Raw genomic sequence first — 72089 nt, forward strand, 5'->3', positions numbered from 1 at the left:
AGTTGTTAGTCTCTAGAAAAAATCTCGGTAAGGATGGCAGAAATGTAATAACATGTCATACTCAAGCCTTATAGCCGTTGATCACCCAAAAATATAATAAAGCAAATAACAAGCGTTAGGATCCTAGACACTGTGAGTCTTTAAGCGGCTTAATTATTCATAAGCATGAATATTTCACTCACTTTTAGAGCAAACCAATGTCATTAAACTTGATCACTGTTGTACTCCGTACAATCTAAATTACTGACTTGATCAAAATCTTCTGTTAGTCATACATGTGTTCCTCCCTTGCGCGCGTCTCAATACCAATCAGAAACGGACCCCAGGGGATACAATGTATGTAAGCCGACAGATGGACTCATGCATACTCACTCACAGTAAGGGAAACTTGATGCATTGCTCAAAAGTTCTAAAATCTTCAAAATTTTGATCAACACTAATGGTTTAAGTCAAGTTGGGTTAGAGGTTGATAGTTTCTGATATTCTGTGCACTAATTGAACCATTAATCATATCACATAAATGCTCGAAAGTTTGTTATAAGATTTAGGTGGACAACAATATCAATGACCGAATTAACGCCAGTCATAATATCGCTAAAATATAAAACTGAGATGGACGGGCAATTCGGTCAATATGATTGTCTTCTCAAACTCAAAAGAAATCCAAAAAATATGTACTGCTTTTGAAAAACCATACAAAAACACAAAAATATTTTTTTATTCTATATTTTTCATTTTCAGACATTTCTTTTGTAAATATTTTACGTAACACTCAAAATACTAAAAGATTTTCCTTTCCTTCTACATATTAATAAATTTCATTCAAGTTATCTGATTCCAAACGTGAAACTCCTTAAGGTATATAATCATCGAGATATGGGTTCTTGGTGATTTATTTAAGTTAAATTGATTTACATTTTTATTTTTATTCAAGTTAAATGATTGATTTAATTAATTAATTTAATTTAAAATTACATAAAAGTAATTTGTTAATTATGAATAACAAATTAAGTCATCTTTAACGAATTACTTTCTAATTCGTTATCCTAATTCGCTTCCGCCACTCTGTAAATAATTCTATTCGTTATGCATAGTTAACGAATTAAACACGAATTAAAGCTAATTCGTTAATCTTATGTCTTTGAGTTAACGAATTAGTTCTAATTCGTTGTGACACGTGTTAAATTTAACCTAACGAATCACCTGATTTGTTAATTCAAAATTCAAACTAATCGGCTGATTCGTTACATCGAAAAATGTGTCGTGTCAGTAATATATATATAGGGGTTTGTGAAACGATTCGTTTCACACTATTCATCTTCTTCCCCTATTGCACAGTTACTCTGGCCAAATTTTACAGAAAATTCGACTTTCATTAAACCTCTTTCTGATCATATATTCGTGATCCTAAGGTATTGATGATTAAACCGTAATGCACTACGTCAAATTTGATACATGTTTGATATGTTATTAATGTGATTATGTTACTGGGTTTTAAAGGTTTTTGTAAACCTTAATTTAACCTCTCTTTATCATGTTTTTGAACACCAAATTAGTGTCATTGCATTCGCAATACAATTCAGAGATCCTTTGTGGTCATTGGTTTGGCTTCGTATTGATGATTATATGTGTATTGATTTTCGATTGTAATGTTGACTTTTGAAGTTCTTGGTAATTTTGACCTTGATTAATTAAGTCAAATATTAAGTCTAATTGGCCATTCGTTATGCTGAACGAGTTGGAACTAAATCGTGTCCAATTCGTTATGCAATTCAACCGAATCATGATATTGAATCAGTATTGATAACGAATCAGATTTGCAATCATTATTTATAATGAACTAGAAATTAGTTTGTTATATTTTCATAGTGATTTGTTAGTGATTCGTTAGTCCTCTATCGTTATCTATTTACTTGACAATGAAACAGATGATTCGTTATAACAATTTAACGAATCAGCTTGTTTAACGAATGACATTCTTTTTAAATTATGTTACTTTTCAAATTTATTTAAGATTTACAAACTTATATATACATATATATATATATATATTGATTATCACTGATTCTCAACGTTGTTTATTTAGAACTATGCCCGATAATGGAACAAGATCCCTCGGTTGCTGATCAACAACAACAACAACAGCAACAACAACAAATTAAGTCATCTTTAACGAATTACTTTCTAATTCGTTATCCTAATTCGCTTCCGCCACTCTGTAATTAATTCTATTCGTTATGCATAGTTAACGAATTAAACACGAATTAAAGCTAATTCGTTAATCTTATGTCTTTGAGTTAACGAATTAGTTCTAATTCGTTGTGACACGTGTTAAATTTAACCTAACGAATCACCTGATTTGTTAATTCAAAATTCAAACTAATCGGCTGATTCGTTACATCGAAAAATGTGTCGTGTCAGTATTATATATATAGGGGTTTGTGAAACGATTTGTTTCACACTATTCATCTTCTTCCCCTATTGCACTGTTACTCTGGCCAAATTTTCCAGAAAATTCGACTTTCATTAAACCTCTTTCTGATCATATATTCGTGATCCTAAGGTATTGATGATTAAACCGTAATGCACTACGTCAAATTTGATACATGTTTGATATGTTATTAATGTGATTATGTTACTGGGTTTTAAAGGTTTTTGTAAACCTTAATTTAACCTCTCTTTATCATGTTTTGGAACACCAAATTAGTGTCATTGCAATCGCAATACGATTCCGAGATCCTTTGTGGTCATTGGTTTCGCTTTGTATTGATGATTATATGTGTATTGATTTTTGATTGTAATGTTGACTTTTGAAGTTCTTGGTAATTTTGACCTTGATTAATTAAGTCAAATATTAAGTCTAATTGGCCATTCGTTATGCTGAACGAGTTGGAACTAAATCGTGTCCAATTCGTTATGCAATTCAACCGAATCATGACATTGAATCAGTATTGATAACGAATCAGATTTGCAATCGTTATTTATAATGAACTAGAAATTAGTTTGTTATATTTTCATAGTGATTTGTTAGTGATTCGTTAGTCCTCTATCGTTATCTATTTACTTGACAATGAAACAGATGATTCGTTATAACAATTTAACGAATCAGCTTGTTTAACGAATGACATTCTTTTTAAATTATGTTACTTTTCAAATTTATTTAAGATTTACAAACTTATATATACATATATATATATATATATTGATTATCACTGATTCTCAACGTTGTTTATTTAGAACTATGCCCGATAATGGAACAAGATCCCTCGGTTGCTGATCAACAACAACAACAACAGCAACAACAACAAATTAAGTCATCTTTAACGAATTACTTTCTAATTCGTTATCCTAATTCGCTTCCGCCACTCTGTAATTAATTCTATTCGTTATGCATAGTTAACGAATTAAACACGAATTAAAGCTAATTCGTTAATCTTATGTCTTTGAGTTAACGAATTAGTTCTAATTCGTTGTGACACGTGTTAAATTTAACCTAACGAATCACCTGATTTGTTAATTCAAAATTCAAACTAATCGGCTGATTCGTTACATCGAAAAATGTGTCGTGTCAGCATTATATATATAGGGGTTTGTGAAACGATTTGTTTCACACTATTCATCTTCTTCCCCTATTGCACTGTTACTCTGGCCAAATTTTCCAGAAAATTCGACTTTCATTAAACCTCTTTCTGATCATATATTCGTGATCCTAAGGTATTGATGATTAAACCGTAATGCACTACGTCAAATTTGATACATGTTTGATATGTTATTAATGTGATTATGTTACTGGGTTTTAAAGGTTTTTGTAAACCTTAATTTAACCTCTCTTTATCATGTTTTGGAACACCAAATTAGTGTCATTGCAATCGCAATACGATTCCGAGATCCTTTGTGGTCATTGGTTTCGCTTTGTATTGATGATTATATGTGTATTGATTTTTGATTGTAATGTTGACTTTTGAAGTTCTTGGTAATTTTGACCTTGATTAATTAAGTCAAATATTAAGTCTAATTGGCCATTCGTTATGCTGAACGAGTTGGAACTAAATCGTGTCCAATTCGTTATGCAATTCAACCGAATCATGACATTGAATCAGTATTGATAACGAATCAGATTTGCAATCGTTATTTATAATGAACTAGAAATTAGTTTGTTATATTTTCATAGTGATTTGTTAGTGATTCGTTAGTCCTCTATCGTTATCTATTTACTTGACAATGAAACAGATGATTCGTTATAACAATTTAACGAATCAGCTTGTTTAACGAATGACATTCTTTTTAAATTATGTTACTTTTCAAATTTATTTAAGATTTACAAACTTATATATACATATATATATATATATATATTGATTATCACTGATTCTCAACGTTGTTTATTTAGAACTATGCCCGATAATGGAACAAGATCCCTCGGTTGCTGATCAACAACAACAACAACAGCAACAACAACAAATTAAGTCATCTTTAACGAATTACTTTCTAATTCGTTATCCTAATTCGCTTCCGCCACTCTGTAATTAATTCTATTCGTTATGCATAGTTAACGAATTAAACACGAATTAAAGCTAATTCGTTAATCTTATGTCTTTGAGTTAACGAATTAGTTCTAATTCGTTGTGACACGTGTTAAATTTAACCTAACGAATCACCTGATTTGTTAATTCAAAATTCAAACTAATCGGCTGATTCGTTACATCGAAAAATGTGTCGTGTCAGCATTATATATATAGGGGTTTGTGAAACGATTTGTTTCACACTATTCATCTTCTTCCCCTATTGCACTGTTACTCTGGCCAAATTTTCCAGAAAATTCGACTTTCATTAAACCTCTTTCTGATCATATATTCGTGATCCTAAGGTATTGATGATTAAACCGTAATGCACTACGTCAAATTTGATACATGTTTGATATGTTATTAATGTGATTATGTTACTGGGTTTTAAAGGTTTTTGTAAACCTTAATTTAACCTCTCTTTATCATGTTTTGGAACACCAAATTAGTGTCATTGCAATCGCAATACGATTCCGAGATCCTTTGTGGTCATTGGTTTCGCTTTGTATTGATGATTATATGTGTATTGATTTTTGATTGTAATGTTGACTTTTGAAGTTCTTGGTAATTTTGACCTTGATTAATTAAGTCAAATATTAAGTCTAATTGGCCATTCGTTATGCTGAACGAGTTGGAACTAAATCGTGTCCAATTCGTTATGCAATTCAACCGAATCATGACATTGAATCAGTATTGATAACGAATTAGATTTGCAATCGTTATTTATAATGAACTAGAAATTAGTTTGTTATATTTTCATAGTGATTTGTTAGTGATTCGTTAGTCCTCTATCGTTATCTATTTACTTGACAATGAAACAGATGATTCGTTATAACAATTTAACGAATCAGCTTGTTTAACGAATGACATTCTTTTTAAATTATGTTACTTTTCAAATTTATTTAAGATTTACAAACTTATATATACATATATATATATATATATTGATTATCACTGATTCTCAACGTTGTTTATTTAGAACTATGCCCGATAATGGAACAAGATCCCTCGGTTGCTGATCAACAACAACAACAACAGCAACAACAACAAATTAAGTCATCTTTAACGAATTACTTTCAAATTCGTTATCCTAATTCGCTTCCGCCACTCTGTAATTAATTCTATTCGTTATGCATAGTTAACGAATTAAACACGAATTAAAGCTAATTCGTTAATCTTATGTCTTTGAGTTAACGAATTAGTTCTAATTCGTTGTGACACGTGTTAAATTTAACCTAACGAATCACCTGATTTGTTAATTCAAAATTCAAACTAATCGGCTGATTCGTTACATCGAAAAATGTGTCGTGTCAGCATTATATATATAGGGGTTTGTGAAACGATTTGTTTCACACTATTCATCTTCTTCCCCTATTGCACTGTTACTCTGGCCAAATTTTCCAGAAAATTCGACTTTCATTAAACCTCTTTCTGATCATATATTCGTGATCCTAAGGTATTGATGATTAAACCGTAATGCACTACGTCAAATTTGATACATGTTTGATATGTTATTAATGTGATTATGTTACTGGGTTTTAAAGGTTTTTGTAAACCTTAATTTAACCTCTCTTTATCATGTTTTGGAACACCAAATTAGTGTCATTGCAATCGCAATACGATTCCGAGATCCTTTGTGGTCATTGGTTTCGCTTTGTATTGATGATTATATGTGTATTGATTTTTGATTGTAATGTTGACTTTTGAAGTTCTTGGTAATTTTGACCTTGATTAATTAAGTCAAATATTAAGTCTAATTGGCCATTCGTTATGCTGAACGAGTTGGAACTAAATCGTGTCCAATTCGTTATGCAATTCAACCGAATCATGACATTGAATCAGTATTGATAACGAATTAGATTTGCAATCGTTATTTATAATGAACTAGAAATTAGTTTGTTATATTTTCATAGTGATTTGTTAGTGATTCGTTAGTCCTCTATCGTTATCTATTTACTTGACAATGAAACAGATGATTCGTTATAACAATTTAACGAATCAGCTTGTTTAACGAATGACATTCTTTTTAAATTATGTTACTTTTCAAATTTATTTAAGATTTACAAACTTATATATACATATATATATATATATATATTGATTATCACTGATTCTCAACGTTGTTTATTTAGAACTATGCCCGATAATGGAACAAGATCCCTCGGTTGCTGATCAACAACAACAACAACAGCAACAACAACAAATTAAGTCATCTTTAACGAATTACTTTCTAATTCGTTATCCTAATTCGCTTCCGCCACTCTGTAATTAATTCTATTCGTTATGCATAGTTAACGAATTAAACACGAATTAAAGCTAATTCGTTAATCTTATGTCTTTGAGTTAACGAATTAGTTCTAATTCGTTGTGACACGTGTTAAATTTAACCTAACGAATCACCTGATTTGTTAATTCAAAATTCAAACTAATCGGCTGATTCGTTACATCGAAAAATGTGTCGTGTCAGCATTATATATATAGGGGTTTGTGAAACGATTTGTTTCACACTATTCATCTTCTTCCCCTATTGCACTGTTACTCTGGCCAAATTTTCCAGAAAATTCGACTTTCATTAAACCTCTTTCTGATCATATATTCGTGATCCTAAGGTATTGATGATTAAACCGTAATGCACTACGTCAAATTTGATACATGTTTGATATGTTATTAATGTGATTATGTTACTGGGTTTTAAAGGTTTTTGTAAACCTTAATTTAACCTCTCTTTATCATGTTTTGGAACACCAAATTAGTGTCATTGCAATCGCAATACGATTCCGAGATCCTTTGTGGTCATTGGTTTCGCTTTGTATTGATGATTATATGTGTATTGATTTTTGATTGTAATGTTGACTTTTGAAGTTCTTGGTAATTTTGACCTTGATTAATTAAGTCAAATATTAAGTCTAATTGGCCATTCGTTATGCTGAACGAGTTGGAACTAAATCGTGTCCAATTCGTTATGCAATTCAACCGAATCATGACATTGAATCAGTATTGATAACGAATCAGATTTGCAATCGTTATTTATAATGAACTAGAAATTAGTTTGTTATATTTTCATAGTGATTTGTTAGTGATTCGTTAGTCCTCTATCGTTATCTATTTACTTGACAATGAAACAGATGATTCGTTATAACAATTTAACGAATCAGCTTGTTTAACGAATGACATTCTTTTTAAATTATGTTACTTTTCAAATTTATTTAAGATTTACAAACTTATATATACATATATATATATATATATATTGATTATCACTGATTCTCAACGTTGTTTATTTAGAACTATGCCCGATAATGGAACAAGATCCCTCGGTTGCTGATCAACAACAACAACAACAGCAACAACAACAAATTAAGTCATCTTTAACGAATTACTTTCTAATTCGTTATCCTAATTCGCTTCCGCCACTCTGTAATTAATTCTATTCGTTATGCATAGTTAACGAATTAAACACGAATTAAAGCTAATTCGTTAATCTTATGTCTTTGAGTTAACGAATTAGTTCTAATTCGTTGTGACACGTGTTAAATTTAACCTAACGAATCACCTGATTTGTTAATTCAAAATTCAAACTAATCGGCTGATTCGTTACATCGAAAAATGTGTCGTGTCAGTATTATATATATAGGGGTTTGTGAAACGATTTGTTTCACACTATTCATCTTCTTCCCCTATTGCACTGTTACTCTGGCCAAATTTTCCAGAAAATTCGACTTTCATTAAACCTCTTTCTGATCATATATTCGTGATCCTAAGGTATTGATGATTAAACCGTAATGCACTACGTCAAATTTGATACATGTTTGATATGTTATTAATGTGATTATGTTACTGGGTTTTAAAGGTTTTTGTAAACCTTAATTTAACCTCTCTTTATCATGTTTTGGAACACCAAATTAGTGTCATTGCAATCGCAATACGATTCCGAGATCCTTTGTGGTCATTGGTTTCGCTTTGTATTGATGATTATATGTGTATTGATTTTTGATTGTAATGTTGACTTTTGAAGTTCTTGGTAATTTTGACCTTGATTAATTAAGTCAAATATTAAGTCTAATTGGCCATTCGTTATGCTGAACGAGTTGGAACTAAATCGTGTCCAATTCGTTATGCAATTCAACCGAATCATGACATTGAATCAGTATTGATAACGAATCAGATTTGCAATCGTTATTTATAATGAACTAGAAATTAGTTTGTTATATTTTCATAGTGATTTGTTAGTGATTCGTTAGTCCTCTATCGTTATCTATTTACTTGACAATGAAACAGATGATTCGTTATAACAATTTAACGAATCAGCTTGTTTAACGAATGACATTCTTTTTAAATTATGTTACTTTTCAAATTTATTTAAGATTTACAAACTTATATATACATATATATATATATATATATTGAATATCACTGATTCTCAACGTTGTTTATTTAGAACTATGCCCGATAATGGAACAAGATCCCTCGGTTGCTGATCAACAACAACAACAACAGCAACAACAACAAGATATGCCATTACTGCCATATTATAAGAAGCATAATATATGTGCCTTCGTTGCTACAAATTTTGCTGACGAGAACATATTTGGAGGGTTATTAGAATTCTTACGACGCTCGCGTATTCACTATTCCATCACTACAAATCCTAACGTTCGATTCAGTATCGTTCGTCAATTTTGGAATACGACAAGGTATGTTGAAGTTGAGAACCATATTGAAGCCACAATCAACCAAATACCTATCACTGTTGATATTGATGTAATCCGACGAGTGCTTCGGTTTGGAGATACCATTGATCATCCATGTGAGTTTGATAAAAAGGTGATCAAGGGTTTGTTTCGTTGAGTATTCTACTGTGGTGACATTGAAGCTTCCATGTACAACAAGAATGGATTATGCCCAACGCACAAATATTTATTACATGTACTAATCCATTCCTTGGGAGGTCGAAAGGGTGGTTTCGATGAATGTCGAATTATGCTACAATCGGCGTTTGTCTCTTTGATCTTGAACAAGAACTTCAACTTCTCGGAAATGATATTTTATCATCTGAAGGAACAATGTCTTCAGACGGTTCAAAGAAAGAAATTTCTTATATATCCTCGGTTCCTCCAGTTAATTATTGAAAATTTTATTCCTAATATGGTTATAGATTAAGCCATTGTGAACGATGTGATGCCGCTTGAGCATATGACGGCTGATACTGTTCGATGAATGAAGGTTTACAGGAAAGATCCTCCTCCGACCAAACGTCTAATTGGTCATCTGGTGAATCCAAATTATGTATGTCCTGACAATGATCGCTGGATCAATTATGATTCAGATTCTGAGCGTGTGGAAGGACCAGGTGGGAATGATGGTGATGATGATTGTGGTGATGGTGGTAATGGTGATGATGGGGATCCTGTTATTATTGAACAACAATGAGGTGAATTTAGCTGCTACAATTGCTGCTCAACGCAAGAGAAAAGGGAAAGAGTTAGCGGTTGAAGGATCGTCTAAGCGACGAGTATCAGCTGGTGCTGGTATTTCTTTTGGAGTTAAGCCTCCAAGGTCGTCCGCTTCTCAAAGACCGGTGGTGCCGCTTACTACTAGCACCCCGGAATTAACTTTGATGACCACGCATACCTCAGATCCTACGCTTGGTATGATTCCTCAATCTATTTTATCAACAATACCAAGGCCTACAACTGCTACATCGGTGGTTTCTCCTACACCGACTATACTGCCTCCAAAACCAATAGACTTCTCATTTTTGAGGCTTAACCGACAGCAAGGTCCTGTTCAACCTATCCCAGCTTTGTTTCTTGACATGACACATGATCAACAGATGAATATGGTCTTGAGTCTACTTCATTTATATGAAAACCAAATGTCTGCTGACCGTATGACTCAAGAACGTATGATGGACAATCAACGAAGACTGAGGGATATATCTCTTATTGTTAGAAGGAAATAAAAGATCTTCGTGAGATTGTTAAGTCTCAGGGGGTAAAGATCAAAGAGCAATAGGTTCTCATCTTGCAGTTAACATGCAAGGATGATACACTTAAGAAGCTCAAGAACGATGACAAAGATCCAGATGCTTCTGGTGCCGGAGGTGGTGAGCCTAAACAAACTCACGGTTCGTCCTCTGGTGCTGGTACAAGTGCTGCTAATGATTCTGGAAAGCAGATTATTGTGTATCATGACTATACAACCACCAAGCCAATTGAAATGATTGAAGATAACACAATCATCTTTGTTGATGGATCGGGGGTGGTTAGAAGTGTTGTGAATAGGGACGAGATTGAGGAGGGACAGTTTGTGGAAAGGTCTCTAACACGAGAGCAGATTTCGTTACTGCTTGGATTAAATGATGATGACTTGACTATGTTAGAAGCTGAGCCTGATGTGGAAGTCGAGAACGATGAAGAGATCTTGAATGATCTGACTATTCAGATGAATACAACTTTTATTTATGAAGATGAGGAGGTTGAGGTTGAAGATGTGACAGCTGAGGAATACACTGATCTGTTTCAACACACCAATGTTGATCAGGGTGCTCCAGTATTTACTGAGGAAACATTCAAAGCAGCTGAGGATCATTTGGATAATGTATAAGGGGGTAAACATGTGGTTGATACGGGATTTGATTCGATTGAAAACCCGACTGATGCTGATATTCAGAGATGGTTTGGTTATCGAAGTAAGAAAGCTCGAAAGATCATTGAAGCGTATCGCTACGTGGATGAATAGCAGAAGATTGAAACTGTCGCTCGTGCCCAAGCTAATTAGATGACGTCTTTCAAGAACATATCTAAAGTACGAGGTGACATTATTTCATGGCTTTATGATTCTGAGTTGAAAGTATGTATTGTCAAATGGGAGAACGACATCCAATATTATGAAAGAATCACAGATGTTCTCTCATTACCGCGTTGGGATGTTCGGACCCTCGCGTGTCGGCCGTTTATAAACCGTGGATGTGATCGAAATGCAGATTGGTTTCATCAACATCTGCTATTCGAGGTCAACCATGGATTTAAATTTCTTAAGCCACAGGTTCCTACTCGTAAGCGCATCAATGAGATTGATCCAAGGACGGGTTGGAGAAAGTTGGTTCTTAAAGTAAAACCGCTAAATATCATGAAGCGTGTGCCGGTGAATACATTGAATCAACATATGTATTTAACATTCAACCGTTGGTACTACGACAATCGAACTGCCGAGGCTGTCATTGTTTTGGGTAAAGGATTTAAGACCGAGCTAATAAAGATCATCGATCTGATGTGGCTCGTGAACTTGACAGAGATTGACAACGACGTGCTTTTCATGAATAAGATTTTATTTGAGCGCCGTGAAGACAATGACCGAGCAATGCAGTTTCAGCGTGTTGTTCGTGTGTGTCATCAGCATGGTATTCAAAGTTGCAGACACTGGCAGACTAAGCGCTTCAAATAAGTTAAAGACAAAGTGCTCAAGACGAGGGGGTGTCTGTTAGTACACGGTTTTGCGTCTCGAGTCTTTGTTTTTATCATTAATGTATTTATCGTTTTATTTATGTAATAATTATTAAAGACAATTAATGTAGTTCGTGAAGGTATCATCTAGTTCGTTAAGGATGTTTAACGAACTAGACTTAAGTTATGTTCCATCCTGATTCGTTAAGGATGTTTAACGAATTAGGGGGTGATTCGTTAAGCTTATTATGATTATTGTATGTAACGAAGTGGGTGGCTAGTTCGTTACGGAATGTGTAACGAACTAGCCCACCTTCTATATATACTGGTTTCATTCCACTGATAATTTAAGTTTTGAGTTAAGATTAACGAACCTCTGCCAATTTGTTCTCTCAAGCTTCATCTTAATATTATACATACACATATACAATCTATACTAATATAAATAACATTAATACATAATCGTATAAGAGCATCATGAACTAGATCCGTAATCGTTATTATAATCTGAGATCTGAAGTTATAGGTAATCACAAGTCCGAGTGTACAATTCAAACACAAAAAGATATGCTTCGCTCTTGTGTCCTTGATTTTGGGGGAAATTGGGTAATCATCTACCACTCATTGAGTTTTCATATATCAACAGTTTTCACTCTAGTATTCGTATGGTGCCTTTTCAAGCACTCTATGGTCGTAAGTGTTGTTCCCTGATCTGATGGAACGAAGTTTGGCAATCTCAAATCACCGATCAGAAATTAGTTCAAGAAACCACTGATCGTATTGCTCAAATTCGTCAAAACCTTCTTGTTGCTCGTAGCCGTCAAAAGAGTTATACTGATAAGGAACGAGAACACCTTGATTTCAATGTTGGTGATCTCGTTCTACTCAAAGCATCCCCATGGAAGGGAGTCATTCATTTTGGAAAGAAAGGAAAACTAGCCCCTCGTTTCGTTGGTCCTTTTAAAATCCTCGATAGAATTGGTCCTGTTGCTTATTGACTCAAGCTTCCTGTTGCACTCTCTAATGTTCACACGGTGTTTCATGTTTCTAATTTCAAGAAGTGTCTTGCCGAGGGTAATCTCCATATCCCCCTCAAAGAAGTTCTTATTGACGAGACTATGCACTTTGTTGAGCAACCCGTTGAAATCATGGAATATAAAGACAAAGTAACCAAACGAAGCCGCACCCCCTTGGTTAAAGTCCGTTGGAATTTTAAACAAGGCGCAAAGTTTACGTGGGAGCGCGGAGACCCGATAAAACTCAAATACTTAAATCTCTTCGTTACTGCTAATTCTCTAATTTCAGGACGAAATTCCCAAAAGTAGGGAATACTTTAACAATTTGGGTTTTTTTTCCATATTTTATTTTGTAACCGCTACCCGACCCACTTATATGTTCGGGCTATCCTATCAATAAAAATACCGCGTTTATCGAGTTATCTAATTATAATAATATTATTTTTAAGTATTTATTTAATATATATATATATATATATATATATATATATATATATATAACTCTCAAGCTGTGGCAAATTTAACCCTAAACTAAGATTATACCCAAATATTCTCCCATCCTCATACTTCAGGGACAAAAGTGCAAATTTTGTATATCATAACCCTTAAACCCGGTTACCCCGACCCAAACCCAAGACCCGATAATAGAACCCGTATACACAAGTTCAATGGCTTGGACCTCAATTCTCATAACTAATATAATAATTGAATCAATTCGTGTGTTATACATTTCAATTGCGACCTCACCGACGTTCTAATTTGGTTAAATCGAGCAAAATTGATCCGTTCTTCCTAATATACTAGCCGACCCTAATTCAATCATGTTAGACAAATAACGAATGTAATAATACAATTAAACTCACAGTTGTAATCACCAAACGCTCAACATCATAACCCTCAACTTAACTGAATTATCATCATCATCTACCTGTTTGTTCGTGAACTCGATTAGCCGGCTTGTGTTCGTTGTAATTAACCCATCGTAAAACATATATTGAGGTAATTGTTTGGTTTAGTGTGTTCGTCTTTGCCTAATTAACAATAACCCTAACATTAATTTGATTAACATTAACGAATTAAACCAATTCACAATTCTAGGGTTTATGTGAATTGGGGGATTTATTTCTGTTTGTTTATATTTAATTGGTACTGAGTATAACCAGGTTAGCCACTAGCCCAATTGGCTGGTGCACCCCTGGTTAGAACTTGATGGACGGCAGTTCGCGGGTTCGAACCCCAGCCCGTCCTTTTTGGTGTTATATTTAGAATTTTTTCTATTTTAATGAATAATAACAATAATAAATGATAAATAAATTATATTTTATAAAACCGACAAGATTAAGTGTTGTTTTCCACATCTTTGTTAAAAACCCCATATATGTATGTACATATACGTATATATATGTATATATCTATAAAAATAATATAACTTGTTTAAATCTAAATATTAAAGTTTTATATAAATAAAAATATGTTATAAACATATTAATGTTATATAAATAATTAAACTAATCTTTTTATACATATATATTATAATTATGTATTTTACATAATAATTTTATTTTTAATATTAAATATATTAATTACATGTTAAAAATCTATAAAATAATAAATAAATCTAAGTAATATATATTTATCATAATAATGATAATTGATCATCAAAACTCCCAATTCTCTTTCGAAAAGTCAATTACCTTTTTGTTTTTCCGCACTTATTCTTTATTAGGCTTTATCGTCAGAGTTTGATATATCGATATCGTTTTTATCATATTATTATCTCTTTGCTCATCTGATAAACTGAGTATCTCACTCCCTTGGTTTAAAAAAGCGCGCCTGAGGCGAGCCGAGGCGAGAGGCGACCTAAGGCGAGAGCTTCATCGATTTTGCCTACTCAATGCGAGGAATGTTCAAAAGGCTAGAGTGAGGCGCTATTTTTAGGCAAAAAGCGGCCTGAGGCGGAGCCCAGGCGAACCCGAAGCGAGCGCCTTTCGTACAGATGTCGTTTTTATGCAACAAAATGTTGTACAACATGTTTTTTAGGTTGTACATGTAGATAATTTATATATTGAATCATATATAACACCTATTTATTGCTACATTTAGAGTGGGATGCAAAACATAAGATATATATTTAAAAAAATTATATAAAAACCCTACGCCTCATATGCGAAAAGCTTTCGCTTTTTGCGCTTCGCGCTTCGGTTTTAGACCTCATCGCTTTTGTTCGCCTCTCGCTTTTTAAAACCAAGCTCACTCCCCTCTTTTACTCATTTTCTATTGTTTTGAGGACATATGCATCATTAGATATTTTTATATTATATAATATTCAATTGCAACTGTTAAATAATGTGTGTATATCAATTTATGCCTAACGTGTTATTTGTTTGATTTCTCTATTTGATTCACATTCGGAGAGGTCCATCATAATCTCATAAATAATATGATCATACGGATGTCGTAGTGGCCAAAGCCCAATTCGCAAAGCAACGGTTTTACAGACAACTTATTTAATTGCTCATTTGGTTAAATTGGTTATCTAACAGGAAACAGTTTGCATTTTTCTTTATTTACTATATATTTCACTTAATTGCTATTTTACTTAGTAAACATCATGTTGACCAAATTATTTGTATTTTTAACGCATATCCATGTCACCGTATGATTTGATTGATCTGGATCTATTGAAGAAACTTAGGGTTTGTTGGGACAAATTTATGGTTTATACTTTGTATTGGGTTCTCGGGTTAATGTCATGTAATACCGAATTCAACATGTTAAATTAGGTGGGCTTGGGCTTGGCTTGTTAGTAGATCAACCTTATATAATGTGATATGTATTGTTCTAGGTTAAGCTTTTTTTTGGGTTGGGGTTGCGGTGGATACACACCGATATCTCTCTGTAAGATTAAAGGGCTTAAGTACCCGACGTTTAATATAACGTGTGCTTTGAAGCCTTTTGGTTATTCTTGTTTGTTTCATCTTGTTCTTGAATCATCTTGTGGTTAGTTTCCGCCTCACTCACAGGATTGGTTGATATCATATTGAAAGATCCGTCTTTGGGACTTACAATGATAACAGGGCCTATAGAAACTTTCTAGGCTCGGTTTCATGATATCAATGATTTATGATACTGGTTTTCGGGTGTGTTTATAGCTGATCTGTTTGTGGAAGATTGAATCAGTGTTCTTCATGTTCTTTAGGAAAGCTTGACAGATTAGGTATAAGAATCTTTTCAAAAGTTGAAATATTTTTAAATCCTGGGTTTTTCGGGATTGAAATTGGTTACCAAGTTTATCAAGTTAACAATTCAAGGTTCTCGGGCCAAGATTAATTGTTCTCGGCAACGATTCAAGGTATTCGGGCAAAGATCAACTATTCTCGGCAAAGATTAAGGGTTCTCAAGATCAGTTTGGTGATCTCAACTCAGATAAAGGGTTCTCAGGATGAGTTTGGTGTTCTCAGCCACAAGTGTGTTCTCTTATCATTTTTGTAGCTCTCGATTGAGTTCTCGATCAACCTGTTCTCGGGATTTTTTTCTGCGTTTTTAGCTATGTTTTCGGGAATTTTATTGGTTGTGGACTTCTACTATAGTGGGCCAAATTTCTTTGGGCTTTTATTGCTATTGGGCTGCTATTTTTGAATCTTAGTTAAAAATGTATCAAGTTACCAGTGTGTCATCCACTACTGCATTGCATCAAGAGCTGGACTCAATCATGGGAACTACCACTCGCATACCCATTCTACTGTCTCATGAAGGGTTTGCTGAGTGGAAGTTCATATTCGAGAAATATGTTAAGATGAAGGAGTTGGAGAAGTATTGTCAAGGGTCCTTAACCCATTACTTATGAGAAAGAAGACGGTGATCTGGCCATAAAGCTCGTCTCCATGTACAATGACAGTGATTTTGAAAAGGTTAAGGAAGATGAAAAGGCATTTGCCACTCTTACCATGGCTCTCTCACCTGAGATTGCGCAAGAATTCAGAGAGCTACAATAAGCCAAATGCTTGTGGGAAGCCCTCATTGAGGTGTATAAGGGAAATGATGATTTGAGAAAGAGTCAACAAGATCTGTTACGACAAAGATTTAACATGTTCAATCATGTTCGAGGAGAGTCATTGGAGACACAGCTCCAATGATTTTTTACTTTGGTCACTAAGATGCGAACCACAAATACTAATCTGACTCTTATTGAGACAAATAACAAGCTGGTCAAGTCTCTGCTTCAAAGATGGGACATGAATGTTGCTCTGATAAAAAATACAAAGGACCTGGCTAGATTCACTTCGTCAGAGGTGATGGTGATCATAAAGTCTTGTGACATGCCAGTACGGTCAACCACGGAAGCGATACACATACTAAGAAGATTAATGGAGAAGTATAGGGAGAAAAAGAGGGACCTACATATGGTATTCATCGACCTTGAAAAAGCATATGACAGTGTGCCACGTAGACTAATTTGGGATAATTTAGAAGGTAGAGGGATACCTGGAAAATATATAGACTTAATTAAAGATATGTATGACAGGACTAAAGCTAATGTTCGTGCACCGGTAGGAGATACAAATTTTTTCCCGGTGGAGATGGGACTCCACTAAGGATCGGCGTTAAGCCCGTTTCTTTTCACGGTAGTCATGGATGAGTTGTCCAAGTTGATTCAGAAGCCTGTCCCATGGTGCATGTTCTTTGCAGATGATATTGTGTTAGTGGCTGAGACAAAACAAAGCTTGAACGAAAGGCTAGAGGAGTGACGTGTAGCTTTAGAGGATAAAGGTTTAAGAATTAGTTGCTCTAAGACAGAGTACCTTTGTTGTGACTTCATTGGTGTTGGCGATAGCGTAGACACCCAGATCACTATTGAGGACCAGGTGGTTCCACAGATAACGATGTTTCAATATTTTGGATCGTTTGTCCAAAGCAATGGAGAGATAGACTGTGACATAACCCACCGCATACAAGCTGGCTGGTGTAGGTGGAAAGCAGCCATTGGGGTTTTGTGCGACAAGCAGTTCCCATCTAAATTAAAGGGGAAATTTTATAGAGTTGCAGTTAGACCGGTAATGTTGTATGGAACAGACTGTTGGGCCATCAAGAAGACACAGGCGCGCAAGATGGAGGTAGCAGAGATGAGTATACTGAGGTGGATGTGCGGACACACTAGATTAGATAGGATTATAAATGAGATCTTTAGGGAAAGGTTAGGAATAGTTAGCATATCATAGAAAATAAAGGAAGGGAGATTGAGATGGTTTGGGCATGTGAAGAGGAGAACGACAACAGCGCCAGTTAGAGTAGTGGAAACCTTCATTGTGGAAGGAAAGAGGAGTAGAGGCAGGCATAAATTGACTTGGGATGAGAGAATTAGACATGACTTGACAGAGTTGCACCTCTCTGAGGACATGGTCCAGGATAGAGATTCGTGGATACGTAGGATTAAGGTTAGCGACTTCTAGGGAAAGGTACGTAGTTAGCTTAGCTTTATATTTAGAGTCTAGTTGGCTAGCCTGACTCCTTGTTGTTTATGTATATATTTTGTTTGATGCTGCTTTTTGCTTCTTATGCCCTATTCTTAATAGGTTACAGATTCTTGACTATGTGGTAGTTTGCTATCTATATATTGTTAAGTGTCTTTGCTTTGTAGGGTGTATGTTTACTCTGTTTACCTGTATGTAGCTTTATGATTTGGGGGTCTCTTTGGAAGCAGCCACTCTATTCTCACGGATAGAGGAACGACTTGCCTACATCCCACCCTTCCCTGACCCTACCGAAATAGCGTGTTATGTGGTGGGATATACAGGCCTTGATTGATTGATTGAATGTCTTGTGACATGAATGAAAAGCAGCTTGCCATTAATCATGCTAACACCTACAATGTTGTTGGTTATAATACTGCTTCAAATAACGCTTTCATCTCCCAAGATAGTTTTTCAATGTTTAAGTTACCTTAAGGTCAGTATGTTCAACCACCGCAAACTCATGACAACTTCTAAATGTTTAGATATTCTTAAGGTCAATTTGCTTAGCCTCCTCCCGTGTTCTTTCCAAAACCTGCTCCACCAACTAAACCTCAATCAGCTGCTGCGACTCCTAGACAATCTCCCGCTCGAGTTCTTGCTGCTTCAAAAGATATTCAAGAAAACATTGCCTTAATGGCAGGTTTCATGAACTGCTGTAAGTCCCAAGGCAGGATCTTTCAATGTTATTTCAATCAAACCCGTTGTTCGGTGGAAACTAAAAATGAATGATTCAAGACAAAGTTGAACAAAAATAAATCAACACAAAAATGACTTTAAAACACACTTTATATTCAACGTCGGGTGCTTAAGCCCTTTAACAATGATTACAATATGATGAGAATCAAATACTATGTAATCACTCGTCTCCCTCCGTTTTGATAATGATCGGCCTCCATAATAATGACCTGATACAAAGACTATATATAGTACCAAACAACCAAGGCCCATACAAACGGCCCCGGTGTTACATGTTACCCAAAACCCAAGCCCAAATAGATTAAGTATAAACCATAAAGTGTAGCTCAACAATCTCCCCCTTGGTTTATAGCTTGATCTATATTCGTGCTCCATCATGTCAGCATCAGCTTCTTTGTAAGCACCTGCTCATAACCCTATACGAATAATTGATCCGACCATGCCGATGTACTCCTTAGCAGTAGGCTCATAAAGTGGTTCAGCCTTTATTTGAAAGCCACTAAGGTTCTTGATATCTTTATCACCAAACTTCAAAAGGTCTCTCGGATCAACAATGCGGTATTGTCCCTTCTTCAGCCGTATAATAACTGTAGCTGTCTCACCATCATAAGTCCAAAACTTCTTCTAATCAAGAGCACCTTCAGGAAATCTCTTAGTGATCAGAATGGACATCACTTTAGCAGTTGCACGTCACATTACGTTCATCATAGGCTTTTAGTATAGGGATCACGAACCCCCTTAGCTTTTTTGACAAAAGATTCAGCAGTAGGCATGTCCAGGAACCCTCTTTTAACTTGATTGCTCAAAAACTTCCAGAAATTGGTGGCCTTTGGATCATGATTTGGGTGTGGAAAGGAGCATGTATCAAATCACTTAAATCAACTTTTGTCCAAGAACCGAAATCTTTCATCTTATTATGGTATTCCGTATTTCCAAACTTGCGCTTGGCCCACCACATTTCTTTATCAATATCGTATCCCCATGAAATGATTCCTGAACGATCAACATACTTGTCAAAGAAACCCTTTTGGAGTTTCACAACAGATTTGTCCGGATGATCAGAAGACACGACATTCTAATTGGAGTTCTTCCTGATCAACATCTTCCTTTTGATTCTTTCCATTTGATCAGCAGTCTTGGGTGGAGTGGGTAAGTATTTCTCCAGTTGCACAGAAGTATCAATATTTGAAGCAGGACGCAAACTAGAACCGCTATCAACAGGAGCATCTTGCTCACCATCAACAGTCTTATCACCACTATCATCACCTCCCTTAAACTCATCTCCAAACCGTTTAATAAGCTTTTGTTGTAGATCCAAGTAAAGATTAGTAAGACCACCCATGCTTGCTTGAAGTTCTTGAATCTTGGAGTCTTTATCGGTGTTGCTGGCTTCAAGCTCTTGGATACGTGCATCTTTCACTACAGAGTCTTGTTCAAGATCAAAGACCCTACAATGCAAAGCATGTACATCAATAGGTTCGGCTTTTAATGCAATCCCTTTGTCCTTGTATAGTAAAAACCTGTCTTTCATGGTGAAAATGTGAGCAATCTTCTTAGATGCACTTGAGATTTCTTGTCCAACCGGATCCGATGATTCGGAAGGTTCAGAAGTTGACTGATATCGGCTTCAAAGTCAAACTTTTTCATAATTTAATCAAAGACTTGATCTCGAGTAAGTTGGGCTTAAACAGATGGGTCTTGTTCAGACTGGATCTCAATGATAGGCATAGTAGGTGTCGGCTAAATGGTTGGTACAATGTCACTTGTCAGCACACCCGTCTAGGATCTTTCTTTCGTCGCTTTCGTGGAATAAGATCGGTGGGTGGCTCATCTTCAACAGCTTCATCTTCTATCACAATAACTGATTTAGGATGTTTCAATGCAGTTGACTGGAGCTTTTCTTTAAACGTCTTGAAAGCTTCAAGTTGCTCATAAGTGGGTACAGATTGTTGCACTTGGTGTTCAGTCTCCAAGGGTTGAGATGGAGAGCTGTCAGATTCGTCATTAGACATAGTTGAAGCAATTTGAACAGGAACAACGTGTTCCTTAGCAATGGTAGCAGCAATAGCAACCTCTGTCTCTGCAAATTTACCAAACTTTACCAGCCGATTAAGTTCCTGATAAACCACTTTAGCCCCTTTACTCGACTTCTTCATTAATTAAAAGGTTTTCGGACCCATGGCCTTTAGATCGAGCATCTCTACAGATCGATTCAGTTCAGGATAATGAGAATCAAAGATCATCTGTAGAAACCTCGGATACGTCATGAACGTCCCCTTCTTCTTCCCCTACAGGTTGCTTGTCATCTTATCGAACACAAACGTTGAGTAGTTGTAGTTCTAGTCCATGATCAAAGCAACCACAACCGACATCTGAGTGTGGCTTATCTCGTCATAACCCCCCTTTCGTCCCGAGACACACGTAAAAATGTTTGAATCAAGAACCTTCAATACGGATGAAACAACTTCTTGATGGCAAGAGGATAGGTTCTCTCATATCCCATTCGTTGCACTATCTCTGCTACAGCCTTAGTAAAATATTCTGTAGGGTAATCAGCTTGATCACCAAACAACAACATATCACGAATAATGGCCTCAGAGACAATTACTGGCTTCTTCTAGATCTTTGATTCTATAGTAACTACTCCCCCGACACCTCGTTGATTGATAGAGGCATGGTTCTAAAAGTCTATCACCATCTTCTTGTAGATCACAAGATTTTCTCGTAATGCGTGAAAAATCTTGCTGGTATTCAGCTCCACAATCATAGACTTGAACTCCTTGTGAGCTGGAGGAGGATCAAATAGACATCCAGCAATATTATTTGTATCAACATACTTTATACGAGCTTGATCAGCCATGTCTGCAACAAACGAGTCAAGTCAGAAATACAATAATTTAAGTCCATAATCAATTATCTTTTGGATTTGATGCCTTTTAAGATTGATAACTTAACGATATTATAAGGACCAAACATGAAATAATAAAACTATAAACCCCTTTTAATAAATTTGTCCAAATAATATTAATCTTAATCTGATTAAAAATTTTAAGTCCATATATATGAGTTCTCTATCAAAATAAGGAGTTTTCGGCCAATAATAAGCGATTTCAGTCAAAATAAGAGATTTCAATTGAAGAATAATCCTTGACAGCCGAGAACCATGGGTTCTCGATCAATCTCATGAGTTCTCGGTCAAGATTTGACGGAGAACCCTTGAGATCTCTATTAGACTTAGGGGTTCTCTAGTTTACCAAAGGTTCTCGGTCAACCATCCCCGAGAACCCAGGACCCCGAGATCTCCGATGATCTTGGGTCTTTTAAACCCTTTGGATTCCATCTTGAATATTGCATCATATTCCCAAACACACCAAAATAGTCATTAACGGCAAACCTGCAATGCTTAATAAGCTCATAACAAGACCAAACACATCACAATCCATAAGACCAATTTTAAACCAAAACACTCGTTAGGTCAGGAGATGTTCTAAGAGTCCCGAGAACATGTCATGAAAGCAAGTTTGTATACCTTTAAAGATTAGTGAGAACAGGTCAAACAATCGATATTTGAACGAGGATGATCTTATGAAAGCAAATATGATTTTTGAGATTAAGAGGAGAGAATAATAATTGATGTTTTAGTTTTTTTGGTAATAATGAACATAAGGTAATTATAATTACCTTTTAAACTTCAAAAATTTGGGTCTTGGGCCAAAAACTGATGGGCCGAGAACCAATGAACTCATTATCATTTGGGCCAATAGGACCAGGCCTGATGGGCCACAAAACCCATCCAATCACACCATTTCTCCATAGGACGAGAACACAAAACAAATCCAAGCTCGAGTCACAGTTTCATAAAAACGATTCCTTAACGCATTTGTTTTGACAAGAGTAAATATGAGGTAAAATCAAAGACGTAAAATAAAATATAAATGAAAAAAAAAATAAATTAAAAATTAGCATAAAAACAAAAATAGAACAAGTTTTACCCTACAACGTTCAGTAGATCTAACATATTGTGGGATCAAATATCAGTTTTGTTTAACGAGCAAACTTTTATGAAAGGATCCGAACATGGAATCATATTGATTAAGATGTTTTCACAATGATTCATTTTCAGCATTATTATGACATAGAGAACAGGTTAATAGCGGGTATTAAATACTTAGCATGATTTTTATTGCATCAGCGATATGCATTAGGTTCAATAAGGCATAAAGCTTAGATTGGCATCACTTATGCACCTATGATGCCTTTTATCTCTTTTCAAAGCGTTTTTGGCTTTCTCTGGATCACCCAAATTTGACTCCAACCCTCCAGTGCTTGATCAAAATATTTTTGACATTTATTGTACAAACAAAAATTTTAAGCTTTAAGGTTGAACATTGGAATTAAATGCCGCCCGGACTTACAAGACTTACATTCAAGGTGTTTAGGACTTATTTGAATGCCCCACCCTTATAGTTCTAGTTTGACCCTCTAACGGGCTCGTGTATGACTGGTTAATTGTTTTCTATGCCTATCATTCGGAGAGATGTATCTAGAAACAAGTATAAATCTCCAAAATGACTATCCGCATTAAGTTTATCATATTTAGTTTATATCACTTCAAACTTTTACACATCATGGAAAGCTACCATGCATATCAGTGACTTCTTAAAAGCCTTTTTAGCCTAGTAACTTCACACGTTAGGCACGCAAAATCAATTTATCTATCATCTTCCAAAGATAGGATCAAATTTTTAATTAAAAACATTTTGAGCTTCTATAATTCTTGTAACTGAATAATCATATTGCTTACAAATTTGAAAAAGAACCAAAAGCCAAAATTTTTAATTTTTTTAATGTTATATAACACACACACACTTTTTTTTTTTAATTTTATAGCACACGCACACTCTTTTTGTAATTTTGAATCCCCCCCCTAAATTTATTCATAAAATTTTACAGGAAGACAAAATTTCTATGTACAAATTTAACATTAAAAAGATTCAATCATAGAAACGTAGCATTTTAAGAAACCCTACAAGCAAATTAAATCTGGTTGTTCCGACCAGTTTGGTAAATAACTCCGCCACATTATTATCAGTGTGAACTTGTTCAAGATGAGTCAATTTCTGATCATAACATTCACGAATGAAATGAATTTTTATGTCAATGTGCTTGGTTTTAGAGTGTTGAACCGGAATTTTAACAATAGCACTAGCAACCTCATTATCACAAAAGATAGGAGTGCCAAGAAATTCCAAACCGTAATCCAGAAATTGGTGTTGCATCCAGATAACATGTGAACAACAGACATAGGCAGCAATGTACTCAGCCTCAGCAGTGGATGTGGACACCGTTTGTTGTGTTTTATTGCCATGAAATGAGTCGATCATCCATGAATTGGCATCCAGCAGATGTAGATTTCCTGTCAATATCATCACCTCCATAATTTTTATCAGCAAAAGCATGTAAATCCAAATCTGAGTTTTTGGAATACCAAAGACCTAGCTTCGGTTGCCCTTTTAGATGCCTAAAAATATGTTTAATAGCAGTTATGTGAGAAAGTTTAGGATTAGCCTGGAAACACGCGCATTGACAGACAACAAACATGATGTCGGGGCGACTGGCAGTTAGATACATCACGGATCCGATAATTGATTGATAGTACGTTTGATCTACTGATTTCCCTTCAACATTAGATGAAAGAAGATGACTTTTCGCCATAGGAGTCGTCACACACTTAGAATCTTGGAAATCAAACTTCGCCAACATGTCCTCGACATATTTCCCTTGATGTAGCAAAAATCATGTCGAACTCTGACGAACTTGTAGCCCTAGAACTGTCATCATCTCCCCCCAACGAACTCATCTTGAATCTTTTCTTCATTGCCTCCTCAAATTTAGAACATAGAGCAGTACTGGTGGAAGCAAAAATGATATCATCCACGTAAATCTGAACCGAAATTAGGTCTTTCCCAACAGTTTTGACGAATAGAGTCTGATCGATGGTCCCTCGTTTGTACCCATGTCCTACCAGATGAGCCGTCAAAGTATCATAGCATGCCTTAGGAGCTTGATGAAGACCATAAAGAGCGTTGTCCAACTTGTAGACATTTGTTGGATGCTTCAAATTAGAAAAACCCGGTGGCTGGTCCACATTTATCTCTTCCTTTAATTCTCCATATAAAAATGTCGTCTTAACATCCATCTTATAAGCCGTGAAACCCATGTATGAGGCATATGAGGAGAAAATCTGAATAGCCTTGAGACGACCCACTGGAGCATACACTTCAGTTTAGTCTAAACCTTCAACATGATGAAAACCACGAACCACCAGCCGCACTTTGTTTCGAACAATAACCCAAGTGTCATCTTGCTTGTTACGGAAAACCCATCTCGTATCTAGTGTCTTTTTCACGACTGGAAACTCAACCAATCTCCAAACCTTGAGTTTATCAAACTAATTCAACTCTTCATGCATAGCATCCACCCAACTTGGTTCTTGTAATGCCATCTCAACAAACTTTGGTTCAATTTGAGAAATAAAACGGGAATATAGATAACTGTTGATGTGTCCTGTCTGACTTCTGCTTCAGACGCTTGTTTCAAGTGTACCTATAACGTTCTCGATTGGATGATCTCGTTGGATCTTTGTTGGAACAGATTGATAAGGAACGAAACTAGTAGTAGGTAAATTTGTTGGATCTTCAAGGAGTTCAGAGAGCGGATTCCTTCATCCAGATGCCAAAACATTATGCGAGTATGAGGTACTATCATGGTATTCGTTTGGCATGACATCTGGAAATAGAGTACTACAAAATATCTAATGAATGGTAATATCCCCTTCTACCGATGAAACATTGGCCGCGGGTGTCTTAGCTTTATGCAATTCACATTCTTCAGGATACTTTTGTGAAGAATCAGTCTCAACGGACTTGCTCATGTGGACTTGAAAATGAAGGCTGAGACGTTTCAACCAATTCCGACGAATCAATGCCCATCACCAGAGACTTCTAAAAACCAACAGATATGTCTTCTTCCTCATCAACAGAATTCAAGACCCCTACCCCTGAGTTTCTAGCATCAACAACTGGAAACACATTAAATTGCTTAAACAGTTTATTATAATCAAATAAGTAGTCAGGACCGACACGAGCATCGGTTTCATTCTCCTCTAGCCAACGCACATAATAAGATTCCACAATCTCCTTTGTTGCCTTGTTTTAAACTCTGTAGGCAGTGCGACCACCATACCCAACAAAGTTGCAATCATCAGCTTTAGCTCCAAACTTTGGAGTTAATTCGAGATTCTGCAGAGTGCATGGGCATCCAAATGCACGAAAGTGTGCTATAATGGGCCTGTGACCATTGAAAATCTCATAAGGAGTCGTCATCTGTTATTTGTTGATCAATACCCAAATCTGAACATAACATGTTGTGTTGACCGCTTCAGTCCAGAAGAACAGAGGTAGCTTTGAGTCGCACAACATGGTCCGTGCGGCATCAATTTTGTCGCGATGTACGAGCTGAGTTGTATTGTGTGAACACTCCTTTTCCAGCACAAAAATGATTTAATGTTGAGTTTCTGAACTTCGTGCTGTTGTCACATCGAATCCCCTTAAGCTTTAAATTGAGTTGATTCTCTAGTAGCACCACAAGGTGCTTTATCATTTATACGGTTTCACACTTATTTGACAAGAAAAACACCCAAGTAAAACATGAGTAATCATCAGTAATAACCAGACAATAGAACTGCGAGAGAGACTCAAAACATGAACATGACCAAACATATCCATATGAAGTAATTGGGAAACAGAGGAAATGGTATTGACCAGTTTTGGCTTGTGAGATTTACAATGGTGTTTGCCTAAGGCACAAGCCACACATTTCTCAATTGTTACAAAATCTATGTCAGGAAAAACTCAAACAATGTTGTTTTTAGCAACACGGTTTAGATTTTTAACATTAGCATGAACAAGAAGACGATGCCAAAGCATGGCATTATGTTCCGATACTTTTGAAAATAAACATGTGATTTCGTCTGGAACATTCTTATTCATGTTGATCACGTAAGCATGATCTTTTCTTTGTGATCGAACAAGAACCCAATCTTCTTGCATAATGATACCAGATTTTAAAATCAGACACTATTTGTTTGTGAAATGAGTTGAAAAACCTTTGTCACAGATTTGCGAGACACTGACCAGACTGTGTGTCAACTTTGGATCAAAATTAACATTTTCAAACTTAAGAACACCGTTACTTACGACACCCTTCTATGATCTTCCCTTTTTCTCCTCCCACAAAGGAAACATACCCTCCATTAAATACTTGAATGTCGTGTAGTTGAGATATGTCTCATGTCATGTGCCTGGAACAACCACTATCAAAATACTAAGGTTTGATGATATTCCTCCATAGTTGTTCCTGCACAATGTGCAAGATTAATTAGTTTTTGGTACCAAGTACATAGTAGTGCTGGGTAAACCTGATTCATCTATGCATGTTACGGGTTTCCATAACATGTCTTCCTGGTTATCTAAGATCGAACAGGAAGATTTTGGCAACTTGGATACCGAAGATTAGGCAACCATTTATAGTCGAGGTTTTAAAACTTTGTGACTAACATAAACGGTTAACTTTGTCTCTAATTTGTGGAAGAAAGTCACGTTGGACTTTGGTTTCCTGATCGCTTTCGATCTAGAGACTGAATTTGATCTCGGGACTGAAATATAACTTCATCACGCTTTTGAAACATGGCAGGCTAAGTATGATGGGATTTCAACCTTTCAGCCTTGTTTCTTTTAGAATCACCGTCAGAGGGATTTGCATTGTAATACCTTGATTTATTATAATTAAATTTATTGAAGGAATCTCGAAGCATATTCCTTTGATTATGTCCGTAGTATGGGACATAAGGACGGTGTGGGAAGTTTCTAGTAATGTGACCAGGAATGCAACAATTAAAACATGTTTTCCTTTGAATATAAAACTCGTTGTGGTCAACCCTTGGTCTTGACCTGTTGTGTGAGTCAGTTTGTCCCGCTTTGGACTGAACATTTGATTTATTGTAATTATGAACACATGAACTTCCTTATTTAACAAACTTAGGTGAGAAATGTTTATGCAAACTTTTATTTTTATAATTTTTATTTGAACCCACACCACAAGTTTTAAAAGTTTTAGAAGAATCAACCACACAATTGTCTTTGCTCCGAAAAATAGAGACCACACAAACATTAGTGGCAATAGAAATTAAAATAGGCAAATTTAAAGAAACATTAGAATTAATGTCTTTATTGTTAATAACATGTAAATCTTCCTCTATAATTACTTCATCTGCACGTGAAGCAAACACATTAGTATCGTTCACTCTCATGGTTGGTTCATTAGGTTTGACTGAACCATGACCATTTTTTTCATTTTCATTCGGCTTGCCGTATTGCATGAACGGTTCCCTTGCGTCCTCTTCTTTAGAAAGAGGAAGCCCATTGTATTTGTCATTATATGGATGAGGAACCACACTGTACCCAATACCCTAACTCTTGTTCTCTTCAATTGTAATTGATTTTCAATCATAGATTCAACAACAACATTCTAGACATCGAATTACTTAAAATTAAATTCAACGTTTTCAAATTTATTAATTAATTTCGCAATCTCCAACTTAGAGGCGTCTAACTCGGTGGTTAGCTCGGTAAAATATTGTTTTGCATCTAGGTGGTGACAACATTTTACGCTAAAACCAGTTTGAAGTTTTGAGAAATTCTTTTGTTGTGCTTCTAATTTATCTTTTAAAGCCTTTTCAAATTTGTTAAGGGTGAAATTTTCATGTTTTATTGCCCTCCGTTTCTTTAATCAGATTACTATTGTGCTCTCTATACAAATCTACCTTATTAATGCAAGATTGAGAACACAATTCAGAACTTACCTCAGATGAGCTGCGATAAGTAGAGGCCATGAAAGCAAACTGATGGTCCTTTACTTGCTCCTTTGCATCATTCTCTTCTTTAGCATCATCAATCAGAGCGAGGTTCGCAGTCTGATTGTTTATGTTGAGTGCTTCCATTTGATCATCATCATCATCGTACTCAGTATATCCCACCAATAGCAATGCTATGGTAAGGTCTGAGGAGGGTAAGATGTAGACAGCGTTACCTCTATCCCATAGGGATAGAGAGGCTGCTTCCGGTGAGACCCCCGGCTCGATAGTAGTTTTGCATCAAGCCTTGGACATAAGGCACATAGCACTCAATCATCAGGGACACCGGCTGATTTGTGCATGTGCCCTTGTCTTTCGGCTATCAACGCCACCACATGATGCCTGATTAACCTTCCGCCACCTTTAACGTTATTTTCACGAGATTGGTAAAATAACGTCAAAATTAGTGCAATTTTACTTTTGCCCACCCGAGGGTTCACACATATATACTTTATATGCGCGCACCGCAAGCAGGGCGTTGAGTGCTTCCATTTGATCATTCCAATCAAACTGTTGAGCCGCCAATCTCCGTTCATTCCAGTTTGCACCAGCTGCATTTTCTCCTCTAGCACCACTCACCAGAACCAATGCCCTTTCCCTATTTCCCTCCTTTGCTGGATTCGTACATTCACGAGCTCAGTGACCCGGCTCATGACAGTTATAACACCTCAGAGTGTCTTTGTTGAATCCCTCCTTCTAGTTGGCTGGCATATTCCAGTTGTTTCTGCCTGTTCTGTTGGTAAAATTATTTGTTATAAACACTGTCATGGCTATTTGCCAAGAGATATCCATTTCCTCCACATCATTAGGATGGATTTGATCAGACACAGCAACTGCGACTGGTTGAACCAAATCTCCATCAAGAAAAGCATTGTAGCAGTTCAAGAAACCTGCCATTAGGGAAATGTTTTCTTGAGTCTCCTTTGAAATAACAGGAACTTGAATGGGAGACTGACTGGAAGACCCACCAGCTAATTGAAGCTAAGTTGCTGGAGCTGGTTTTTGGAAGAACATAGGAGTGGGTTGCGGTGGAGGCTGAGTAAATTGACCTTAAGCAGACTTGAACACTGAGAAGTTGTTCTGAGCTTGCTATGGCTAATCATATTGACTTTGAGATGATTTAAACATAGAAAAACTGTCTTGTGATATGAGAGCATTATTAGAAAAACTGTCTTGTGATATGAAATCATGTCACAGGACTTCATGATTTCCATCACCTCTAACAAAGTTAATCTGGCTAGGTCCTTTGTCTTTTTGATCATTGCAACATTTATGTCCCAACTTTGTGGCAGAGAGTTGACTAGCTTGTTATTTGTTTCAATAGAAGTCAGATTGATGTTTGCATATCTCATTTCAGTGACCAACATCACAAATATTTGAAGTTGTGTTTCCAAAGACTCTCTCAGAACATGATTGAACATATTAAACTTTCGTCGCTGCAGATCCTATCAACTCCTTCTTATATCTTCGTTTCCCTCTTATACCTCAATAAGGGCTTCCCATAACGCTTTAGTAAACTGTAGCTCTCTGAATCCTTGTGCATTTTCAGGTGTAAGTGCCATTGTTAGAGTAACAAAAGCCCTCTCATCCTCTTATATATTTTTAAAATCCGCGTCGCAATACATTTTGACGGGCTTTACAACTACCTCATCACTATTTTCTCTCTAATAAGTGATAGGTTGAGGATCCCTGGCAATGCTTCCCCAAATCTTTGCATCCTTCTTCTTTACATACTTCTCAAACATGAACTTCCAATCAGCAAACCCCTAATGAAACAGTAGACAGGGTACACAAATAGCAGTTCCCATAATGGAATCCAACTCTTGATGCAAAGCAGCATTTGATGATGTATTACTTAATTGGTCCATTCTAAATTCCAAATATCAGTACAATATACCAGTTATAAATTATAAGACCAATTAGTTAAGGCCCAAAGAAATTAGGCCCAAAACTCAAACTAAAACCCGAAAACCCAAGTGCAGAGAATACAATATTTGAACCCAAGAACCCTTAAGGTGAGTCGAGAACCCTGTATTTTGACCGAGAACACTTGAGCAGAGAACACAGTAGCTGAGAATATACCAATTAACCCGAGAACCATGTATCTTGGCCGAAAACGTATAATAGTTTCCGAGAAAAATTGAATTTGGCCGAGATCAAACAACTTATGCCGAGAACCCTTGTTTACTTCCCTAGAACAATGAATAGTTGCCGAGAACGATGCGTAGTTACCGAGAACCATTGATTTTGTCCCGAGAACAATCAAAGCTTTGACTTGGTAAACAAATCAAATCCCGAGAGTTTAGGGATTTGAATTTAAACTAGATACTAAGTCAAATATATCCCAAAAATGGCTCAACTAAGCCCGATGAACACGTAGAACACACTGGTCTTGATTTCCAGAAAATTTCCAAAGAGAATTAACCAAGAACACAATCTTGAACCTTTAATAGCACCAACACCGAGCCTAGAATAGGTCTATAGGCTTTGATACCAATTGTAAGTCCCAAGGAAGGATCTTTGAATGTGATATCAATTAAACCCGTTGTTAAGAGGAAACTAACAATGTATTGATTAAAGACAAAGATGAACAAAATCAATTCAACACACAAATGACTTCAAAACACACATTATATTCAACGACGGGTGCCTAAGCCCTTTAACAATAATTAAAATATAATGAGAATCAAATACTATGTAATCACTCATCTCTCTCCGTTCTGATAATGACCGACCTCCATAATGACCTAATACAAAGAATATATATAGTACCAAACACCCTAAGCCCAAGCCCAAGCCCAAGCCCATACAAACGACCCACCGAAATCAAGTGATTTTGGAGCTACATGTTAGCCTTAACCCAAGCCCAAATAGATTAAGTATAAACCATAAAGTGTAGCCCAACAACTACTATAATGCTTTTCTTTCTTGAAAGTTAGTTCATCCATTCATCCCGATGATATAGAGGAGAGGGATATATCTTGGCAGATTGCCATGGTAGTGTTCAGAGCGAAGAAATTCACCAAGAAAACAGGCAGAAACAACTGGAACATGCCTGATGACAAGACGGTTGGGTTTAACGATAACACCCTCAGGTGCTACGACTGCTACGAGCCCTGTCACTTCTCTCGTGAGTTCACCAATCCAGCAAAGGAGTGAAACAGGGAAAGGAAATTGGTTCCAGTAGGTGGTGCCCAAGGAGAAAATGGGAGTGGTGCTATAGAGAATGAGTGGGGATTGGTTACTCAACAGTTAGACTGGAATGACCATATTCAAGCACTCAAAATAAACAATCAAGCTGCTAATATTGCTTAGATTGATGCTGATGAAGAAGAGAACGGTGCAGAAGAGCTGGTCAAGGATCTTCAGTTTGCTTTCATGGCCTTCACTCCTCCTAGCTCATCTGAGGTAATTTCTAAATTGTGTTCTCATTCATGCATTGATAAATTAGAACTATATAGAATACATAATAGTAATCTTCTCAGAAAAATAGAGGGTGTAACACATGAAAACTTTACCCTTAAGAAAGCTGAAAATTCATTAAAAGATAAAATAGAGGCACAACAAAAGGATTTTAAGAAACTTAAAAGTGATTTCAGTGTAAAGTGTTGTCAGTACTTGGATGAGAAAAAACGAATTGTTGAACTACTCGGTGAGTTAAAGGCTTCCAAGATAGAGATTGCCAAATTAACTAATAAATTTGTAAATGATGAATTCAATTTTAAGAAATTTGATGTCTCTAGTACTGTTGTTGAATCCATGATTGATAAATAATTAAAATGGAAAGATAAAACGGGTGAGGGTATCGGGTACAATGAGGTTCCACCTCCGTATAATGATAATTACACTGCATCTCCTCTTACTAAAGAAGAGGAAGAGGGGGAACCATTTCAGCAGCACGGTAAGAAAGATACACATGAGACAGTCAGTCGTGGTTCAATCAATCCCATTGAACCAAACTCTAAAGTGATCGATACTAATGCGTCTACTTCAAGTGCAGGTAAAGTGATCATTGAGGATAGGGCTGACGTTAAAGATGATCCATCTGGCTCTAAAACCCAATATTTTAATTCTGTTACTATTGAGTTTTTAAGAGCAAAAACAATTATTTTTTTTTAATCTTCTAAAACTAAAAAAACATTGTGATATGTTGAAGGATGAAACTTTTAAAAATAAGAAAACTAAAAATTTTGTTTTTCCCAAATTTGTCAAAGAGGGAAGTTCACGTGAATGATTCTTGCCTTAATCTAATGAAAAACAAACATGTTCACATAAACCATCAGCTCCAGGAGTTGGCCGGAGCGAATTTTTCATTAAAAGGAAAACATGTTTTAAACGTGGAACTCCTGGACACATAGCCAAAATATGTCACATTCTGTCATATGTCTCGTTTTATTGACATGGAAAGCGAAACATGCCTCAACGTACCATCAACAAACTTAAATCTAATAATTCCAGGTACATAATTCCTCTTATGGTGATTGGAAGCCAAACAAGGCTGCTCATTTGAAATCAATGAATACAAAGACGGCCGGGTTTCGAAGGCAGGACAGAAAAACGAATTTGAATCAAAGACTAACACCGGTCTCTGATTCAAAAATTGGTTCCAAAAGAAAAACTAATGTGCCTTCTGTAAAGAGTTCGGAGGTCAAGTCAACCACATGTATGAACCATAATATTCCTAAACCTGATTACAAATGGGTGCCTAATCCTTCTGCCTCTGCACCATCAAAAACTTCTTGTCCGATTTTAGATAATCAAGAAGACATGTCATGGCAACACTTAACATGTCTAGATGAATTAGGTCTATGTGACACCCGGTAAATTCCCAATCCCTTAAACTAAGTAATCAACCTAATAATTAGGTGATTGTAAATATTAAGCACGCCATGTTAGTCAGCGCGTGCATTTGTTATGTGCGCCCTGCGCGAGCGCGCCATGTTAGTCAGCGCGTGCATTTGTTATGTGCGCCCTGCGCGAGCGCGCCATGTTAGTCAGCGCGTGCATTTGTTATGTGCGCCCTGCGCGAGCGCGCCATGTTAGTCAGCGCGTGCATTTGTTATGTGCAACCTGCGCGAGCGCACCATGTTAAGAACCAGCGTGAGCATATGTTATATGCGCCATGCGCGAATGTTTTGGCTTTATGTTTTCATGTAACTTAAACGTTATGTTGTCTATGGGTTGACCATCCCGCATAATGCTAAGGCGGGTGCATCCTAAATCGTTGATGCGCGTGCGGAAGGGAACTAACCTCCCCGCATGGCGGGAACATTGAGAGCCAGTTTGTCTGAAGCTCCAAGATGGAATTGACTTCAACATGACTGATCACTATGTTGAAATACCAAGACCACCTGGAGAATCTACAAATGAAACTCAATATCCCCAACTGCGAGAAGGTTACGCACCTACCCGCAGCAAAGAAATGTCCTTCACGCAGAAAGCTATGCGCACAAAGTGATGCGCACAAAACACTTAGTCTATTCTCCAGACATAAGGAGATTACTCCCGCCCAAAAGGAAACAGTAGCGTGTTTCAGAGATTTTTTCACTTTTTACTGTACACTGACAAAAGTACCTGAAAAAGCACACTGTAACATGAAAAGTCAACTGTCAGCCACCCTATTCTCACCAACCCCAGACCTGCATGTCCTGTCCAAATCAAATCAAGATCTTTTGTCCACTCCTCCACTTTTAAATAAACAATAAACAATAATAATTTCCATACTTTATCATCATTACACCTAGATATGAAAAGATTTCAATCCCCTAAAGCAAGGGATTGTGTTCCCTTGAGTTTGCCTATAAATATGTAACCTAAATTATCACTCAAAACACACTCCAAAGAACTGCAAACTTGCACTAATCATCTCCCGAGCATCCGTTATTTTCGATTCCGTTCCAGTTACTAGGTAAGCCGAGGTTATAACCTTGAGATCTACTTTCCAACCCTTATATTCTCCTATTTCTTGATCTTAATATATATACTTCTTGTTATTTAATCGTATTCTAGACCTTCAATTCCGAGGCCAACACCAAGAAAACTCGAATCTCGATTAATCCCTTAACAAGAACCACAGGTGAGTCTCACAGCCCCTATTTTCACTGTTTTCACTATTTTTAAACTGTTTTCGGGGCGAGGGACACGTACTTAAATAATGTTTATCATGGTATACTTACAAGCTATGCAAGCGATTATGTGTTTAAGTTATGTTTCATGTTGAGTAATGCAAACGGTTATCTAAGGTTTTCGATGTATGTGCGCTAGAACTCGAGTAAGTGATCACTTTACCATTGGAACTCTAAGGGTAGGGACTGCTGGTTTGATCCACCCACTCGTAGGGGTCGCACCTCTTTGCATGGACGAGTGCCTAGTATGGTCATGGGGCAGTACTATGGGTTTGAGCCCGCTCGTAGGGGTCGCGCCTCTTTGCATGGACGAGCGCCTTGTTTTCCGGCACAACGTCCGCGCGTAACCCGCGGGACGGAATTATTATTTTAGCTCGTAGTGGCAGTGCCACTTTGCATGGACGAGCACATGTTCCTGAAATGTTCGCGCGTAACCCGCGGAACGATTTTATCAGAATATGTTGATATAACTATGTTTTACCAAGCTTGTGTTTTAATGATGCTATCAGAATTGTGTTTCAGAATGATTTGTATCAAGATTATGATGCAATACGATTTATCAAGTTACTAAGACTTGTGAACTCACTCAGTTTATACTGATTCAAATGTTTTTACGTGTCTTTCAGGAGATAACTAGGTAGCGCATGGAGTCACACTTAGAGCACCTCACGCTGAACATCTAAACTAGCTTTTTGGAAGATTTTAGTTCTATCCCTTCGATGCGCGTGGTTGTTCCCGCTGCGCATGGGGATATGGCGTGGAAATCTTCAACAATGTTTATACTTGGATGTTTTTATGTAAATTTTAAACAATGTAATGTATTTGTATTAAACTTTTCATGCGCAATGAAAATCTTACTTTGAATGTTTGCAATGGCCCGTGCTTAAGTATCAATCCCCACTCGCGCGCGCCCGGCTGTTTCCGCCGCTCAGGGCCGGGTGTGACAGATTGGTATCAGAGCACTGGTTATAGCGAACTAGGAAAAGAAGTTTTAACCTAGACTATAACCGTTGGGGAATCGCATGAAATATTTTTCAAAGAAAATATTTTCAAAAGAAACTATACACACACTTAGGAACACGGGTCACACTGTCTAGTAAATAATGATAACATTATGTGCTCAGAGTACATGCGCTAAGTCTGATATATTTTCATTCTCTTTTAAAGCGAGAATGCCTCCAACTAAAGCCAAAGGAATTACCATGACACCCGAGGAACTCGCGGAAATAATCGCGCAGGCGATTGCGACACATGAGGCCAGCAAGGCCGAATCAAGTCAGGGTCGTCAGAATGAGACCCCAGAACCCGAATCAGGAGCCTTGGACAAAGGATGCTCCTATAAGACATTCATGGCCTGTAAGCCTTGGCCATTTAAGGGAACCGAAGGGGCCATTGGGCTCTACAACTGGATTGACAATATGGAGACAGTTCTCTCCATTAGCGGATGTAGTGAGAACCAGAAGGTCCTTTACGCGACCTGCATGTTCCAAGAGGCAGCTTCGTCTTGGTGGAAGCTTCAAACGAAAACATTGGGGCGAGAAGTTGCTCTCCACAAGACCTGGGAGGAACTGAAGGAGATGATGATGAGAAAGTTCTGCTCTCGCGCAGAAATCCAGAGTCTACAACAGGAATTCTGGAACCACACAATGGTAGGAACGGATATCGACGCCTACAACAACCGGTTCAACGAACTTTGCCAGTTGGTGCCAGACATGGCAAACACGGAGGAAAAGAAGATCGAGAGGTATATTTTTGGGTTACCTCCTGTTGTTAGGGTTCCGCTCAACGCCGCAGCGCCTCCAACCTTTGATGAGGCGGTAGCGCGGGCCATCACCCTTACAAGGGATACGATCCGTGCAGGTATGTTGACTACGCGCGGAATCGAGCAGCGAACCTCTGATCCCAAGAGGAAATGGAACTCTCACCACCGAGGGTCCGACTCCAAGCAGCCACCGTTCAAGAAGCAGGAAAGCGCAAGGGTTTACGCGATTCAGGCCGCGGAGCCACCACGAAAAGGATACAGCAGGCCTCGCCCATGGTGCAACAAATGCAAGTATCACCACGAGGGTGAATGCGCAAGAATCGAATGTGCCAAATGTGGCAGACCAGGGCACAAGACGATGAATTGCCGTGTCAGAGAAGCTGGAGCAAGCGACAACTGCTACGCATGCGGGAAGCCAGGGCATTTTAGTCGGGATTGCCCGCAAAAGGGGAACCAAGCTCGCGGGAGAGCTTTTGTGATCGGCGCAGGCGAAGCTAAAGAAGAGCCGAATGTGGTAACCGGTACGTTTTTGCTTAACGGACATTTTGCATCTGTCTTATTTGATACTGGCGCTGACCTAAGTTTTATATCCGCTGAGTTTAAAGACTCCCTAGGCCTAGCAACCAGTAGACTAAACACGCCTTATACTATAGAACTAGCCAATGGTAGGCAGTTATGCGCGAACGAAAGAACTGAACAATGTGTTATAGTCATGGGAGGTCACGGGTTCAATATTAACTTGTTGCCAATAGAATTGGGAAGTTTTGACATTGTGGTAGGTATGGATTGGTTAGTTGAGAACCGCGCGGAAGTTATTTGCCATGAGAAGCAGGTTCGGATCCCACTGTTGAACGGAGAAACCTTGGTAATTCAAGGGGAAAGAAGGGGAGTTGCGACGAAACTGATTTCGTGCCTAAAGGCGCGAAAGTGCCTAAGGAAAGGGTGCTACGCCTTCCTGGCGCATGTCGTAGAGAAGAAAGGAGATGAGCGTAGAATTGAAGACTTACCAGTAGTGCGCGAATTTCCAGAAGTTTTTCCTGAAGATTTGCCCGGATTACCGCCGCCGCGACAAGTCGAGTTTCGTATTGATTTGGTCCCAGGAGCTGCGCCAGTAGCTCGAGCGCCTTATCGATTAGCTCCATCTGAGATGCAAGAGCTATCCAATCAGTTACAGGAACTATTGGATAAGGGTTTCATACGCCCAAGCTTTTCACCTTGGGGAGCTCCAGTACTGTTTGTTAAGAAGAAGGATGGTTCGTTCAGAATGTGTATTGACTACAGGGAGCTGAACAAGCTGACAGTCAAGAATCGGTACCCCTTACCGAGGATTGACGACTTATTTGACCAGTTGCAGGGATCCAGTTATTATTCGAAGATAGATCTACGGTCAGGATACCACCAACTTAGGGTCCATGAGGAAGATGTGCCGAAAACAGCCTTCCGAACTAGATACGGCCATTATGAGTTCTTAGTAATGCCTTTCGGGCTAACTAATGCGCCGGCTGTGTTCATGGATCTGATGAACCGCGTGTGCAAACCATACTTGGACAAGTTTGTGATTGTGTTTATAGATGATATTCTGATTTACTCACGGACCAAGGCCGAGCATGAGCAACACCTGAGATTGATTTTGGAATTGTTGAGGAAAGAAAAGTTGTATGCGAAGTTTTCCAAGTGCGAGTTTTGGCTTAGAGAAGTTCACTTTCTCGGTCACGTTGTAAACGAGAAAGGAATTCACGTTGATCCTTCCAAAGTCAAGGCCATCGAAAACTGGGAAGCGCCAAAAACCCCAACTGAGGTGAGGCAATTCCTAGGACTAGCTGGCTACTATCGACGCTTCATTGAGAACTTCTCCAAAATAGCTCTACCTCTGACCGCGCTAACTCAGAAAGACAAGAAGTTTGTTTGGGGCGAAAATCAGGAAACAGCATTTCAAATATTGAAACAGAAGTTATGTAGTGCGCCAATTTTGTCTTTGCCCGAGGGGATGGATGACATTGTTGTTTACTGCGACGCTTCACATCAGGGACTTGGATGTGTCCTTATGCAGCGAGACAAAGTCATAGCGTATGCCTCACGCCAACTCAAGACCAATGAAAAGAACTACACAACGCATGATTTAGAACTTGGAGCGGTTGTCTTCGCGCTAAAGATTTGGCGCCATTACCTCTATGGTACAAAGTGTATAATCTTTACGGATCACAAGAGCCTCCAACATATATTTGATCAAAAGGATTTAAACATGAGGCAACGAAGATGGGTGGAGTTGTTGAACGATTATGATTGTGAAATTAAGTACCACCCTGGAAAGGCGAATGTGGTAGCAGACGCGCTAAGTAGGAAGGAGCGAATAAAAACGCTACGAGTTAAGGCTCTAAGGTTGACCATTCACGCAGATATCTCTACCCGCATCCGAGACGCTCAGCAAGAAGCCTTGAAACCAGAGTTTGTTAAAAACGAATGCCTTGGGGGTATGGTTAAGAATTTGGAACTTAAAGAGAACGGCAATTTATATTTCGCTAACCGCATATGGGTCCCTCTCAAGGGAGGATTGCGCGAGCAGGTCTTGAACGAAGCTCACAAGACGCGGTATTCCGTACATCCTGGCACAGACAAGATGTACCAAGATGTTAAAACGCTGTATTGGTGGCCCAATCTTAAAGGCGCCATCGCGACGTATGTCAGTAAGTGCCTGACGTGTTCGAAGGTGAAGGCTGAATACCAGAAACCATCAGGGTTGCTTCAGCAGCCAGAAATTCCCATGTGGAAGTGGGAACAAATCTCTATGGACTTCATCACCAAACTGCCAAGGACACCTGGGGGTTATGACACAATATGGGTTATTGTGGATCGGCTAACTAAGTCAGCGCACTTCCTGCCAATCAAGGAAACCGATAAGATGGAAAAGTTAGCCCGACTGTATATTCGAGAAGTAGTTTCAAAACATGGAGTCCCAGTGTCCATCATTTCTGATAGAGATAGTCGGTTCACATCAAGGTTTTGGAGATCGTTACAAGGAGCTTTAGGTACTCGTCTTAACATGAGTACGGCATATCATCCTCAAACGGATGGGCAAAGCGAGCGAACAATCCAGACATTGGAAGATATGCTACGCCCGTGCGCAATCGATTTCGAAGGTAGCTGGGATACTCATCTCCCATTGGTTGAATTTTCTTACAACAACAGCTATCACACAAGCATTAAGGCTGCGCCGTTCGAAGCTTTGTATGGGCGCAAGTGTAGATCCCCACTGTGCTGGGCTGAAGTGGGTGACAAGCAAATGACTGGTCCAGAATTGATCCAAGAAACAACAGACAAGATTTTTCAGATAAGGGATCGCCTCAAGACAGCGCGCGACAGACAGAAGAGCTACGCAGATGTGCGAAGGAAACCATTGGAATTTCAAGTAGGGGATAAAGTACTTTTGAAAGTCTCTCCATGGAAAGGAGTCCCCCGTTTCGGCAAGCGAGGAAAGTTGAATCCGCGCTTCATTGGACCATTCGAGATCCTGGAAAGGATCGGTCCGGTTGCTTATAAACTTCGTTTACCCGCCGAACTCAGTGGAGTTCATGATACGTTTCATGTGTCCAACCTCAAAAAGTGCTTATCTGACGAAACGTTGATTTTGCCGATGGAAGAGATTCACATCGACAAACAGCTGCACTTCATAGAAGAACCTATAGCAGTAACCGATTGGAAAGAACAAAAGTTACGCAGGAGCAAAATCAAGTTAGTAAAGGTTCAATGGAACTCGAGGCGTGGGCCTGAATTCACTTGGGAAAGAGAAGACCAAATGCGCAAGAAATACCCACACCTCTTTCAGAACATGGCTTCTGCCAGCAACGACTCCTAAATTTCGGGACGAAATTCGTTTAACGAGGGGAGAATGTGACACCCGGTAAATTCCCAATCCCTTAAACTAAGTAATCAACCTAATAATTAGGTGATTGTAAATATTAAGCGCGCCATGTTAGTCAGCGCGTGCATTTGTTATGTGCGCCCTGCGCGAGCGCGCCATGTTAGTCAGCGCGTGCATTTGTTATGTGCGCCCTGCGCGAGCGCGCCATGTTAGTCAGCGCGTGCATTTGTTATGTGCGCCCTGCGCGAGCGCGCCATGTTAGTCAGCGCGTGCATTTGTTATGTGCGCCCTGCGCGAGCGCGCCATGTTAGTCAGCGCGTGCATTTGTTATGTGCAACCTGCGCGAGCGCACCATGTTAAGAACCAGCGTGAGCATATGTTATATGCGCCATGCGCGAATGTTTTGGCTTTATGTTTTCATGTAACTTAAACGTTATGTTGTCTATGGGTTGACCATCCCGCATAATGCTAAGGCGGGTGCATCCTAAATCGTTGATGCGCGTGCGGAAGGGAACTAACCTCCCCGCATGGCGGGAACATTGAGAGCCAGTTTGTCTGAAGCTCCAAGATGGAATTGACTTCAACATGACTGATCACTATGTTGAAATACCAAGACCACCTGGAGAATCTACAAATGAAACTCAATATCCCCAACTGCGAGAAGGTTACGCACCTACCCGCAGCAAAGAAATGTCCTTCACGCAGAAAGCTATGCGCACAAAGTGATGCGCACAGAACACTTAGTCTATTCTCCAGACATAAGGAGATTACTCCCGCCCAAAAGGAAACAGTAGCGTGTTTCAGAGATTTTTCCACTTTTTACTGTACACTGACAAAAGTACCTGAAAAAGCACACTGTAACATGAAAAGTCAACTGTCAGCCACCCTATTCTCACCAACCCCAGACCTGCATGTCCTGTCCAAATCAAATCAAGATCTTTTGTCCACTCCTCCACTTTTAAATAAACAATAAACAATAATAATTTCCATACTTTATCATCATTACACCTAGATATGAAAAGATTTCAATCCCCTAAAGCAAGGGATTGTGTTCCCTTGAGTTTGCCTATAAATATGTAACCTAAATTATCACTCAAAACACACTCCAAAGAACTGCAAACTTGCACTAATCATCTCCCGAGCATCCGTTATTTTCGATTCCGTTCCAGTTACTAGGTAAGCCGAGGTTATAACCTTGAGATCTACTTTCCAACCCTTATATTCTCCTATTTCTTGATCTTAATATATATACTTCTTGTTATTTAATCGTATTCTAGACCTTCAATTCCGAGGCCAACACCAAGAAAACCCGAATCTCGATTAATCCCTTAACAAGAACCACAGGTGAGTCTCACAGCCCCTATTTTCACTGTTTTCACTATTTTTAAACTGTTTTCGGGGCGAGGGACACGTACTTAAATAATGTTTATCATGGTATACTTACAAGCTATGCAAGCGATTATGTGTTTAAGTTATGTTTCATGTTGAGTAATGCAAACGGTTATCTAAGGTTTTCGATGTATGTGCGCTAGAACTCGAGTAAGTGATCACTTTACCATTGGAACTCTAAGGGTAGGGACTGCTGGTTTGATCCACCCACTCGTAGGGGTCGCACCTCTTTGCATGGACGAGTGCCTAGTATGGTCATGGGGCAGTACTATGGGTTTGAGCCCGCTCGTAGGGGTCGCGCCTCTTTGCATGGACGAGCGCCTTGTTTTCCGGCACAACGTCCGCGCGTAACCCGCGGGACGGAATTATTATTTTAGCTCGTAGTGGCAGTGCCACTTTGCATGGACGAGCACATGTTCCTGAAATGTTCGCGCGTAACCCGCGGAACGATTTTATCAGAATATGTTGATATAACTATGTTTTACCAAGCTTGTGTTTTAATGATGCTATCAGAATTGTGTTTCAGAATGATTTGTATCAAGATTATGATGCAATACGATTTATCAAGTTACTAAGACTTGTGAACTCACTCAGTTTATACTGATTCAAATGTTTTTACGTGTCTTTCAGGAGATAACTAGGTAGCGCATGGAGTCACACTTAGAGCACCTCACGCTGAACATCTAAACTAGCTTTTTGGAAGATTTTAGTTCTATCCCTTCGATGCGCGTGGTTGTTCCCGCCGCGCATGGGGATATGGCGTGGAAATCTTCAACAATTTTTATACTTGGATGTTTTTATGTAAATTTTAAACAATGTAATGTATTTGTATTAAACTTTTCATGCGCAATGAAAATCTTACTTTGAATGTTTGCAATGGCCCGTGCTTAAGTATCAATCCCCACTCGCGCGCGCCCGGCTGTTTCCGCCGCTCAGGGCCGGGTGTGACAGTCTACCCAACACTACTATGGACTGGGTATTAAAAACTAATTAATCTCGCATATCGTGCAGGAATAGTTATGGAGGAATATCATCAAACCTTGGTATGTTGGTAGTGGTTGTTCCAGGCACATGACAGGAGACATCTCTCAGCTGCACAAAATTCAACACATTAGCAGGGGGTATTTTTCCTTTGTGGGAGGAGAAAAGGGAAACATCACACAGAAGGGTACTATAAGTAATGGTGTTCTTAAGTTTGAAAATGTCAACTTTTTTCTAGAGTTGAAACACTCTCTGCCCTAGTGTCTCGCAGATCTGTGACAAGGGTTATTCAACACATTTTACAAACTCAATTTCTTCATATGGGTATGTTTGGTCCAGTCCATGTGTAGGGTTTTTCTTGCGGTTCCTATTGTTTGGTTAATCCTGATGACTACTCACGTTTTACTTGGGTGTTTTTCTTGTCAAATATGAGTGAAACTGCAGAACTAATTTAGCGCTTTGTGGTGCTCATAAAGAATCATCTCAAGCTGAAGTTAAAAGGGATTCGATGCGACAATGGCCCAAAGTTCAAAAACTTAATGTTAAACCACTTTTGTGTCGAGAAAAGGGTGCTCAGACAATACAGCTCAACACGTACACCACAACAATATGGTGTAGCTGAGAGAAGGAACAGAACCCTAATTGAAGCCGAACGGATCATGTTGTGCGACTCGAAGCTACCTCTATTCTTTTGGGCTGAGGCTATCAACACATCATGATACGTTTAAAATCGGGTGTTGATCAATAAAACACAGATGAAGACTCCTTATGAGATCGTCTATGGTCACAAGCCCACTATAGCACACTTCTGTGCTTTTGGATGCCCATGCACTCTTCTGAATCTTGAATCAACTCCAAAATTTGGAGCAAAAGCTGATGAGTGCTAATTTTTTGGATATGCTTGTCGTACTGCCTACAGAGTCTACAACGAGGCAATGAAACAGATTGTGGAATCCTATGATGTGCGACGGCTGGAGGAAAATGAAACAGATGCTCATGTTGGCCCTGACTGGTTATTTGACTACAACGAACTATTCAAGCCGTTTAATGTGCCTCCAGTTGTTGTCGATCGAAAGTCAGGCATTGTTAACGAAGAAGAAGACATGTCAGTTGAACTTGAAAATTCTCGAGTACTGATCTTAGACTCGCCTGGAATGTACGATACTGTACAACCTTCATCTTTAAGTCCTCAAGAGCATGATCCTGAGACTAGCACTTCACAAACGTCTGCCGAAGTGTGTGAAATGTCTATTGCTAAAAAAACCCGCATCTGATGATTCTTCCACAGAGGGGGAGAGTTTTATTCCTTAAGTTTTTGGTATCTTATTGTTCCCAGATGCCATACCAAACGAATATATTGCCAGTACATCGTACTCACACAGTACCTCAGCTATGGATAAATCCACTATCTGAGCTCCTCAAAAGTACAACCAACTAACCACTCGAAAACTTAGTTCCTGATCATTCCTTTCCAACAATAATTCAAAGGGATCATCCAATTGAGAATGTTATAGGTCCACTTGAAACGAATGTTTCGACTAGAAGTCAAACAGGAAACATCAACAGTTGTATGTATTCCTGCTTCATCTCTTTAATTGAGCCAAAGAGTGTGGAAATGGCTTTACAAGAACCAAGTTGGGTGGAAGCCAGGCATGATGAGTTAAACCAGTTTGAAAAACTCAAGGTTTGGAGATTAGTTGAAAAACCCAAGGCATTAGATACGATATCGGTCTTTCGTAACAAGAAAGATGACACTAAGGTGATTGTTCGAAACAATGTGCGGCTTGTGGTTCGTGGTTTTTGTTTAATGGAGGGTTTAGACTAAACCGAAGTGTATGCTCTTGTAGCTCATCTCGAGGCCATTTGAATAATTTTGGCATACGCTTCCTACGTGGGGTTTACCGTGTATCAAATGGATTTCAAGACAACATTATTTTATGGGGAGGTAAAGGAAGAGATATACGTGGATTAGTCACTGGGTTTTCCCGATGGGAAGTATCCAACTCACGTCTACAAATTAGATAAAACCCTTTATGGCTTCATCAAGACCCTCGGGCATGGTATGCTACTCTGACGGTTCACCTGCTAGAACATGGGTACACGCGAGAAACCATCTATCAAACATTGTTCCTGTAGAAGGTTGGGAAAGATATGATTTTAGTTCCTATTTATGTGGACGACATAATTTTTGGTTCCACCAGCAATGATCTATGCCTGGAGTTTGAGGGTGTTATAAAGAAAAGGTTTGAGATGAGTTCGCTAGGGGAGATGACGATGTTTCTGGGATTAATAGTACGTCAAAGCTCAGCATGATTTTTTCTACACCAAAGGAAATATGTTTAGCATATATTGGAGAAGTTTTATTTTCAAGATTCCAAGAGTGCAGCGACTCCCATGGCAGAGAGACCTTTTCTCTCGTCAGATCCTAAAGGGAAACCCGTAGATCAAATGTACTATCGATCAATGATCGGATCCCTGATGTATCTTAATGTCAGTTGCCCAGATATCATGTTTTCATTCTATTAATGCGCACGTTTCCAGGATAATTCTAAACTCTCTCATTTAAATGTTCTTAAATGCATTCTTAGATACTTGAAAGAAAACCAAAGCTAAGTCTTTGGTATCCCAAACACTCAAATTTCAATTTGTATGATTTTGCTGATAGCAATTATGGAGGTGATGATATTGAGAGGAAGTCTACGTCCGTTGGAAGTCAATTCTTGGGAGATCGACTCATTTCATGGCAATGCAAGAAACAACAAACGTTGTCCACATCAACCGCTGAGGCTGAGTATGTTGTTGCTTCTGCCTGCTGCTCCCAGTTTATCTGGATGCAACACCAATTGCTGGATTACGGTTTGAAATTTCTTGATACTCCTTTCTTTCACTGTTACGACCTTAAAGTAATTCTTCTAAAACATATCCACACTGATAATACTGTGTGGATATGTTGGGTTCCTTAAAATTCACAAAACCGGTTGAGTCTTTTTGGGGTTAAATTTGTAATTGCTGGATTACGGACTATTTCACAAAACCGGTCGGAACAACAAGATTTAATGTGCTTGTTGGGTTCCTTAAAATTCTACGTTTCGACGATTGAGTCTTTTTGGGGTTAAATTTGTATATATAAGTTTTTCGATATGTTAAAGTTTTGCAAAATTTAGTGGGAGAAAATACAAAATACAAAAAGAGTGTGCGTGTGTCTTTATTATTTATAAAAAAAAATTCAAAATACAAGAAGAATGTGTTTTTTAAAACAATGTGTTTTTTGTTCTTTTTCTCATAGGAATGTGATATGATTATTCAGTTACAAGCTTTATATAAGCTTAAAAATATTTTAAACGAAAATTTGATACAACCTTTGGGAAATTATAGGTAAATTTATTTTATGTGCTTAACGTGTGAAGTTATTAGGCTAAAAAGGCTTCTGAACAGTCATTGATAAGTATGGTAGCTTTCCATGGTGTGTAAAAGTCTGAAGTGATATAAACTAAATCTGCTAAACATACCGTGGAGGGTAATTTTGAAGATTTATGCATGTCTTTAGATAAATCTCTTCAAATGATACGTAGAAAAGCAATTACCCAGTCATACACAAGCCTGTTAGTGTCTTGATCACCAAAAATATTGTTGTTCCTTAATTTTTGTATTAAAAAAAGTGGTTGTGAGAGAAGTTTTTAATTTTGAAATTACATTTGTTTTCTAAAGCTTAAAGGGCCAAAATTATAACTACAAGGGTGAGGCAATCAACTAAGTCCTAAACACCCTGAATGATAGGCTTGTAAGTCCGGCTTTCAACCTTTAAAGCTTCAAATTTATGTTTGTATAGTTCAGGTTAAAATTTTTGATCAAGCACTAGGGGGTTGAAGTCAAATTGGGGTGATCTTGAGAAAGCCAGATAAGCTTTGAGAAGAGATAAGAGACATCATAGGTCCATAAGTGATGTCCATCTAAGCTTTATGCGTAATAGAACCTAACACATATCACTGAAGTAATGAAAATCATGCTAAGTTCATCTATCATTGCTATCAACCTGCTCAATATGTCATAATAATGCTGAAAATGAAGCATTGTGAAAGCATCTTACTCAATATGATACCAAGTTAGGATCTTTTCATAAAAAGTTTTCTTATGTGACAAAACTGAAATTTGATCCCGAAATATATTAGAACTACTGAAAGCCTAATTGGGTGGTAAAGCTAGTTGTTTTTTTCATTTAGTTTTTATGTTTGTTATATTCTATTTTTATTTTTTATTTTTTACGGCTATATTTTTATCTCATTTTTACTCTTGTCGAAACAAATGCGTTAAGGAATCATTTTATCAAACATGAATCAAACCTTGGCGTTTAATTTTGTTCTCGGCCCATGGGGCCTAGTCCAGAAGATAACGAAGGTCCATCAGTTCTAGCCCAAATCTTAAATTCTTATTGAAGTTTAAAAGGCACTCAAAACCTTTGTATGATTATCATTTAACAAAACTCAATCGGCAAACCTAAACAAAATCCCTCGTTTTTCTCAAAAGGCAACCTCTTCTTCGTCTTATTCTTTACAGATGCTCATAGTTTTCGATACTTACCAAAGGTAAATGAACTTGATTTCGAATATGTTCTCAAGTCATTATTGAGAATCAGTGGATTCCGGGATTAAATTAAGTGTTTTGGATTAACTGGGACATTTTACTGTAACGATTGATTGTAATGAGTGATTGTGATATGTGATCGTGTTTTCATGAGTTTTTAAAGTGTTATGTGAGTTGCAGGTTTGTGGTGATGGTGGAAATTGTGTTTTTGGGAAGATGACACGGGTTTCGAGATGGATTTATCCGGGATCGTCGGAGATCTCGGGGTTCTTGGGTTCTCGAGTGTGGTTGACCGAAAAGACATGGTCAACTTGAGAAACCCTGAGATTGGCATAGATCTCAAGGGTTCTCGGTCAAGATTGACCACGAAATCATTAGTTGACAGAGAACCCATGGTTCTCGGTTGTCAAGGTTTTTTTAATTTACAAAAAACGTTTTTTTTGATCGAAAACGATCAATTTAAACCAAAAAACTGATTAAATGGGCCAAATGATTATTATTTGGACATAATTCATTAAAAATATAAAGGGGTTAAGAGAAAGTTTTTTATAGACTCAAGTTATTATATTAAATGTTTAATTTGACTCGTTTGTTGCAGTTATGGCTAATCAAGCAACACTCAAGTTTGTTGATTCGCACAACATAATAGGATGCTTGTATGATCCACCCCAGGCACACAAAGAGTTCAAATCCATGATAGTCGGGCTGAACACATGCCGTATATCTCATGCCCTATGAGAAAATCATGTGATCTGCAAGAAGATGGTGACCGATTTTTGGAACAATGTCTCTATTACTCAACGAGGTGCATGGGGAGTCGTATCAATTGATTCAACAATTCGGAAAAAACTTGTGACTGTCACAGAGGCCATCATTGGTGAGGTACTTCTGTTTGGCGTATAACCTGAACACCCTACAAAGTACTCAAGCGAAGCAATGGCTGAAATCGTTAGAAGAATGGGATATGAGAAAGTTTACCCTCTAGCTATCAAGAAACTGTTTCATCCCTACTGAGGCTCCTTATTCACACATTCTTTACTTGTATCTCGGGAAGGAAAGGAGGATCTAATGAGATTAGTCAGCCTCAGATGTCTGCTATTGCTTCTTTGATCATGAACTGGAGTTACAACTATTTCAATTTTGTGTTCAATGAAATGATAAGCAACTTGATGGGGAAGAAGAAGGAAATGTTGTTGATGTATCCAAGATTTCTGCAGATGATTTTTGATTCTCACTACACTGAGTTAAATCGATATGTGGAAACTCTTGACTTAAAGGCTATGATTCCAAGCTCCTTTGGTTTAATGAAGCAGTCAAGGAAAGGAGCCAAGGTGGTTTACCAAGTATTGTATCCTCTTGAAAAGTTTGGTAAATTTGTTGAGATTGAAGAGGTTTTTGTTAATGTTGAGGAACTTTTTTTTTCTATTCAAAGGCCTTCTACTACTTTTGAAGTTATATTTGATGATGAAGCTGGCACCTCCCCATCTCAACCAATAGGGAAAGAACACCATGAACGGGTACATCAATCCATAGCTACAACTGAACAACTTGAAGCGTTTGAAGCACTTAAAGAAAAGATCCAGTCAACTGCGTTGAAACCTCCTCAATGAGTTACTGTGACAGTTGATGAAGTTATTGAGAACGAGTCAGACATCGGTCTTATTCCATGAAAACGTAGAAAAAGAGATCCAAGGCATGGTGTGCTAACAAGTGATCATGTGCAAACCAATCAACCAACACCAACTAAGCCTGTTATTGAGACTCGGTCTGAACCAAGCCCATCTACTAAAGCTCAACAAACACAAGATCCTGTTCCTATAAAGCAAGGGTAAATAAATTTCCATTGAACCCCGAACCCGTTGATGTCCATGCTCTACAACGCAGGGTCTTTGAGCTCTAACAAGACTATGTGGTTAAAAATGTTTGTATCCAGGAGCTTGAAGCTAGCAACACAGACAAGGATTCAAAAATTAAAGAGCTTCAAGCCAGCGTGGGTGGTCTCACTGCTCTATACATTGATTTGCAACAGAAACTCTTTAAACGATCCTAAAATGAGTTCAAGGGAGCAGATGATAACAGTGATGAAGATGATGGTGGTGACACTCAAAGAGGCACTGGAGGCTCTGGATCTCTTCCAGACCTCGATACTAAGTATGGTTCTCCTGATATGCTTGACATTGGTGGATCCCGTTCGCTTCCTACTTCAAACATTGATACTTGCAAGAAACTGGAGATATACATAACCGCCCCACCTAAGACCACAGAAGAAAGAGAGAGGATTAGAAAGAAAATCCAGATTACGAAGAATTCTATTCAGGATATTGTATCTTCTGATCATCCTGAGAAGTTTGTTGTGGAACTTCGAAAGGGTTTTTCTGATAAATATGGTGATCGTTCGAGGATTATATCTTGGGGGTACGATATTGAGAAGGAAATGTGGTGGGTTAAGCGTAAGTCTAGGAACATGGAGTATTATAAAAAGTTGAATGATTTTGGTTCATGGACGAAAGTTGATCTGGGTGACCTAATAAGATCTCCATTCCACAATCCAAACAATAATATGAAGGCAAACAAATTCTGGAATTTTTGAGTAAAAAAGTAGAGAAAGGATTTCCCGATATGCCTACCACTGATTCATTCATTAAAAGAGCAAAGGGGGTTCACGATCCTTACACAAACAAACCAATGTTGAACGTTATACGGCCTCCAACTACAAAGGTAAAATCAATTCTGATTACAAAGAGATTTCCTGAGGGTTCTCATGACAGCATGAAATTTTGGGCTTATGATGGAGAAACTGCTACAGTGGTCATCAGGCTAAAGAAGAGCTAGTATCGCATAAGTGAGCCATGAGACTTTCTAAAGTTTGGAGAAAAGGATATCAAGACTCTTAGTGGATTACCACTTTACGCGCCAGCCGCTAATAAGTATACCGGAATGGTGGGATCAATAATCCGCACTGGTCTATGGCATGTGCTTATCATGAATCCGATGCTGAAGTTATGGAGCAAGAATAGTAGATAAAGCAATAAACCAAGGGGGAGATTGTTGGGACATATTTATGGTTTATATTTTGTATTGGGTTCTCGGATTAATGTCTTTAATACCGAATTCAGCATATTGAATTCGGTGGGCTTGGGCTTGGGCCGTTGGTAGATCAACTTTATATAATGTGATATGTATTATTCTAGGTTAAGTTTATTTTTTTGGCTGGGGTTGCGGTGGATATACACAGATATCTCTCTGTAAGATTCAAGGGCTTAAGTACCTGACGTTTAACATAACGTGTGATTTGAAGCCTTTTGGCTTTTCTTGTTTGTTTCATCTTGTTCTTGAATCATCTTGTGGTTAGTTTCTGCCTAACTCACTTTATTGGTTGATATCATATTAAAAGATCCGTCTTTGGGACCTACAAGATTTATTATGCTAAATAAGAGATATCAAGATTTAATTTGAATTTAACTATTTATTGTCTTATTTGTTTAATTTATGGATGTTGTATTTTACTTATTTGGATTTTGTTGGAATATTTGAATTTTATTAATGGATTTTGTCATTTTAATTATTGCATGATAGACCTTAAGAACTGTGAGCAATCAGCTCGCATCCCGGCAATTATGCCTTAAGTTGGGGTGTGACAAATCTCGACACCACCCAAAATTTCCCGCTTATCCTCGCCAATAACCTGCCCAAAATGATACTGTTTATTCGAGACAACCGTTAATCTCCTAAGAACACAAGAGAATAAGAGAAAATATACCCAAAATATTAGTTCTTTCTAGTTCTTTTACTTAAACAAAATTACAATATACCAGAAAACAAAGGAATTAAAATAGAAAAGATAAACAAGGAAACATAGTTTGACTATAATAAGGAAACTAAATAAAAGATAAACTTAATTATTATATTAAACTTAATTAATATTTATGATCGTATCAATTCCCCGCACCATCAAAACGTTCTTGTCCTCAAGAACGGAAAGCGTTTTCCATGGTGGTCCATTCAAGTCAGACTACCTCAAGTGGGGCGGTCTCAACCGCTAACTACGGCGGTCGCCACTCATGTCTTCTGGTTGCGTCTACTAACTAGTTCATTAGTTTTTCTATAGATATCAATTTCATGACTCGATTCAACTAGGACGGAACCTTTTGTGGTGATGTTTTAGCACTGGTTCGGGTGCGTTTGTTGTTGTCTGTTTTTTACTCGGTTTAAGGGTGGTTGTAGAAGCTGATTGTATGGGTTTTTGGGATGCTTTTGAATTAGGTGATGGTGTGAATGGAGCTGCTAAGGTTATATTTGTTGGTGAGTATGAAACAACTGTTTTGGGGTCGGATAGTGATGAGTAGATGGTTTCCTTATTGTATTATATTAAAAGATAAACTTAATAAATATATTAAATTAAATATGATTCAACAGGAACACCATTAAGAAGGAAACCCACCACCGTTGAAAACTTCAATACCCAAGTGAAACTTTCTGATACTGGATGCCCACCTTCTGTACTGATTTGGACGCTCTGAGCATGACTCAGTAAAAAGAACACCTCGGAGGAAACCCATGGTTGTGGGAAACCTGCATTGAGTTAGATTTCGAAATGAGACCTCAAAAATTGAAAGCTTTAATCATCACCTCTATCTTATTGGACAAGAAAGTCAATTTCAAGAAAAAATCTTTAAAGATTGAAAGAAAGGGAGAAAAGAAGAAAAATACAATTAAGAGACAAACCCTATTTGTGTCTCTGTGGTTTATGAGGGGGAGCACGTTGTGCCCCTAAAAATAAAAATATTATAACTACGTCCCTATGGTTTAAAAAAAGTTTCTCTTAGTCCCTCTTTCTAACGTCCATCCAGCGGAAAATTAATACCCATTTATCACGTTCTTTTTAAGTCCCTTTAATTTTGAAACACTCAATTTGCACCAACAACATCCAAATATTAAATATCCAATTAGAAAACTGACAAATATAAACCCTAAATACCTAATTCATATCCAACTTTTGAAAATGCACAAACTATTATATTCCTATATCATAAATTTGGTGTCTCCCAATACCTATAATAATCGATAAAATCAATTTCTGAGCACAAAAGTTCAATAAAAATCTAAGTGACTTGTTGCTTTGTCCAGTCCAATTGAATCGACACCTTCTCGATTATACAACCTCAAGAAACTGATAACAAATTGATTTCAAATCGTTATTCAAGATGCAAATTAGGTATAAACAATGCATGCATGTGCAAGTGAGAGAAATAAGTAAATGAATGAATACTTGGAGCATAAGACGTCGAGTGATTTCTCCTTACGGGTGTGATGGAAGGGTTGATCATGGATTGAAGAACTCAGCTTGATGGATGTGAAAGTGACGGTGGTGGGATTAGCAATAAAGAATGAGGGTTTTGTCTACCAAAAACGAGTCGTAGCTTCACCTAATTAACAGCCGATCTGAAATGTGATGGCATTTCATCTTAATTTTATGAAATTCACCCAATTATAGGATTTAGGGTTCAATGTGTATGAATTATAATCGATTTTTTTTATCTTATGGTTTTCCTTTTTTTTATTTAAAAATTCAATTATAATATTTTTAATTTGATGCAGTGCATCTAAAAGTCACAATTTTAGGATTTAGGGTTTAATATGTATGAAAGTTTAGATTTTGGGCAACAGAATTGGTCTTTGATCATGTTTTCAGTAAACATGAATGATACGATTATGCTCTACTATGCAAATAAGATTCTTTCCCAATTTATAATCAAGAAATTACAAAAGATGATACGGTGATGTTGTTTGGTAGCAATGGAGATGGAGGTGTAGGTGAAGAACATGAAGGGATGAAGAGACGTAAACTAAATGTGTCAATACAATCGAGACACAAATGGCTCGATGTGTTTAAATATATGTCAAAAGTCGACCTTTCTTCTTAAGCTAATACCGTTAGTTAATAGAGGGACATAGATTTTCGTGTTTTGAAACCACTAGGACACAAATGTATCATTTTAACTTTTAGGAACATAGCGTCCTCCCACTCATAAATTACATGGACGCAAATAGGTATTGTTTCTATAATTAACTATAGTGTTTCCGAATCAGAAGAAAATAAAAATAAAATATAAAGATTTTATATTTGGAAGGACAAAATTAAGCATCCATTTTGCTTTTATTTTCTCTCTATTTCTTGTAACATCCGGAAATTTCTTTAAATAATATTTATTATATTAATTGCGTCGGAAGAAATAAATTGAGTTAGTAGATTAACATTAACAAAATAATAAAGATAGAAGGATGGTAGGCTAATTAGATGAAATTAATTATGGACTAAAAAGGAAATATGGGTCTAAGGTTCATGGGCTTAAGGAGTATAAATACCCCTTAAATCATAATCCTTTCCATCTCCATCCATTTTACACCATAACATACACAATAAAAAACACACACTTAAGCCAAACACTCTCTACTCTATTATATTCAACGATCCGAGACCAACCGAAGGTAAAAATCATTTATCTCAGCTGGCCCAACATACTAGAACCCGACACCGCAACCCCATGATGCCGTATGAGCCGTTTGGATCTAGATCTAGCTTTATTCGGGTGTTTAATCAACCAAAAACGAGCTTAAGAACCACCTTAGCTTAGATCTGGACACCCCGAAGCTACCTAAGTCATCAACGATCAAACCCCGACTAACCATGGTGGTTAACGGCGGCTGACGGCGCCGGAATCGAAGAAAACCCTTAAAAATGTGTGACAGCGGGGCTGACCTGCACTTATACACCGTATAAGTGTGGACATCACCGTATAAGTATAAGCTACGTATATTTATATATGCCTTGTATGTACGAGTAACGTATAAGTATGAACAGTATGTATGTGTAACGTATAAGTATGACCAGCGTGTATGTATAAGTAACGTATAAGTGTGACCAGCGTGTATGCATATAAACGTATATGAATGCATGCAGCGTATATGTATGCATGTAACATGTATGTATGCGGCGTGTATGTATGACTTATATGCTAAAGAACTTACACGCCAACAAGGACTTATACGCAGATGTATTTATGCGCTGGAAGGTCTTATACGCCAGTTAGACTTATACGCCAGTGAACTTATACGCTTAAATTATTTTATAAAATAAACAAAAGATAGACAGCGTATACGTACGTAAACGATAGATTTGGACCCTGCTAGGGGTTGCCGCCCCTATAACCCCGCTTCCAGGGGAACTTCCCTTGGACCCCCGTAGCTAAGGGTTACAATAACTTAGAAGTATGGTATAGCTATAAGTAGTTAATTGATACTACGATTAGTACACAGTTAGCCGTGCATAGCTCAACAAGGGCATAACTGTAATTTCATAAAGGAATCGCTTATATGTGAGTTTCTAGCTCCATTTCCTTGTTATCTTTTCGGGGCTGTGTACATACTCGATGTGATTAGTTAATACACTTACCTTAGTTGGTAAATGTATGCCTTATGTGATTTATGTGATTGAGATTATGAATGAATGTCTGTCGGTATGTGAATGATGTTCAGATATTGCATGTATCGCCGGGAAAGGTGAGTTTTATATGTATGATGTATGAATGATATATGTATGTTATATGAATGATTAAGACCATGTATGAAAGTGTAATAAAAGGTATGATAGGGATGCACGAGGAGAAAGGTACTGAGCCTTAATAATACTCGAGGAAGAAGTGACCAGACCCTATTAATGGTGTTAGGGTTTTTGAAAGGAACCCGGTTTTAGAAAAGAGAGGAGGCACACAAAAATTATATGTGTGTGTGATTAGGTTATGATGTTAATATTTATCTCTCTATATATACATCCAAGGAGAAACCCTTTAATAGTTTGTAAGGGTAATATGACCCATCAACAAATGTTCTTTATTGTGATCGGTTGAGAATCAAGCAACTCCCTAACAAGCAGAAGGTTTTCGGTGACGTTGGAGTGGTGGTGGTGATGGTGACGGATGTTAGTGTGATGATGTTGTCGAGGTGGTGGTGGTGGTCGTGATCAGGTGGCGGTAGTTAACTGTGGTGTTCAAGTGGTGGTGGTGGTGTTCAGGTAGTGGTAGGGCTCAAGTTGAGTTTTCTGGCAAAAACATGTCTTCCGGCAAAGACGTTATTCCAGCAACAGGAGACTAACATAGTTAAGCGTTCTGTTAGTTGTGACTCATTGGGAACAATATGTTAAAAGATGAGACCGTTAGAAGCCAACCATTTAGTTAAGACTATTATTTACAAATAGTCTATAGTTGGGATTATCTAATGGGGTGTTTGGGATTCCTTATTTTCATCAACTTATAAACTTTTAAAAAGTTAATAAGATGTATAAGATTTTTGGCAAGGTCTTATGGATTTTAACTTATGGAGAAAGAAAAATAAATGGGTTTTAAAAAGCTAGAAATATGTAACTTATTAACTTTATGGGTTTGATATACCTATTACACTCCTCTAACCATAAAAACTCATTACACTCATGTCACACCCCAGACCACGGCCTAGGCGTGCGACCCAAATGTTGGTACCACATTTGTAAATAAATCAGAGTTACGATTTAAAAGCGGAAGACTTATATTTATGTGGATTTAAAGTATAATATTTACATTACAAAAGATGAGATTATAAAATACCCGTTAAAGTATTGCTTGTCTATACAAAAGATTAAATTGTTATAAAAAACCACCATTTAAAATTTTAAAGTTAACAAAAACAATCCGAGCCATTGGATATCTTGAGCACTTCGAGCTTCCAAGCCCTATTCTTGATTACCAGCAAAATGTTTAGAAAATACGTCAGCAACACATGCTGGTGAATTGTTGACGCTAAAATATTTTCTTTTACTTGATTACCTCTCTAGACATAACTTAGGTCCGGCCCATCGTGGCTTAGGAATAATCCAACTTATAAAACAAACAAAATTATAAACTCAAGTCTCTACACAAAGCACCTCAGCGAACACCGCAGCGTTCGACATTACTTATGTACCATACGTATAGACATGGTGAGTCTCACTCGGACGTAACTTTGGTCCGGCCCATCATGGCGGAGTTCATGACCAAGTGTGGCGCGGTGTGCCCACCGACTTTATTACCACATATGTAAGGATCCAAACAAACGTACACGATAGCCTAAGGGTTAGCGCTTACTTTTGTTTATAACGTTTTAGAGACACGTAGTCCCATGTAATTCTTTCATTTAATTCTTTTGACTCGATTAAACAAGTTTATAAAGTTGGTGCGTATTCACCTTTTCTTTTGGATCAGCTTCAAATACACTGTCCGAGGGTCTTTCCCTTTTTCTTTTCTATCTCGCATCTATAGTACGAGTATAACTTTTTGTTAGTCGGATATACAATCCGGCTTAAGACCTTTAGTCTCTTTTTATAATCTTTACCTCGATTATATTTTCTATACTTTAAAACCTCTAGTTAAAAAGCATTCTTTCTTTATTTTTCTTTTATAAGTTAAAACTCTTTCTTTTTAACTTATTTTATATTCTATTCTTTTATAAGATAAACCTTTAGTTAATCTTATTTACTTTTCTTTAAAACCTTACGTTTCTTCTTTCTAAGAAACGTATACTTTTCTTTTCTTTACTATTTAGAAACAATAATAATAACTTAAATAATATTTTATAACAAAGATTTATGTAATAATCACATTGATATTATACTCATATTATTTTCTTTACTTTTCTTTGTTATGTTTTCTTTTATTTATCGAGGTATCGAGTATATCCTCGACTTAGGGGTTTAAGCCTTTTTAATATATTATTATTATTTTATTTGGGCATTATGCATACCTTTGTTGGCTTATAAAAACCCTACACAATTGAGCAGAACTTCGACGCCGCTTCGTATTCCTTTATCTTCTTGATCAAAACCTCTCCTTGCAAGCAAAACGAGATACCAACACTACTTTACACGTCGACACACTTATCGAGGCGAGTCGTTGGGACGTTTTGGATGGCTTGGTCTTTGATTATAATGTCGTCGGTAGTTGGCACGTACTTCGAGGATTGTTGGGTTTGGGCACGGAGATCGAGGTTCTTCGTGGCACGGTTTACAAGGAATTTCTAGAGAGAGATTGAATGTTCTAGAGAGAGAGGAGAGAGCTGATTTATGGTGTTGAGAAATGAAATACCCATGGCCGTTATTTATAGACAAAATCAGAAGGCTTATCGCGATACGCAATGGCCATTGGTTGGCCCATCGCGTATCGCGACGTAGGCTTAACCAGTCACCCCTAGCTCTGCCACGTGGCAACACATGGCAGGCGTGATGCCACGTGATGACACGTGGCGGGCGTTGTGCCATGTATGGACACTTGGCAGGTCACGTGTCTGCCTATCAGAGTGATTCATCGCGATACGCGATGACTTTGGCCCTAAGGCCGTCAGGTATCGTGATCGACCAAGTAAACAAAATATTCATTTTAAACCATGGAGTTCAGAATTTGACATTTTTGGTCCTTTAACTTTTGAACTTGGTATTTTTAACCCGAAATTTTCACGATGTTACAACTCATTTTAAAAGAGTGTCATTTTTACTCATTTTGGTTTCTCTCAACAAATAAGATAATCCAAACATTTTTTTAAAAATTCTTTTAAAAACATCATAAGTTAATAATTACTTTTAACAAAAAGTCATTTTTCACTTAAATAAGTAATCCCAAACACACCCTAAATTCCAATTTTCCTTAATTGTATGGAATGGTTACTAATGGTGACTCAAGGATTTAGCCCTCTTATTTTGCCTCATGTCCAAGAGTTCGGGACATCACTGCCCTTTCAATTTCGTTTCGATTGGAAGTTTTGGAGTCGAGTCCTCTAGATGTTATTTTACTTGCTAAATTCTTATTGGTGAAATCTTCTTGGTTACCCTTGTGTGGTAGTTATATCCCGGTTGTAAGGCTATGTGTAGTGGAGAGGCTATAAATAGGGTGTGTTGCGCCATGTGGCGCCCAGTCAGCAAATTGTAGGTTTTTGTTTTTGGGGTGTAATGGTGTTGTAGCCCCCTATATATATATATATATATATATATATATATATATATATATATATATATATATAGACACATTAGAATACAATAATAATATAAAAAAAGAAAAGGAAAAACAGGCGAGAAGCAGTTGTCGCCCCTCCCCCCCACCCCACACACAAACAACCCATTTGTAGCGGGGGGGGGGGGGGTAGTGTTGTAGCCCCTTATTGTCTCAAAACTCCACTTTATCGCTCCCTTATCCTAACCACTACACACACCCTAAGTGGGTGCAATTTATGTTTTTAGCACCTTGTTTATGTACTTTTTCTGGGTATTTAATAAAAGTTTTTTTTGTCGTTCAACAATAAAATAAAATGATAATTAATCCCTAGATTACTTAATATAATTAATTTCTTTTAATTAATTAAACGTGTTTATATTAGTTTATTCTCATTTGTCATTTTCTTTTATCCGATCCAGTTTTCAACCTCACTCAAATTTTGCCCTATAATTGTCTTGATCCATTTTTTTTACCCGATAGGGTTTTCCCCTAGAATATAAAATTCCCGATATCCATTACATAATAACCAGTTATTTTGCAACTTAGTACTTAGCATTCTTAACCCATTATCTACATACTTGTGAGAGGGTTTTGCATATCATAGAATTGGGTTATGATTGACTATGAGTGAATGAAAGAGAAAAATTAGTGACTTTTGTTTCTAAATTTGCTGATATTTTGTTTGCCTCAATTTATTTTTTAATATTTTTTGAAATTGGTTGTGAGTAGAGAAAAGATAAAATGCAATGATAAAGATATAAAAAGTTAGTTAACAGAATAAAAAAAATATATAGTAATTTTTCATGTAATTATAGATATGGTTTGAGGACGGGTAGTGAAGAAATACAAATCCACCCCTTAGGTCTAACAAGTTAGTCCAAGGGTAATGGTCAAGTATTCTCCACGATGGGTTAGAATCCTTCTTTGCGCAGATGAGTATTCCTTGCAAAACATAATACCGTGAGCTCGTTACAAGGAATGAGGGGATTCTTTCGTAAGCACCCTCCGGCGTGAGAATCAGTACTTGTAATACGGTGGAAATATATTGAAAGAGAATTAGGATGTTGGATCGTGGATCCTTTACCGTTTGGAGGTACTTCAGTATTTATAGCCGGAGGAGAGAGAACATAGCCAACTGCCATGTCAGGCTTTTCACCACTTGATTCTCCATTCGTGCAGTCATGGAGGTTGGTGGACATCATGGCCTTTTGACATTGACATGATGTACTATTCTGTACTGTCCTTTTTGTGTTGTTCCACCCCCATTGGTTCGGTGATATTCCCGACGCATATTCTTCTTTTTTGTCCCATGCTTGTGGAGATCTTAGCGCTACCATTCCTGAGGTGTCAGGGAATGTTTATTATATTAGGCTATGTTCATGGCACCGTGCTGTCTGCATGGCACATGGTTTCTTCACTCAGCAGGTCTTGTATTAATTTGGGGTGGGTTTAGTACCCTATCCCCACAAATCCCCCTAGTAGGTAGTTTCCCTTTTTGGAGAAAGGGGGGTTATGGACTTATTATGGGTTTTTGACAGCCTTTGCGCAATCTAGCTGTTGGTTCTATGTGGGGTGGTTTTAACAACATTCCCATGGCAGAGCCTTTATTTGCGGATGGTTAATGAAAACTATCGCATGGCGCATCCTATTATGGCAGATGGTTATTGAAAACCATCGCATGGCGTAGCCTATTATGGTGGGTGGTTATTAAACACCATCGCATTGCACAACCTATTACGGTGGGTGGTTATAGAAAATCATACCATGGCGGAGCCTATTTTGACGAGTGGTTATTGAAAACCATCGCATGGCGCGGCCTATTATGGCGGATGGTTATTTTGAAAACCATCGCATGGCTTAACCTATTATGGCGGGTGGTTATTGAAAACCATCCCATGACGGAGACTATTTTGGCGGGTAGTTATTGAAAATCATCGCATGGCGCAACCTATTATGGCGGATGGTTACTGAAAACATCGCTTGGCGCATTTTATTATGGCGGATGGTTATTGAAAACCATCGCATGGCGCAGCCTATTATGGTGGGTGGTTATTGAAACCATCCCATGGCGGAGCCTATTTTGGCAGGTGGTTATTGAAAACCATCGCATGGCTCAGCTTATTATGGCGGATGGTTACTGAAAACCATCGCATGGCGCAGCCTATTATGGCGGGTAGTTAATGAAAACCATCCCATGGTGGAGCCTATTTTGGCGGGCGGTTATTGAAAACCATCGCATGGTGCAACCTATTATGGCGGGTGGTTATTGAAAACCATCCCATGACGGAGACTATTTTGGCGGGTAGTTATTGAAAATCATCACATGGCGCAACCTATTATGGCGGATGGTTACTAAAAACCATCGTATGGCGCATTTTATTATGGCGGATGGTTATTGAAAACCATCTCATGGCGCAGCCTATTATTGTTGGTGGTTATTGAAACCGTCCAATGGCGGGGCCTATTTTGGCGGGTGGTTATTGAAAACCATCGCATGGCGCAGCCTATTATGGCGGTTGGTTACTGAAAACCATCGCATGACGCAGCCTATTATGGCGGGTGGTTATTGAAAACCATCCCATGGTGGAGCCTATTTTGGCGGCTGGTTATTGAAAACCATCCCTTGGCGGGTGGTTATTGAAACCATCCCATGGCGTAGCCTATTTTGGCGGGTGGTTATTGAAAACCATCTCATGGCAGAGCCTATTTTAGCGGATGGTTATTGAAAACCATCCCATGGCGGAGCCTATTTTGGCGGGTGGTTATTGAAAACCATCCCATGGCGGAGCCTATTTTGGCGGGTGGTTATTGAAAACCATCCCATGGCGGAGCCTATGTTATCAACACTTGTTCATTCATCCACCCTTATCATAGTGATAACGTGTTTTTTGGCAGGAAAAGATGAATTAAATGAATGTCAGTGAAACGACGGTTGCACTTCGCAGTGCAGCTTTTTCGTCTGTGTCAGGCGCGTGGGCAAGAATCCCGGTGACGCGCCCAGCTATAACACATTTTCCTGCCATTTCGTTGGCGTGTCACCTGGTGATTGACCGCGTGTCTTCCTTCCCTTCTGTACCCCTCTCCAACATTAATTGCGATGGGTATAAAAGGAGGAGTTCCGTCTTTGAAATTTTTCTATTCATCAGATTTTCATATTCTCTTCTTTCTTTTTCTTCTTGCTCCTTTGATTTCTTTATTTGGCTGAATCATCCAGTTCTATCAAAACGAAAAAGAACAACACCATGGAGTTCGTTGGTTGCCAGATGTCCTCTGAGGACTTCACTAACATGGTCAAGGATTATCTCCTTTGCCCTGAGTTTGAGCCAGAGTTTCCTACTCCGGGCAAGACGGCTCGGCAGGCTCCTGCCGGCAAGATTACCATGTACAAGGAGTATTTCCTCCTGGGAAACTTCTGGTCACCCATTACTTGGTTCTTGCTAGAGGTTTTGGATGTGTTTGGGCTGCACTTGAGCCAAATACGTCCACTCGGAATGGCTCCCCTCCGTCATTTTGAGTATACTTGTCACTGCCTTGGCATTACGCCAACGGCTGACAAGATGGCGGCCTTCCACCATTGGAGTTTGTCCAAGGGCTGTTATAATCTGTTTACCCGTCCTGGTGCCAAGGCCATTGCTCTGGAGGCGCCGAAGAGTTTACACGAGTTGAAGAGTATCTTCTTCTATGTTATTGTGCACGTGGTTCCACATGCGATGCATTTTGTGGACGTGAAGGATCTGCCGGAGCCTAAACCAGTCCCCTATTCTGGGACGGACTGGTTTAGCACTTTATAGGTCACCCTTTCCCCACTTCGTCCATATCAGGAGCGTGCGCTAGTGCTCTTCAGCATGAATCGTATTTGGAAGAATGCGACTAGGGTTTCATTTATCCAGAATGGTGGTCAAGGTTAGTGACCTATTTGTCTGTTGTGGATTTTCTTCTGTTTGATTGAATCTTCTAATGTATTTGTTATTTGCAGAGGTGGAGGCTCCAATGCACCTTCTGCATCCTGTGCCTGAGGGCACAAAGATCTTGTTCTAGAGGGAGTTAGGTCCCCGTGAGGAGCCAATCCTCCTGAGGACTAACCCGAAATTTGTGTTTTCCCTTCCTATGGGGCAGTCATTGCCACCGCGACCGATGCCACCTCACAGCTTCATCAGCCCAAAAGAGGGTAAGATTTGATATCATTCGTAATAACTTGTGTGTTTCTAAAATTCATTTTTCTTTTCTCCAGGTAAATAGTCTCATGTTGTGCGCTTTCCTAAATGCGGTGTGAAAGCTGCACAAGTTAGTGGTTGGAAGGCGGTTGCGCCTCCGAGAAGTGCCGCCGCCAGAAACGTCGTGGATGATGATGACTTTATCGTCCTTGTGTCCAACGTTTCTTTTGGGCCTCCCGTGTCTCGTCGGCGACATTACTTGGCTCGCCTAGTTCCGGCGTTGACACCGCATTACTCCCAACCACCTGCAACCAAACTACTGGTCTCCCTTTGCCTTGGGTCTTGCAGCCTGGAATTGTTGTGGACACGAGTCCGCTAGCCTTCGTCCCAATTTTGATGGTTGGAGGTCTTGTGTCTCCTGAAGCCTCTGCTCATGGAACTGTTGTAGATACGACTATCGTATCCACCAGTTCACCTTCTTGTTCTGCTGCCGTTGGGGCGTTCATTTTCTCACACCATGTGGCGTATGCGGGCGGGCAATGATGAGGAAGAGGAGGTGCCTCGTCTTTTCAAGAAGCCTCGCCTTGGTGGGTTTGTGAAAATGAGTGGTTGGAAGAAGTCCCAAGGTACAACATGTTATATTTACCCTTTTCCTAGAATCTCCCTGATGTTTAACTGTTATTGTTTAAGGGTCTTTGAATATATCTTCTTCGATGGATGCTACTGAGGCTTCCACCTTCACCGCTCCGATGGCGGCGAGTTTTGCCAGACTGCCTATGACGAAAAGTGTGGGCAACTTGTTCGAGGCGATGCCCATTGTACAGTCGGTGATTTTGCCGATGATGACGGGTGTGGTTGGCCAGACTGAGGCCAAAACCATTGTGATGACTTTTCCTTTGGCGGATGATTCTGCTGTTTCATCTGTGGCTCAGGTAACGCCGTCAACTTTTGAGAAAATGAAGACATCTGCGGATGAGTTTTCCAATGCTCTCGATCAGTCAACAAGTGGGGGATCTATACTTCAAACGTTTGCTAACTTTTTGAAATCCAAGGAGCCACCTCTAACATAAAGATGGAACATGTGTTAATTTATGATTTTTTTAGCGTTTTAGGTTTACTTAATCTTAAAATGTAAGCGTGTTGTTGTTGTAATACATATCTTTGTTTTTTTTTTTAATTTATGTATAATATTAAAGCATGTTATAAGCGTATGATTAGCGTGTTATGGCTTTGGTATGAGAATTTATCATTGTGATGTTTGATAAGAGTTTCCTGTTTCCTTGTGATTCGTGTTGTTATCCCCTACCCCCGTGTTTTATTGTATGTATGTGATTCAGTTGTCGAAAAAACAAGACTGATAAAAGAAAGACTAAAAATGTCGCTCTGGTGGGGAAAACAAAACATGTTGTGGAAGCAGACTCTGATTCAGACCTTAACAAAAAAATCGACAGGTTGTTGTCAAAGCGGAAACAGGTGGAACACAGCACCTCTGGCTCGGACTTTAAGCGTCCGAAAAAGAGAGCCATTAAAGAAAAGAAGCCAGTCGAGAGGGGAAAACCTTTTGTTGAATTTGTAGACAAAAAATTGAAGAATAGGTGTGAACCTATTAATATTGTTGATGCAGTGAAGGCAATGACCACTGCCCAAAAAACTTGTGTAGAAGAAATGTGTTTCGGGTCAATGTTAAGACTTCAAGTAACCCAAACTCGAACAACTTTGGGATATTGGTTGCTCATGAAATATAATAACCGTTTAAATGAATTGAACATTGGGAGCGGTATTATTAAGATAACACCACAAAAAGTACATGATGTGTTGGGGATACCAATGGGTAAGATTCCTATTTTAGACAAGAGTAGACCAAGATTGGGGGAAGATGTTACTACAGATTTGTTCAAAAATCAATTCCCGACAAATTCAAGAATAAGTATAAAGCATGTGAAAGACAAACTGGTCACGGATCAAGGAGTTGGTGAACTGTTTAAGATTAATTTCCTTGTGTTGTTCAACACCTATATAGGACTTGTGAAAAAATCAACAACAGTCAATCAACGATTCATCGCCGCAATTGATAAAACCTCGGATATCCAAATATGGACTGGTGCAGCTATGTTATTGAAAACTTGAAAATGGCAAAGGAAGAATGGAGAGATATCAACAGTCAATACAACGGTCCGATCACCTTCCTTGTGATGCTTTACACGCATGAATACCAGAAAAAATATGTTCCATTTGGGACTCCCGTCACAACGCCTGCAGTCAACTACATAACAACAACTACTCATAATAAGATGGAAAAATACTTGGAGAATAATGGTCCTCCCTTAGAAGAAGATGCTACTGAGGTTGCTGCTGCTGCTGTTGTGACGTTTAGTGTTGACGGGAAGGGGATTGATGCGGCTGCTGCTACTCCTGCTGTTGTGACCGTTAGTGCTGCCGGGAAGGGACTTGATGAGACTGTTGATACTGCTGCTATGACAGTTAGTGCTGCCGGGAAGAGACTTGATGAGACTGCTGCTGCGGCTGCTAAATGCTGTGACAGTTAGTGTTGCCGGTAAGCCTGGAGTTGAAGAAAACACTGCAGCTGAGGAGAAACAAGAACATGGTATTAAACTTGTTATTTTCTTCTAAAAAAGCTCTCATATATCTTATCTCTACATGCATTTTATGTAATACAACATTATATGTAATTAAAAAACAGATGGTCAAAGTGCATCTAAAACAGATATGTCGATCAAACAGCTGAACAAGATTTGGATGATTATGTAAGAGATTATTCACCTTTAAGTTTGCAAATGCCTATCGTGCTTGTTGACTATTATTTAACTCCATTACAATTGGCTGGGATAAATTGAAAATGTTTTTGAATTAACAATAACTATATTTTCTTTAACAGTCTTGGAATAAGGCAATGGATAAAAAGTTGAAGAAATTTGATAAAATTTGCTCAGACATCAAAGTATTGGTCCGTCAAAGAAAGGATAGACATCCATCAAATCAAAATATCTTTGCTAGATGTTGTGAATGGGAAAACAGATTCACTAATAATGTGGTCCCTAAAACACAAGATTCAGATGTTGGTGTTGGTGTAGGTTCCCTGGACTGATCACACGAGATATCCCGATATACACAGGTGCGGAATCCCTGTGTAGATCGTTACGGACGTAGAATATTAGCTCACAAACACACGTACACACGATACGAACAACCACACGTTATATTGATAACTCGAACCGTGTTACTTACAGACTCACGTCAATAGACTTACTGAATTACAACCAACTCGATCAACTAAACTCTCTAACGACCGATTAACCCGTAAACAGTAAACAGAAAACAATATAAATACACGACAACTTCGCCTCAGGCGAAGTTGTCTATAACTTCGCTCGTTCAACAAGTTCGCCTAGGCGAACTTGTTAACAACTTCGCTTGGTTAACAAGTTCGCTTAGGCGAACTTGTCAACAACTTCGCTTCTAAACAAACAATTACATAAACAACATTACAGACTCGATTACAGACATTAGACATATGAACTACTGACATCTATGCACCAACAGACTCCCCCTTGGCAGTAGCTTCATATCTTGATCTTTCAGCTCTTGTCTCGTAATCCTGTATCTTCAAGCGTGCACTACTTCTCTAACACATACCGTCACAACTCGTTGATACTTTCTTGCTTCATCCTTCCAAGCTGGAATATAAAAGATCTTTTTCTCGTTGAGCATCTTCAGATCAGCTTGCGATAAGTTTACAAGATGCATCGGATCGTAAATTCTAAGTATCTCTTGTTCATCCTCATCTTCCATCACAGCTTCAGCAGTCTGGCAATCAACGTACCACCATTTTAGATTCTTCAACACATCTTGAGGCATATACTTCATCGGAACCTCCTTGATGCATCGGATCGGCTTATACTTCATCACCATCCATGGCTTGCCATCTGCTCTCAATCCCCTCTCTGTATCCTCCACGAGCTTTCCCTTCTGTGGCTTTAATAGTTCAAACTTTTTTTCTTTTATGCTTTCTTTCCACAGAATCTTCTCAATCATTCTCGCCATATTGTTGTCACTTCTGTTTATCAGGCCCAACCTGGCCAAATCCTTCACCTCACATTCCGGCAACGTATTGAGAGATTTCAACATTCTCTTGAAGTATTGAATACCATCATAACGCTTCACCACAAACAACTTGATCTGTTCATCATAAATCCAACATATGATTCCCTTCTTCGACTCAGCATAGCCTTTGATGTTATAAGTTTTCTTGAACATGGCTGGAACAGCAGGCTTCTTGGTCTTGATAAACCAATGAGCACAGCCTTCCTTCCACCTAGGCTGCTCCTCCCACTCAGTCTCATCCATCTCAGCACTCACATCGGCTTTCTCAACCCCAGGGATCTCGTGTTCAACGTTTTCTTCTACTATCTCCCCCTCTTCTATTCCATCTTCAATCACAATCTGCTCACCGATCTTCTCAATCATATCACTCGGCAGCACATCTTCATCGAATAACACATCGTCGCTGAACATATCATCATCAAGCTCCTTCAGCGCATCAATCACATCATCCTCAACTAACACCACATCATCACCAGAACCACCAGCCACGTCGGTAGACTCCCCCTCAGCTGTGGAAGTACCAAGAGCTTCAGAAGTTCTTGGCAGCTCACCACCTGCATCTTTCGATGCATTGGGATCATCGTCACGGTCGTTTCTCTTCTTCGTTCTGAGCTCGTCGCCCTTACAGCTCATCTCCCCCTGAGATGCCAAGAACTCCTTCAAGGCATCTATGATTTTCCCATGCTCAACCAGGAGGGATGCCTGTAGTTGATTTGCTTCCACTAGGCTTTGAATAGTGTTCGATTGTTCTGCAACGATCCGCTCTAGTGAAGCGATTCTTTCTGAGTCTGACATAGGCGAAGGCGAGACTCCAGAAGCAGGCGTAACCGCAGGTGGTACCATACCTGATAACCCTGCAGCAGTAACGACCGTTGACTCCACAAAACGAGCAGCTACCACCGATTGAGTAAGCGTTGGAGGTGGTAGTGACACGATCTCCGGAGTCGACGTCTGGATGGTAGTGGTAGATGGAATGCCAGCCGTTGATGTAGCCACCACGGGAACATCCGCAGCGCTTGTACTTGTCACCTGTACAGAAGAAGGAACAATGGACATACCAGACAGTGCGGCCGGAGCAAATCGTACAGTCCTTGAAGTCTCTCCAGCTCCCATGCCAGCACCTGTCCTCTCCCGTCTTGATCTTCTAATCAGCTTATGTATGTCTTCTTCTTCTTCCGACTCATCATCATCTTCCGTTCTCTTCCTCTTCCCAATCGTTCTCTCTCTAGACACCATCAACCGTCTCCCCTCATTCATAATCTCATCCAAATCGGAGTCAGCCATCGACGTAGCTGCTCTAGTCATACTCACACCCAAACCTTGTGCAGCCGAGACCTGCACCTCTTCCACATGATCCATGTCAAAATAGCCTTGACCTCCAAAAACAGCGTCAAGGTCTATATCCTCTGCAGTAGACACAACAGGCACAGCATGAGCAGGAACAGCTTGAGTTGCTCTTGCCTGTCGTGGTTGAGGATCTCTGAACTCGTCCCCACCAGCAGGAACATACTCTGGGTTGATTAAAAACCCAAATAGAGGAGTATGCCTGGGACGACGTTCAGGGTTGCTCCTCGCACTCGACGTGCGGCATTGAGCAAAGATACGTTTGCTCACTGATCGGACGTCTCTGAGGTAGACTCGGAGCCACATGGTTCAATATCATTTGTAAAAGCGTGGGTACATAATGAACCGCTCCCGAGACATCGCCCTCCTTCGTCTGTCTATCTCGTAAAAGACCATTTGACTGAAGCTATAACGCTTGTTATAGGTCAGTGCAGTCATGGCAGACTGCATGGTCACACCCATACCATCTGTGCCCGCCTTCCTCCCCGACATGCACACTATCATGACGTGCATAAGGAAGCGCCACTAATCAAGAAGGAAACCCTTCCTCCTTTGGGTATCTCCTAATGGACCAGAGTAGCCCATTCGAAGAAACGCTCCATCACGAAAAGGAGCTATGAACTCAGTTGGATCGTCTCGAGTCTCCTCTCCAAACCGTAGTGCCACCCGGATCTGTTCAGAATTGAACTGAACTTCTTGATTGTTCACCGTTACTCTCATGACCGGGGCTCAACACGATAGTCGTATTCGACCGTCTGCCAGAAGTCTTCGATATTCGGCAGAGATATCGGCAGCGTGTTTGTTATGGCATGAAAAATCCTCGAGCGCAGGAGGAAAGTAATAATCTCGCGATAGTCATCCACACCGCTCGCCTCCGGGTCTAGAGTGATGTACATATTGTGACCCGGGAAAAATTGCCTCTGATTGTCACCATCATCTTCTCCTGCACCTCCAGCACCAGCTACCGCAGCCATATCTGCAACAAACTAACCAAGTTAGAACGACAAAAAGACATAGCACAAGTTCGCTTTGTTACCATGAGCGAAGTTGTGATAAACTCTGTATAGGCGAAGTTAAAGTTGAGGCGAAGTTGGGAACAACTTCGCTTCAGATTTAAGTTCGTCTAATCAATATTAAGTAAAATGATTTTAGGCGAAGATGATGTTAACTTCGCCTCATCACAACATCGCCTCAGGCGAATTTAAGTTTCAGGCGAAGTTACGGATAACTTCGCCTCAGGCGAATTTAAGTTTTAGGCGAAGTTACGGATAACTTCGCCTCAGGCGAACTTAAGCTTCGGGCGAAGTTACGGATAACTTCGCCTAAACCCTAACTTCGCCTGAATCAGAATCGGCGACAGTTAGTAATTATGGAACAACGTGCAGTTGATGATTCGGCTAGTTTAGACGATTAAGAATTCTTAAACACGAGTTTTAAGGACATGTTGACGATCAGTATAGTGATTAACACGTGACAACAAGTTTTGAAAATCGGTTTGAAGGTCCGACGGTTCGAGGGTATTACCCGGGTCGAAACGACCCTTGATTAGCATGAAAGAACTTGTAATATATGATAAAACAATATCTCGAACCTTTGATCGGTGTGAAAATCGGAATAAATAACACGTAATCGGGGTTAATAACAAGTTCGCCGGAGAATAAGTTTGTGAGTGGATATAAGTTCGCTGTGGATTATGAACAGTGTGACCTTTGAACATCCTTATATAGGGGCGGAGTTATACAGGCGAAGTTACTGATAACTTCGCCTAGGCGAAGTTATCCACAACTTCGCCTGTTCAACAACATCGCCTAAAATTTCAAAAGTTAACCCTTAAAATTTTAACAGTTGTCAATTAAGTTATAAATTGTCCTTTAAGAAATAAATAACATGATCAATTCTAAGTAACCAGTTAAAAAATCATAAAATTATCTAAGTACAAAAACGTAAAAAATTTAAAGTATAAGGGATCAAATTTCAGTCTCGATAGGGACTGCTACGTTTTAGAAAAGATCCGAACAGGAATCATACTAACTACATGACTGTCACATAGATCCGTGTTTAGCTGTATTATGACTTATAGAGACAGGTTGTAAGCAGTTAATATACTTAAGATGGTTTTCATCGTTTCTGTGATACGAGTTAGGTTCAATTATGCCTCAAAATTTAAGTGGGCAACAACTCAGAAATATTGATGCCTCCTATCTATCCTCAAAGCGTATTTGGCTTTCCCCAAGTCACCCCGAATTGACTTCGACCCATAGTGTCTGATTAAACATGTAAGTACTCTTCTTCTGGTTCCCGTTTTTCTTCTTACTCAACGATTGTGAAATCTTTATTTTATCATCACTAATATGTTTCAATAATCTTCAAAAAGTTGTTTTTTTTTTTTTTTTTTTTTTTTTTAACAAACATAGACTTCAAAGTAGAAATTAACTGCAAGTCCCGAATCTGGATCACTGCAGCATCTTGAAACACTATCTTCACGGGAATCAGAACACACATGGGCTCGTGTATGACTGGGTAATCGCTTTTCTGCCTATCATTCGAAAAGATATATATGAAGACACGCAAAACTCTTAAGGAGTTTCCACGTAAAATCAAGTAAAATTAGTTTGTATCACGTCTACTTTTACGCACCATAAAAAGTTACCATGACATACAATGGCTGTCCTAAAGCCTTTTAAGCCTAATAACTTCACTAGCTAAGCACACAGAATTAGTATATCTATCATTTTCCAAGGTTGGATCAATTTTCCGTTTAACATAGCTAACGAACTTCTTAAGAAGTAACAGACTTGAAAAATAATTTCATTTCCCTTCTTCTTTCAAAATTTAAACAAAAATCGCCCCGACCAAAACAAAGTCTTCAGGTAAACGGCTATCCCGAAGATCCAATGGATCAGCTGGACCGACCACATACTAGTATGTGTCATTCTAACTAAGAATTATCGACTAATTTTAAGCGAAAGAACGAAAAACTCATCATAAACCGCCCCGGTCACTATCAGTAATCTGGTTAATGGCTATCCTCAAAATCTACAAGTAAAAAATGAGGACCAAAACATATCCAAAGACAAGTCCTTCAAACTGATGTAACCGACATATTTTTAAGCGATTAGTGACGTTTTTTTTTTTTTTTTTTTAACATAACATAAGAATAGCATGGTTACTCGGGATTGATCATCCCATTTAGTTCAATAAGGTTTTGAAATCTGGATTTGTCAAACTCTTTAGTGCATAAATCAGCGAAATTATCAAGCGTATCCACCTTTTCAAGAATTATCAGTTTCTTCTCAGCACAATCCCGTATGAAATGATGACGTATGTCAATGTGTTTAGTTTTACTATGTTTCACGGGATTGTTAGTTACTGAGATAGCAGCTGTGTTATCAATGCAAATAGGAGTAAGTAAGAAATTCAGACCATAGTCGCGCAATTGTTGTTGTATCCATAGAACCTGAGAGCAGCAGTTGGATGCAGCCATGTATTCGGCCTCACAGGTAGAAATTGCGACTG

General features: G+C 38.4%; 1 protein-coding gene across 1 annotated transcript; it reads left to right on the top strand.

Annotated features, from left to right (window-relative positions):
- Positions 1 to 17654: 17654 nt before the first annotated feature.
- Positions 17655 to 18828, top strand: LOC143560981 (uncharacterized). Its single transcript, XM_077049151.1, has 3 exons — positions 17655 to 17758; positions 17858 to 18077; positions 18694 to 18828. The coding sequence occupies exons 1-3, from the start codon at positions 17655 to 17657 to the stop codon at positions 18826 to 18828; spliced, it is 459 nt and encodes a 152-aa protein (XP_076905266.1).
- Positions 18829 to 72089: the final 53261 nt, after the last annotated feature.

The sequence above is a fragment of the Bidens hawaiensis genome, unplaced genomic scaffold, assembly GCF_021521415.1.
Source record: "Bidens hawaiensis isolate Kalapana, Puna unplaced genomic scaffold, B.hawaiensis_p1.1 tig00020520_1, whole genome shotgun sequence".
In the NCBI taxonomy this organism is placed as follows: Eukaryota; Viridiplantae; Streptophyta; class Magnoliopsida; order Asterales; family Asteraceae; genus Bidens; species Bidens hawaiensis.

Coding starts and splice junctions, on each gene's coding strand:
- LOC143560981 (XM_077049151.1), top strand. CDS start 17,655: ATGGATGAGTTGTCCAAGTTGATTCAGAAGCCTGTCCCATGGTGCATG. Junction 17,759..17,857: donor AAACAAAGCTTGAACGAAAG/GCTAGAGGAGTG, acceptor TGTTGGCGATAG/CGTAGACACCCAGATCACTA. Junction 18,078..18,693: donor ATAGAGTTGCAGTTAGACCG/GTAATGTTGTAT, acceptor ACCTGTATGTAG/CTTTATGATTTGGGGGTCTC.